Source organism: Lactuca sativa, chromosome 8, assembly GCF_002870075.4.
Source record: "Lactuca sativa cultivar Salinas chromosome 8, Lsat_Salinas_v11, whole genome shotgun sequence".
Lineage (NCBI taxonomy): Eukaryota > Viridiplantae > Streptophyta > Magnoliopsida > Asterales > Asteraceae > Lactuca > Lactuca sativa.
In genome coordinates, this window is record NC_056630.2 from 183,655,024 (window position 1) to 183,727,112 (window position 72,089).

General features: G+C 36.3%; 2 protein-coding genes across 2 annotated transcripts; both read right to left on the reverse strand.

The window, feature by feature from the left end:
- Positions 1-21,211: 21,211 nt before the first annotated feature.
- Positions 21,212-29,112, reverse strand: LOC111913132 (uncharacterized). Its single transcript, XM_023908857.1, has 4 exons — positions 28,617-29,112; positions 26,370-26,506; positions 26,253-26,318; positions 21,212-21,565 (listed from the first exon to the last, which is right to left on the reverse strand). Exons 1-4 carry the CDS (start codon positions 29,110-29,112, stop codon positions 21,212-21,214), a joined length of 1,053 nt encoding a protein of 350 aa, XP_023764625.1.
- A 21,373-nt stretch (positions 29,113-50,485) lies between these two features.
- Positions 50,486-51,622, reverse strand: LOC111913133 (uncharacterized). Its single transcript, XM_023908858.3, has 2 exons — positions 51,392-51,622; positions 50,486-51,200 (listed from the first exon to the last, which is right to left on the reverse strand). The coding sequence occupies exons 1-2, from the start codon at positions 51,605-51,607 to the stop codon at positions 50,628-50,630; spliced, it is 789 nt and encodes a 262-aa protein (XP_023764626.2). The 5' UTR covers positions 51,608-51,622; the 3' UTR covers positions 50,486-50,627.
- Between the last annotated feature and the right edge of the window lie 20,467 nt (positions 51,623-72,089).

A 72,089-nucleotide genomic window follows, 5' to 3' on the forward strand; every position in this document is an offset into this window, starting at 1 on the left:
TGATGCAATTCCATGAAATTACACTTTGTGCCCTTGCGAAGACGTTAGTGGAGCGTGTGTGGTTTACCGGCACACTAAATGGTTCTAAGCAAAGGTAGCAAAGGGTGACTCAATGTTTGTCATAGTTCCGTGGAGCATGTGTGGTTTACCGGCACATCGAATAGGTGACTGTAACATGTGAGGGCACCATGTAGTTTGCATGGTTATTCACACCCGCTTTGTGATCCTCGGTATCCCAGTCAGAAACAAGAGGGGCATATCGAGATTTAAACAAGCCATTGAAAGTTCAATGAATCTCAAAGGATCTAGGAGTTTTCATAGATTTAAAACTTAAATTTTCTTTTCGTTTTGATGGTGGAAATTAGTGAATCATCACTCACTTACCTTCAGATATTCTTTAATTTGGGTTACGACATCCCTCTCCCGCGTTGTAGAATATTGTGTTGGGTCCTAGCCTTAGTATCTCATTTGGGTGATTTACTAAGGACTCAATCAATCAACTAACTTGATTTTGTTTTTCTCCCGATGTCAAAGTTTGACAACTATGGTCTTCCCAAATCCCATGGAACAAGCATTCCACATGAAGATGATATTCCACGATTCGATCGAGGAACAAGAGATCATGCTTCACTTCCCCCTCCTCCTCCTCAAATTATTCTCCATAACCCACAAGTTCAAAGGCTTGAAAAGTTCAAGATCACTCAATCCCTTTTGGCAAGTAAACATAAAGAAGTAAAACCGGTGTGTGCACACGTCCTAGGGATGAAGTCACACATTGATAGGTTAAGAATGTTGGGATCCGTTGTCTGTGAGGAAATGGCTGTTGATTGGGTTCTTCAGTCACTTCCTAAATCATATAGTGAGTTCGTAAGAGAGTACTATATGATCAACTGCGACGCGACCCTTATAGATCTCACCTATATGCTTATTGCTGCTGAATCAGTAATGGTTTGGCGCAATAGAAAAGCAATGTTGATTGGTGAATCTGCCTTCGAAAGCTCTATGGATGTAGACAATGGCAACAAAAGACATACAATGATCGAAAAGTTTGGTCATTAGAGAAAGGCGATGTCTGAAGTAGTTCCATGTCGTATTCCAAAAGAGTCGATTTGCTTTTATTGCCAAGAGAAGGAGCATTAGAGACGAAGTTGCCCTATTTACCTAAGAGATCTAAGAGATGGGAGAGTCAAAACGTATGACTTTGCTTTAGGTAAAAATCCATTGACTAACTCTTTTAAGCTTCTATTCTAAATTCTTAATACATAATGTGATAGGATTACAATTGATGTTTTGTAGGATCAAAGAAAAGAAAGGAAGCTTAAGGGAAGAAGTGAGCAGAATCTAACTGTGAAAGAAATGGATTTCGATCGCATTACTTGAAGATTAGATTATTGATCTACTACTTAGAGTTAGAATTAGATTGCTAAGAAAGATGTATTAGCATAAGTTTTTCAATGAGTTGCATTGTAAGGACAAAATTTTTCCGCAATAAAATAAATTTTGATTTTATATTATTTATTTATCTTTGCAATGGCGTGTATGAAAAATTGATTTAAGAATGTTTCTAATATTAGCAATAATGGATTTGGTTCTTATTATGTTATTTATGGAAAGTCGAGAATTTACCAAATAGGGAGAGTTTCTCATCGCCCAAGTTTCAATTGGACAGAAACTTGGAATCATGCAACTTGGTTGCATGATGAATGAGAAATTTCATATTTGAAAATTAGACTAATTCATTGACAAAGTGTCAAGTGAAGGACTAGGAGATCGAGTACACAAAGGTGTGTGTTGATCAAGTCCACCATAAGAGTAACAATGATATTCGTCATGATTTACTAAAGGTTTAGTAAATATGACTATACTTACAAGATTAAGTGTGATTATGAATTGATTGAAAAAGTTTAAATCAATAAGCAGAACGAATAAGAAGAATCAAGTAGGCAGAGAGATAAAAGTTTATCCATTCTAAGAAGAAGGGAGAGTACCTTTTATGCTTTATGACAAGTCTTAATGATTAAGAACCATATCTCAATTGATCCTCTAAGTGAGTCTTAGTACAATTGTATGTTTAAGAAGAGGAATCAAGGATTGGAGAAATGGTTAAATCAAAAAGACAATCATACTTCGTTCCAAAACAAGTCTTAAAGTTAAGATTGTGACATTGAGTGATAAGTGTTAAGAAGGTTTATAACATTCATCAAATGTGGAAAGTTGTGATGTCTTGGATAAGACAAAGACCAACTACGACCAATTTATGAAGAGTTTTGATAAAAGCTACACTAACTCTTGAATATTTGTTTATCAAGAAATGTTTTGACAAGAGAATCTTATATGTCAAGGAGTCAGTGGGAGTCTTAATGGTCTTAAAAGGTTTCAAGAACAAATCAAATAAACCTCATCAATCATCACTAGCACACGAATTAAGGTTTACAACCTATCGTGTTGACATTATTTTGTTTTTGTGTCGTTCCAATTAAGTTAATTATGCATGTGAGCTCTATGAGTTCTCATTTGAATGCATAAAAGGCAAGGACCTTGATCAATGGAAAGTGCATTGATAAGAAAAGGTGAGCTGCTTAACTACTTGGAAGACATGCTGGGCAGCTGTGCTACCATAAGGCAAGAAATCGAGATTAAGAAAGTTCGATCCATATGAGTTTGAATTTGTCGTAAACTTTGGTTTTGACAAATTCACATGGATAGGAACATATACACCGTTTAAATCTAAGTGTCATAAGATTTCCTCCTTCATGAAAATGATTGTGAGGAAATGTTTTCACTAAGAAACATTTTCAGAAGATAGTGATTGTACAATTGCATTCTCAAATTCGATTATGGTTACGATATCCCTTTCCATAATTTGAATTGTGAAGTTTGGAAATTAGTCTTAAGTGTTTAGACACACATATGAACTATCGAAGGCAAAGGTGTATAAGTCCAAGAAGCCTTGATAAAAGATTATCAAAGCACTAAGTATTAGAAACATGAACTTAAGAAATTCAATAAGCATTGTTTTTCTGAAAGTTAAGATGTTTATGAATACATGTCGAAGCTAGTGGGAGCATAAGTGTTATGTTTTATAATAATCATCATGATAGTGGGAGCATAAATGTTATGATTGTATGATTATTAAGGCACGTATTGCAAGTTGGCAATATTAATTATAGAAAACAAGAGTTATACATTGCAAAGTAGTAAGGGTTATAAAGTTGTTTTGCTGTAATTAAAGGAGAGAATATTATGCTTCATTTCAAATCTAAAGGTTTAGGTTGAGAAATGTTAATAAATTTAGTCAAAGGTACATACTGTGTTCTTAAAATTTTGATTATGATTACGGCATTCCTCTTCACAATTCGAATTTTGAGAACATAGAAAATAAAACATTATGCGTCGTGTCCCATACGCTTCGGGTATAGGATCGATTGCAAATGCTTTAATGTTTGACCATTCTAAATTTTTCCAAATGTCTAGCGCATTTAAAGGGAAAAATGACTAGAATCGTTTTTGACTAAAATAATAAAAACAACTATCAAAGGACAATCCCAAGTTCGACGAGGATTGGTTGCTTGTGAGTAGTTGGAAGTATAGTATTGGAAGATAAGGAAATGTGTCCATATTGGATGGATCATATCGACATTATTAGGAATAGATAAGATTCTATAAGAATAAGTTGTCATATGGAAAATATGGAAATGTATCCATATTGGGAATTGAATATTGATAATCTATGACTAGATTAGAAACTTTTATGCAAAAGGATGTTCAAAGGAATGTACTTTGAGTAAGAGACATCATATCTAAGGAATTGTCTTGTAACAATCTCCGATAGAAGACTTTGTAATATCATTGGAAATAGTCTTTGTGACTTTGGTGCAGTGACATTACGAAAGGATAAGTTGCATAGAATGTTAGAATCTAGCATATTCTATAAGTAGCAAGAATTTGATATTCTTTCACTTATGAAAAGGATTTGGAGTTGTGAAATGAGAATGATTGGAAATGTGTTCAATGTGATCTATTTCACAAAGTAAGAACCATAGGTAAACATTGTGTGCATGCTAGGAGCATGGGACAAGTGTTGTAATTCAAGAATTTGATTGCCCGGAACGACAAATAATGAGTAATCAATATGGTGATAAATAAAAGGTGTTTTATTTATACTCAAAGGGTTGAGGCCATATGGGATTAGTATTATTCTTGTGTTTCACATTTGCATGTTTTGACTTCCAGAATAATTGAGTTTATTAAGAATAATCGAATTATTCAAACGGGCCACAGTCGTTCATATGTTGGAAGTAGATATGAATGAAGACTGTCGTGAATTGGTGTGTGGATTGTCTAAAGAGCATTAGACATAAGCAAATGTTTGCTGCAACGTTCATGAGTGCTTATGAATATGAATTTGAGCATTGGATTAAACCCACGCTCACTTGGGTCACTCCGTGAATTGTATCACGAGTGATTGGTGAGACGATAACATCTTATATTCTTGAAACCGAGATGTGTGAGTTGTATCTTGCAAATCGGTTGCACATTGATAATATGTAAACGCACTAGTAACTTGGTGTTATAAAAAATATTGTTGTGTGTGATTTGGTTAGTGAGTACAAGCAAGCATTGTATCAAAGTTTATCCATTCCTTTTATTCAAAGTAGGATAAAAGCGGTATCTTTGGGCCCCTCGATGATTTTGTGATGACAAACGTAAATGCTCGGCTGGGCTAGGGCTAATTTGATTTGTTCAATTAGTCGGTCGTCATAAATCGGAATCGAGATATAGTACGAAGAGAATGATTTGAAATCATATCTCATATGATATCTAGAATGGAGGAATATATGATCCCTTATCTAAGGACGCGCGTATCTGATAGGATCAGAGTTCACAGCGGCTTTGGAAAGCTACGATTGCAGATCAGGATCTGAAGTCATACGCAAAATAGTTGATAGACTTATCCAAGTGGGAGACTGTTGGATTAGTGTCTAAGTCCATAACTATTTTGGTATGTGCTTGACCCGATGGTGCATGGTCCTTTTGGGTTGCCTTCACCAAAGCAACTTGATTAGAGAAATAAATAAAGAGAGAGGTTATTATGATTTATTAATATGTTATAAGAGTAATATCTTAAAGGAGAAATCATATTTGTTTAATTAATATTGGTCAATAATTAATTAAGAATTAATTTTGTGATCAGATGTAATTAATTAAACTAGAGGGGCTGAATTGTGATTATGTGATAGTTGCAAAATAGGGCAATGGTTATCCTTGTTAAAGGATGGACGAATTCAAGGATAAGGATATCCTTAAAATCGTTCAAGGTCCAAGAGATAGAGATTTTCAAGGCTTATCTTATGGTTGCTTGATGGGCAAGTAACTAGAAAAGGATAAGGACTGAAACCCTAATCCAAACCCTATATAAAGACCCCTAAGGCCTTAGGATTTCGTGTACTTAATCCCTAGAGCATCTAAGGACGAATTTCTACCTCTCTTTATACCTTCTCCATTTTCTCTTGGTGTTTGTAAGCCATTAGAGGAGTGACACTTGTGACTCTAAGCATTCCAAAGTCAATTCAAGGAGGAATTGGGATTGTTATTGCTACATAACAATCAAGGTAATATCATAAACCTAATTATATGTTAATATTGATTTCAAATATGCTAGAATTAGGGTTTATAGTCTTAGATTGAAAGCATGTACAATATAGAAACCTAGATCCAAGCATTAAGGTTTGTATGAGCACATAGGATGTCTTATGACTAAAACCCATCAAAGGAGACCTTGGAGCTTGCTTAGGGTGACCTCTTCCTTGTTCATGTGGTAGGTCATCCTAAATTGATTGTAACACGGAGGCAAAGAGTGAAGCACCATGTCGATCGCCAAGTCTTCCCCAAAGTCAACATTCAACTTGCGAAGACGATCGACAGACCTTTGCATCTTTTGCAGGTGCACGGCAAGAGATTCTTCATGACCCATTTTAGCGGAAATCATGTTTGTGAAAATCTCATAACGCTCTTGCCTCGCGTTCTGGTGGTATCTCTCCAACAAGTCTTGGTGCATTTCTCATGGATACATGTCCTCATAGGACTTTTGGAATTCGGCATTCATGGTGGCAATCATGATGCAATGTACCTTCGTTGCATCACGCTCGTGAGTTTCAAAAGCGGTCATTTCAGCCGGAGTAGCGATTTCAGGGTTAATCTTCTCGAGCTTCTCATCGAGGACATACTCCTTGTCCTCATAGCGAGCAATTGTGCGAATGTACCTTATCCATTCGCTAAAGTTCGTCCCATCGAAAGTGACCTTTCGGCAAAGGCTCATCAATGTGAATGAACTAGCAGCAGCGTTGTTTGCGTTTGACATCTACAAATAGAAAGGACAAAGATAGATTAGAATATGAATCCCTAATTATCTCCCAATAAGAAAAATTAGGGCTAGGATCCAACAACAATATTTACATATTAGAAAAGGGATGCCGTAATCTAACATGCAAACAATTTGAAGGTAAGTGAATGACGATTCACTAATTCTCCACCACAAAACATAACTTTAAGTTCTAAATGTATTGAGAATTCCTAGGTTTGGATGAGATTCATTGAAACTTTTCAATGGCATGTTTAAATCTCGATATGCCCCTCTCGTTTGTGACTGGGATACTGAGGATCACAAAGTGGGTGTGAATTACCATGCAAATTTACATGGTGCCTTCATTGTAACGATTAACTTTAATGTGCCGGTAAACCACACACGCTCCATCGAACCATGATAAACAATCAATCACCCTTTGCCACCTTTGCTTAGAACCAATTAGTGTGCCGGTAAACCACACGCGCTCCACTAACTTCTTAGCAAGGGTGCAAAGTGTAATTTCATGGGATTGCATCAATTCACTTTTCCTAAAGTAACTAAGATTGGGAAATTTTGAAAAGATGTAGTTACTTTGTATTTCATATTATACTTTTAATGAAGAGATGAGGTTGCCATATCCTACCTGTTCGGCTAACGACCCTCCACCGATCAAGCAAGCGGTGGGTGTGAGTGTACACCCATTAAGCGCCAATTTATAGGCAGCAACCTTATACCCACCTTATAGACCGGCTTCGTGAATGAGGCCTACTAACGGTAAGACTAGCATTTTAATTATACATATATTATATATTAATCTTGTAATATTATATTAGTATAGGGTTGGATTTTAAACTTGTAAAATTCTAGGGTTTGAAATTTAAATTGTCTAAATTAAACTTTTAATCACAAAACATAAATTTCAAAACTTGAGGGCAAGTTTTAAACTTTTAAAACATATAGGATCAAATAACAAATAATCTTAATTAACAATTAATTCCATAATTATCCATATTTGATTTATTTAATGATTTCTTGCAAAACAATTTACCAATTTAATTAAAATAATTAATCAATTATCACATAAGGAAACAAATATTTAATTAATTGATAAATATCTTCAATTAGGTCAAGAATATACTCATATATATCATAAAATCGGATTTATATTGATCTAATATGATTAAGGCAAGTATCTCAAAGATAAACATCAAGAAATCCCAAAGTTTCCTCCTTCTAACGCTCGAACTCGCCAAGTACCCAGATGGACTCGCCGAGTTGAGCCTACTCGCCGAGTACCATCATGGGACTCGCCGAGTTCTTCAGCCAGAGGACAGAAAAACGATTTTTTTCAGCAACAAACAAGCAATCAAAGTATGAATTCAATAGAAACCAATCTAGGCTCTGATACCACTGATGGGTTTTAGCCATATGAACATCCCTATGTGCACATGCAACCCTAATGCTTGGATCTAGGTTTCTCTAATTGATCATACATTGAATCCAAGACTTCTAATGGCTAATAATAATAACAATATGAAATCAAAGATTAGAAGTTTACCTTGAATCACTTGCTTGATCTTGTTGTCCTTGAGGCTTTAGAGTCACAATTGTCACTCCTCTAATGGCTTACAAACACCAACTAGCAAGAAGATGATTTAGGATATAGGAGAGGGAATAGAAATCGGCCAAGGTTTCTTTCTAAAGCACAAGTGCCGTTTTCCTTAACTCATGGGGTCTATTTATACTAGTAAGGCTCCTAGGGTTTCACCCATAAACCCTAATTGGATAACTTAGGCCCTAAGCAATCCAAATCCTTTCCATGATAAGCCTTGGACGATTTTATGGCTATCCTTAGCCCTAGAAATCGTCCACCCCTTATCCATAAAGGATATATAGCCCAAAGTGCAACTATCAAACAATTGACAGTTTATACCCCTTTATTTAATTAATCTCTTTAAGTCACCAAATTAATTCCAAATTAATTTATGACTTATATTAATCAAATAACAATATTATTATTCCTTATATTATTCTTATAATATATTAATAATATTCTTTCTCTCATTATAAATCATCCTGTCAAGTTGCTATGGTGAAGGCAACCCAAAAGGATCATGCTCAACCGGGTCAAAAACTTGTCTTATATAGTTGCAGCCTTAGACACTATTCCAACAATTAATATATTATAAGTATAATATATTAATTGAGAAATCACATTATTTAATTGGTATTGATCAAGAATTAATTTGATATTAATTTAGTGATCAAAAGAAACTAATTAAAGATATAGGGACTGATTAAGTAATCACTAATACTTCTAGTTGGACTCATGACTCATGTTGATTAGAGTTGGACTAAACCTATGTGAAAGTCCAAGAAGGTTTAGCCCAAAAGACCAAGAAATATGAAGAGTCATTAGGGTTTGCATGGTTGTAATCCTAAGCTATAAAAGAAGTCCCTAACACCTAAAATCGGCACCCATGCACACTAGTATTGTAGCTAGCCAATTTTGATCTCCCAAATCTCTCTCTCAAGTCCATTCTCTTGTTCTTGGTTTGTTATAAGATATTTGAGGCATCACACTTGAGGCTCTAGGCTCCTAAAGGTCAAATACAAGCACACTACTACACAAGGTAATCTTCTAACTGTTTTTATGATTCAAATGTTACCTTGCATGCTAGTTTAGGATTTATGCTTTGGCAAGACAATGTTAAATGTATAATTAGAGACAAATTAGATCCCAAGAATTAGGGTTGAATGTGCACCATAGGAATGTTAGAGTACATAAAACCCATCAGCGGTATCAGAGCCATGGGTGTTTTCTATTATATTGATGCAAATGTTTGATTTTCAAAGTTGAAAAAATGACTTTTCTGGCCACCACCTGATGAACTCGACGAGTCCATAAATGGAATCGACGAGTTGGATGAGTTTTTCCATAAACTCGACGAGTCCAAATCCTTGCTCGACGAGTTGGTTCATCAGATGGCAGAATTTTCGAGTTTTTGGCCTGTTTTGGATTATGATCATTACCACAAATTGTTTTGGTTCATAAAATTTGTTTTTACTAGTATGGTAATGTTTATCCCCATCCAAAACATGAAGTTTGTCAAATTTTATGATAATTACTTGATTTTGAGAAAAAGTAATTATTTGTAAAATATGAAGTTATCTTGTAATATGAATCAAATTAGGTCAAATTGGTAAATGATGAATTATGTGATAATTGGATTAGTTAAATTTGTTCTATGTGTTTCTTGAAAAGTTCCATAACTTGTCCTCATGTTATGTAATATGAAAACTCCTTATTCATGAAACTATTAACTCTTGTAAGTTATAGTATTCAAGAGATCTTGAAAGGTTTCATAACTTGTCCTCAAGTTTGGAATTTGAAAGGTCTCATTCATGGAACTTTAAAATCCATAAGTTATGGAAATCAAAAGTTTTGACAAGTTACAAAACTTGCCCTCAAGTTTTGGAACTTGAAGAGTCTCATTTATGAAACTTTAATTCCAAACCCTAGAATTTTAAAAGTTTAAAATTCAACCCTTATACTATTATAATATTAAAGTTTACTACTTATATATATATATATATATATATATATATATATATATATATATATATATATATATATATATATATATATATATATATATATATATATATATATAAGACAAGTCAGTCTTACCATTAGAAGGTCTCATTCACGAAGACGGTCTATAAGAGGGGGGGGGGGGGGGTATAAGGCTACTGCCTATAAAATGGTGGTTTAATGAGTGTCCACTCTCACTCACCGCTTCCTTGAATGGTGGATGGTCGTTAGCCGAATGGGTAGGATATGACATTAATTCTCATTAATAAGTATAATGATAATTATTAAAGTAACTAAACTTTTATAAATTTCCAATATTAGTTACTTTAGGAAAAATGTGAAAATGGTGCTATTCCATGAAATTTCACTTTGCACCTTGTTAAGTCGTTAGTGAAGCGTGTGTGATTAATCGACACACTAATTTGGGACTGACAATGTGTGGCAAACAGTATATAGATGTTAATCATGGATCAATGGAGCGTGTGTGGTTAATCGACACATTGATTGGGTGATTTGTAACATTAAGTGTACCAAGCTAATTTGCATGGTTATTCACACCATGTTTGTGATCCTCGGCATCCCAGTCACAAACTTGAAGGGCATAATCGAGATTTAAACATGCCATTGAAAAGTTCGATGAATCTCAAAAGAATCTAGGAATTTCAATTCATTTAAAACATAATAATCAATTTCGTTTTTCATGGTGGAAATCGGTAAATCATCATTTACCTACCTTCAAATATTTTGCAATTGAATTACGGCATCCCTCTTCCGAATTGTAAAATATTGTGTTGGGTCCTAGCCTTAATATTTCATTTGGGTGCTATAGTAAGGATCATTATCTAATCAAAACTTTGTCTTTCTTTTTAGATGTATTCCAACACTGCTTCAAATCCAAACCCTTCAGGCTTTTTCTCCCTCATTAACTTATGTGGGAGGGTCATATTTGATGGATAAAACTTCAGTGATTGAATTCGAAAAATCCGAAATGGCCATTTGATACGAGGAAAAAGAATATGTTCTCGACAAAGAGCTTAAGGAGATTGATGAATCTACCGCTACTCCCGAACAGATTGCTGAATACAAGGCCCATGAGAGGGACGCAACCAAAGTGTCATGTATTATGATTTCTACCATGACTGATGAACCTCAGAAGTCCTATGAGGACTTTTGGCCTTATGAAATGCACTAGAATTTGATGGAAAGGTACCATCAAAGTGCTTGGCAGGAAAGGTATGAAATCATAGCCTCCATGATTACTACCAAAATGAAGGATGGAGAGTCTATCACGGCCCACTTGGAAAAGATGCAAAGGTTTGTGGACCGCTTGCTGAAGTTGAATGAGAACTTCAATGAAGAGTTGGCCATAGATATTATTCTATACTCTTTGCCTCCTTGTTATGATCAGTTTCGTATGACTTATCATATGAACAAGGAGGAGGTCACTCTAAGCAAGCTTCAAGGCCTTTTAAGCACTACTAAAAGTAGTCTAAAAGGAAAATCTATAGTTTCTACTCCTACTGCTGCTACCCCCGTCTTGGAAATTGCAAATGGGAAGGGAAAGAAGAGGAAAGCTTCCTCAAAGAGCCACAAGGGAAAGTCCCATGTTGGATCCTCTTCTAGTGGGTCCAAAGATGGACCTGCTACACCTTCCTCAAACCCAAAGGAAGCAGAGTGTTTCCATTTTCATGAATAAGGGCACTGGAAGCAAAGTTGCCCCAAATACTTGCAGGACATAAAGGATGGGAAGATCAAACCCTCCTTCACAGGTATTTATACTATTCTGTCTAATAACTCATCACATGCCAATTCTTCGGTCCTGGATACAGGATGTGGTTTTCACATTTGTTCTGATTTGCAGGGACTAAAAAGAAGTAGGGATGTGGAGCACGGGAAGATGAACTTGATCATGGGGAATAGGAAAAAGTCGCCTGTCACTAAGATTGTAGTTTATACTTTATTTCTTAGTAGTGGGTTAAATTTAGAACCGAATAGTTGTTGCTACCATCTGATATGGCGAGAAATATGATTTCCTTTCATAGTTTGTATAAACAAGGTTTTACCTTTTCTGTAATAATGAAATTGGTAGTACTAACGCTTATTATAATGGTATATATAATACTGTGATTGTTGTAGATAACTTAGGAAGTAATGTGTTGCATATTGAGTCGTCCAATGTTTTCGGTAAAGCATGCTTATGGAAATTTCGTCTTGGACATGTTAACAAGAAGTGCATAGCCCAACTCCAAAAGGATGAAGTGTTGGAGTCATTTGACTTATAGTTGGATGACACTTGTGAATCTTGTTTGCTTAGAAAGATAACCAAGTCACCCTTCATTGGTACATGTGAAAGGGGTGAGGGTTTGTTGGATCTCATACACACCGATGTGTGTGGACCCTTCAAATCCACCACAAGGGATGCTAACCACTTCTATGTGACTTTTACTGATGATTATAGTAGATATGGGTATATTTACTTAATCAAGCATAAGTCAGAAACTTTTGAAAAGTTCAAAGATTTTAAACAAGAAGTGGAGAATCAGCTAGGCAGGAAGATAAAGATGCTCCGATCTGATTGAGGAGGAGAGTATCTTAGTATCGAGTTCTAAGACTATCTTAAGGAATGTGCAATTCTTTCACAATTGATGCCACCTAGGACACCACAGCTTAATGGTGTGGCTGAGAGGCGCAATCGAACCTTGCTAGACATGGTTTGTTCCATGATGAGTCGAGCTTCGTTACCTATCTCATTCTAGGTGTATACCTTAGAGACTGCCGCCCATATCCTTAATCTAGTCCCAACTAAAAAGGTTTCCAAAACACCTCATGAGATGTGGATAAGGAAGGTTCCCTCGTTAGCACACATCAAGGATTGGGGTTGCGAGGCTTTTGTGAGAAAAGATACTCAGGACAAGCTTGAATCTCGAAGTGAGCGTTGTATTTTCATCGACTATCCACATAAATCCTTTGGATATCTCTTCTATAAACCGAGTGACAATGTTGTCTTTATTTCAAGGAGAAGAGTCTTTCACGAGAGAGAACTCATATGCCAAGATGACAATGGGAGGCAAATTGACCATGAAGAGCTTCAAGAGTTAAGCGATGAAGGAACCTCAAACACTAGCGCTCAACCCTAGGAGGAAACTCCTGTTGAACCAATTGACGAGTCCATACCTCTGAGGCATTCCAGTAGAGCTAGACAGGCACCTGAGTTTTATGGTTTCCATATTACTACTGAAGGTGACACATTTATCAGTGATAGTACACTGGTAAACTTGGATGAACCTAACAACTACAAGGAAGCCATGGCAGGCCCCGAGTCTGGAAAATAGAAGGAGGCTATGGACAGTGAGATTCAGCCCATATATGACAATTAAGTTTGGAACTTGGTTGACAATGTACCAGGCCGTAAGATGATCGGGTGCAAATGGATCTTCAAGAAGAAGACCGACATGGATGGGAAAGTACACACATATAAGGTGTGATTGGTTGCGAAGGGCTTTACTCAAACTCCTGGAGTTGAATATGATGAGACCTTCTCACTAGTGGTTAAGATTAAATCTATAAGGTTTATGCTAGCCATAGCTGCATTTCATGATTATGAAATATGGCAAATGGATGTCAAAACCGCTTTCCTTAATGGGGAGTTGGCTGAAGATGTTTACATGAATCAGCCAGAGGGTTTTATCAATGCAAAATACCCTATTAGAGTATGTAAGCTTGAGAAATCCCTTTATGGATTGAAACAAGCATCTCGCAGATGGAATCTTTATTTCGATGAGAAAGTCAAAGAGTTTGGCTTTTTGAGAAGCGAGGATGAGTCCTGTGTATATGTCAAAGCTAGTGGGAGTATAGTTAGCTTTCTCATGCTGTATGTGGATGACATATTGCTCATAGGAAACAACATTCCATCCTTTTAGGATGTTAAGTCCTGGCTTGGGAAGTGTTTCGCTATGAAGGACCTCGGAGAAGCTGCTAAGATTCTAGGGATAAGGATTTTGAGAAATAGGAGTAAAAGACTAATTGTACTTAGTTAAAGCACCTACTTGGACAAGTTTTTGAAATGTTTCAGCATGGAGAATTCCAAGAAAGGAGACTTACCAATCCAGAGCAATACCAAACTGAGTAAGGCTCAGAGTCTGAGTACAGAGGCTGAGATAGCAGAAATGAGTTGAATACCATATGCTTCTGCAGTTGGCTCGATCATGTATGCTATGGCATGTACTCGCTCTCATGTGGCCTTTACTTTGAGCATGGTCAACATATATTAAGGGAACCCTGGTAAGACTCACTGGACGGCGGTAAAGAACATTCTTAAGTACTAGTAGAGGGCTAAGGGTTGGGTCCTTACCCTCGGTGGGAGTGATGACTTAAGAGTGACAGGGTATAGTGACACTAGCTTTCAGACTGACAGAGATAATTTAGGAACTTGTAATAGCTAAAATGTAAGTGACATTTGATGATTGAATAAAAGGAGTTTTATTTATAAGTAAAGTTACTATCTTGTGTCAATTATTTACTAATGTTTCATTTTGCATGTTTTGACTTCCAGAATAATAAGATTATTCAAATTATCCACAGTCGATCATACTTTGGAAGTAGGTTATGTAAGTAGACTGTCATGAATGGGTTTTGTAAGATTGTCTAAGGAGTTAGACATTTCAAAGGTTTGCTACAACATTCATGAGTACTCTTGAAAATAAGATTTAAGTATTAGATCAACCCACACTCACATGAATCACTTCATGGAATTTATCACAAGTGATTGTGAGGTGATAATATCATATAATCTTCAAACCAAGATATATGAGTTGGCAATTATGAGTTGGTTGTACATTGATAGTGTGAAAACACACCAGTAACTTGATGTTATAAAACATGTTGTTGTGTATGATTTAACTAATAGTTAGTACAAGCATATAAGTCGAAGTTTATATGTTCCTTTTATCCTAAGAGGATTAAAAGCGATATCTTGGGCCCCTCGATGATTTTTTTTTACTTATGTTCCGAGCCCTTTCAGGACTAAATTTATGTGTTCAATTAAGTTCTATGTCAAAAAAATCAGAACTTGGGAAACAAACTGTTGGACAATAAGTATGACTATGTTTCATGTATTTGTCCGCATGATATCTTGAAGAACAGAGGATTATATGATCCATTATCTAAATGGCGTGTCAGGATTTGACATTTCCTTTTATAGAGCTACGATTGCTACTCGGATTTTGAAGCTACATTGACGATTATAGTTATTAGACTTATCCTAGTGGGAGAGTGTTGGATTAGGTGTCTAAGCCCATAACTATAATTGGTATGTATTTGACCCGATGATAGCATGGTCCATTTGGGTTGTAACACTCTTGAACAATTCGATAGGATGGATACTTGAGGAAGAGGTTATTGTGATTTATTAATATATTATAAGTATAATATATTAATTGAGAAATCACATTATTTGATTAGTATTGACCAAGAATTCATTTGATATTAATTTAGTGGTCAAAAGAAACTAATTAAAGATACAGGGACTGATTAAGTAAATCAGTAATACTTATAGTTGGATTCATGACTCATGTTGATTAGAGTTGGACTAAACCTACGTGAAATTCCAAGAAGGTTTAGCCCAAAAGAATAAGAAATATGAAGAGTCATTAGGGTTTGCATGGCTGTAATCCTAAGCTATAAAAGAACTCCCTAACACCTAAAATCGGCACCCATGCACACTAGTATTGTAGCTAGCCGGTTTTGATCTCCCAAACCTCTCTCTCCAGTCCATTCTCTTGTTCTTGGTTTGTTATAAGACATTTAAGGCATCGCACTTGAGGTGCTAGGCTCCTAAAGGTCAAAGACAAGCAAGCTACTACACAAGGTAATCTTCTAACTTTTTTATGATTCAAATGTTACGTTGCATGCTAGTTTAGGCTTTAAGGTTTGGAAAAACAATGTTGCACGTATAATTAGAGAAAACTTAGATCCAAAGCATTAGGGTTGTATGTGCACCGTAGGAATGTTAGAGTACATAAAAATTGATCAGTTCAAACTTTGTGTAATGGCTCTTAAGCAAAGTGACAATGATAATGAAATGAATAACACTTCTCCTTACTTGCTTGAGTCTTCAAATACATGGCATGCTCGATTAGGACATGTTAATTTTGATACTCTTCGTCGTTTAATAAACCCAATCACATACCACACTTTCACATTGACTCAAAATACAGATGCAACACTTGTGTTGAATTCAAATAAACACGACAATCTTTCAAGTCCATTCTAAGGACAACCGAACCACTTGGATTAATTCACACCGATGTGTGTGACATGAAATCAGTTCCATCTTAAGGTGGAAATAAGTACTTTATCACTGTTATTGATGATTGCACTAAATTATGCTATGTCTATTTACTTAAAAGTAAAGCTGAGGTTATAGAGAAGTTTAAAGTGTATAAAAGTGAAGTTGAGAATCAACTTAATAAGAAAATTAAAGTACTAAGAAGTGATCATGGAGGTGAATATGTATCACCGTTTGAGGAATTTTTTGCAACTCATGGTATCATACATGAGCTTACTGCACCTTATTCACCACAACAAAATGGTATGGCAGAAAGGAAAAATCGGACCTTAAAAGAAAAGATGAATGCCATGTTGTTAAGTTCTAGGCAGCAACCCTCAATGTAGGGAAAGCTATACTTTCAACTAGCTACCTTTTAAATAAGGTCCCTCGAAAGAAATCGGATAAAACACCATAGATGTTATGGTCAGGTATAAAACCATCCTATAAATACCTTCGAGTGTGGGGGTGCCTTGCAAAGGTCGTGGTACCTGCACCCAAGGTGGTTAAGATAGGACGCAAGATTGTTGATTGCATATTTGTTGGATATGCACAAAACAGTAGTACGTATAAATTTCTTGTGCATGACTCAAAAATTCCAGAAATTCTCAAAGGCACAATAACGGAGTCAAGAAATGCATCGTTCTTTGAGAGTGTGTTTCCATGTCTTCACAAGGTTGAGACAAATGCTTCATAGTTAATTAAGCACAAAGAATCCTCTTATGAAGAAGAAATAGAGCAAGAAACAGAGCCCAATAGATGTAAAAGGCAACGAGTGGAGTAGTCATTTGGAGATGATTTCTACACTTACATGGTTGAAAGAGAGCCTCAAACTTTCAAACAGGCAGTCACCTCCTTAGAAGGACCTCAATAAAAAGAGTCAATTAAAAGTGATATGGATTTCATCTTGCAAAACCATACATGGGAGCTAGTGGATTTACCTCAAGGTTACAAACCACTAGGCTATAAATGGATTTTCAAGAAGAAAATGAAAGCGGATAGAACCATTGACAAGTACAAGGCAAGACTAGTGATTAAAGGCTATAGACAGAAAAGTAGCCTTGATTGCTTTGATATGTACTCTCTTATCACACATATTACATCCATTAGATTGGTACTTTCAATTGCTTCTATAAGAAATCATGAAGTACATCAAATGGATGTTAAAACAGCTTTTCTAAGTGAGGATTTAGAAGAAGAAATCTACATGGAACAACCAGAAGGGTATGTTGCCCCAGGAAAAGAATCAAGGGTTTGCAAACTAGTGAAGTCATTATATGGGTTGAAACAAGCCCCAAAAAATGGCATAAAAAGTTTGACCATGTGATGATGGAAAATAGATACAAGATTAATGAATGTGACAAGTTGTTTATGTTAAAAACACAAGTGAGGGTTATGTTATCTTGTGCCTTTATGTTGATGATATGCTTATTGTTGGTAGCAACAATAAAATTGTTTAATCAACAACGGACATGCTAAAGGCAAGATTCGACATGAAAGATATGGGTTTGGCAGATGTCATCCTTGGTGTGAAGATCACAACGACTGCAAATGGACTTACATTAAATCAAACCCATTATGTGGATAAAATTCTTGAGAAGTTCAACTCCGGTGATACTATTGTAGATAGGACACCATTTGATACAAGTCATCATCTAAGTAAAAACAGAGGTTAAGGAGTTGCACAAGTCGAGTATGCAACAATTATTGCTAGTCTGATGTAACTTATGAGTTGTACCACACCTGACTTAGCTTTTGAAATAAGCAGACTAAGTAGATATATCAGTAATCCAAGTGATGAACGTTGGAAGAGTATTAAAAGATTATTACAATACTTAAGATACACTCACAATTATGGGTTGCACTATTCAAGATATCCTGAGGTGATAGAAGGGTATAGTGATGCAAATTGGATATTTGACATTAAAGACTCCAAGTCAACCAGCGGGTTTTTGTTCACACTTAGAGGTGGAGCTATATCATGGAAATCTTCAAAAGAAACATTTATAGCTAGATCCACCATGGAATCTAAATTTATAGCAATTGATAAAAGTGGAGAAGAAGCTGAATGGCTATGAAAATTTTTGGAAGATATACCAGGATGGCCTAAACCAGTTTCGAAAATCTCAATCCATTGCGATAGTCAATCGGCAATTGGACGGGCACAAACTGCTATGTATAATGGTAAGTCTCGACACATCCATCGAAGACACAACACCATTCAACAACTACTCTCAACTGGAGTTATCTCAATCGACTACATAAGGTCCAAGGATAACATTGCAGATCCGCTAACCAAAGGGTTAAACAGGGAGTTAGTTGCAAAATCGTCAAAAGGAATGGGATTAAAACCCATGAACAAATAAGTTATTACGAAGGAAAACCCAACCTAGTTGACCAGAGATCCTATGATCTAGGTTCAATGGGACAACCTACTTTCATATAACATACGTGGATCACTGTGGGGGATAACCCCAACCCATTCCTATAAATAACAATGATGCAGGTTAAGCATATTGTAGTTGGTGATAAGTTGGAAATCATCAAGCTTTAGCTTTTAATGATTATGATATAATCAATTATGTAAGAGATAAGTGGGGTCGCTTCAAAGGGAATTGAATGGGCAAGTTCCTAAGAGCTCTTACAGAACTAGGCAAGTGCCCATAACCAAAAACGGACACATCAATGAGAACCTAACTAGGCCAGGGAGAATCATGTGAGACATGTATTGATTATTTGCACAAATGGCAGAACAGTTCATGGACGTCTATTGAGAGAAAAACTTTGAGTTCATCTCGAAGGATCTAAAAGCTCAACAATAATATTTAGAGTTAGATGGTTAGAGAGTTAGTTGCGGAAAAGTGAAGAAATGGAAATGACAACAATTGTTATATCAAGTATACACATAAGTTGATTCATAACGAGGAATGCATTCAAGCCAAGTTAATAAGTGAGATCAAACTAAGTGATTAAGTCACAAAAGACTTGCTCCAAGGAGAGATTGTAATCGGTTATGTGAGAGTAAGAAGTATGATTAAGAGAGATAGAAAAGATAACTTCAGAGATATATATTCAGAATAATAGATGCATAAGTGTTTTGAATACAAAGAATGAGCTCTATTTATAGAGACTCATGAAGTACACTAGATTACATCTCTAAGAGTAGCCATGCAAGGCATAGAGAGTATTACAATAAAAGTCAAGTAAAGTAATCCAGTAAAGAAACTGCGATAGGTAGAGACTTTGGATGCGGTTGCTGATGAAGGAGCTTGACTGCGGGTGCTTGACGACTGCGGTAGCTGAAGTTCAAGAGGGTCACTTTTTATGATTCAACAATTTCTTCTAAGTGACCTATTTAACTTTTGTTCAGCTATCAAGTTTAAGGAACATGATCAGGATCCACCAAAACTTCCTGATGTTTTCCAACCAGATGATTCTCCTTAAAATCTCGAACTTGACTTCCGCAGTAGTGTGCTTCGATTTTTCAACTACGTTTCGGTAGATATCAAGTTGCTTCCTGGTGAGGCGATGCATGGCAGTCATAGGAATGAAGTATTTGACATTATCAATTTTCCTTTTGAAAATGACTCCAAGTTCAGGGAAGTTGGTTGCACCTAAGGATCTTTCTTCATAGCCTTCGGTAGGCATTGGTGTAGGGTCGAGTGGTGGCAGATTGAATTTTTTTGGCAATGGTGGTAGATGTTTGCGTCGCTTTTAGTAAAATCACAGACCGTTTCCTTCAAAAAAAGTATTAGCCCTTTCAAGTGCAGTCTTCATCTTCGGGTGCTTCTCCGACTTGTTCTGGAACACCTTTGCAATGAGAAAGACTTCTTCCGAATTTAATGCAAGGGAAGTCAGCTTGGGTGCGGACATAGTCGTGTTCCCTTCTAGTGAGAGTGTACTCGATGAAGTCAGCCTTCTTGAAAGTCCGAATCTTGAAGTTCTTGACTGCAGATGGTCTATCGTTAGACCATATATTCTCAATGGGAGAGGCATGCTTAGCATAAAAAAGACTAAGTCTCTCAAATTCCATTGGCAGTCTTTTGGGGTTTGGAAGGCTGCGGTCAAATTGCTCAAATACTGTGAAGTATCTGGCATTTGGAGAGATTGGGACATCCCAGTAGCCATCTGAAGGGGGTTCAGCATAGGTGAGGTGAGGTCTGTAATCATCATCCAACAGTTTGCGGTGAGGATTGATCCAAGAGTTTATAAAGGATTCATCCATGATAGTATCAAAACCACATTCTCTCCATATGAGCTCCACAAGTTTAGCTGCCTTCCAATCTTTTTTTCCTTTGGGTGGTGGCAGGAGAGTCATTAGAACTTGGAGATGACATGTGCTCCGCAGGATTTTTGAAGTGAGGGGGAGTCTCTGGTTTCTCAAGAGTGATCTCCTCTTGCGGTGGAGTGTTATGAGGTGGAGTATGATGAGATGGTTGTGGTGAAGGAATTTTTTCTATGATGATGGGGGGACTTTGATGTTGTGAGATGGAGTGATTGGAGTGATGGACTTCTTCTCACTTCTACTTCTTGAGGAATTCAACCCAGGAGCTTCCTCAAGCCATTGTTGAAGCCCATCAACTTTGGCAAAAACTTCTTGAATTGAGCTTTGAGGGCATCTGCCAGTTGTTGATTGTTGGGGATGGTGGGGTTGAAGAGTAGCTGGTGAATTTCCTTGGTGAGTTGAAGGATTTCAGGGCCATGGAAATTTGTGGACAAGGATCGCTGCAGGCGGTTGATTGTAACTTGAAGGACTAAGATCGTGGACTCATAGGCAGTATGAGTCTCAACAATCAGGTTTTGAGATTGGGAGGCTTGATCCACAATGGCTGCTTGAAGATCTTTCTGGATTGTGGTTACCTCAGAGATGAGGCGTTCTGCAGTAGCCATGAAGTCCTTGTGATCTCTCATGAGTTTCCAAGCGTTCTATCCGTTCGATTAATGACTACGGTCCGGGGATATCTTCTGGTTGCGGTTGAGTTGGCTTGACCGTAGCAAGGATTTGATCAATCTTTTCTTGTAGGCTAAAAACTTCATTCCTAGTGACAACATTCTTCTTCTTTTTCTTCTTCTCTTTAGGCTTTGAAGTTGAATGGTGAGAGCCATTGGATTCTTCTTCTTCATCAAACATCAGAAAGTCATCATCAGATGGAGAGGGTTTGTTTTCCTCTTGTAGATCATCATCATCAAGACCGAAGGTGGGAGCAGAGCTCACTTCTATTTCGGGTCCTTCATCTTGTGATTCTTGGACAGTGGGGGTGGGAGGAACTTTGGAAGCATTTTGATCAGCAGTTGCTTCCTAAGTCTTGTGGAGAGTTTCAACCATCTCAGACATCCAGTCTTGAACTTTCAATATGGTGGCTACGGTATGGGCATTGTTAATGGCATCTGACCAATACTTAGCCACAACATGGATTTCTTGTTCCTTTTGCTGTTGTTGGTTGAATTGTTGATCTTTGCGTGCTTGGAATGCCCTACGGAAAGCGACATATTTATGAATGTTGGCTTTAGTTACTGGATTATAGTTCAACCAAGAGTCATTTGAATCTTCACCGTCAAATCATTTGTATCGCACCAAAGTGTCCTTCGGGTCCACGGATCCTTGCACATTTGTGCTCACCGTGCCTAAACCACCTGTTATAGATGTAAACATAGTAGGATTTCCTGAGCTTCCTTGGTCTCCTTGACCCGTAATCAAGTTTGGCCTCGGCTTAGTTCTGGCATGGGCGGAAGAAGTGCCATGCGGTTGGGAAGGTGTTTGAAGTGTATGGGTTACGTTCAAGAGGATGGAGTTCAACTCCTCGGGAGAAAGAAATGCAGTCGGGAAGCCCTGGAGACCTTAGGGCGAGAACCAATATTATCCTCTTGTGATTGAACTGGGGAGAGTCTCCATGATGAGGTGAATCAGACTCACTTTCTGAGTTTGAGTGGTAGAAGATGGTTGTTTCGAATTGATGTGCGGCCATCCCAAGGACTACCGAAGCTTGTTGAGAGGCTAAGGTATCAGTCCGGTCATTTCTCCAAGCTTCGTATGGGTTTTGGCATTGGTTGTTTCCCCAAGCTTGGTTGTTTTCCCACCATTGATCATGTTGAGGTTGATCATAACTCCATTGGTTTGTCCAATTGTAGCTTCCTATTTCTTGCACTTCTTCCCATTCCCCATGTAAATATGGACACATAGTGGAATGATGTCCATTTTAAGTGCAAAAATCGCAAGGAATAGGTGTGGGTTGCATATTTTGGTCATTTCCAATCATCATAACTAACTGAGCTAGCTCAGAAAGTTGGTCTTCTATGTAAGGAGTATTCATTTCTGAGCGACACTTTTTTTCTATTTTTTTGCTTTTTTTATAGAGATGTACCTACTCACAAAAATCTAGGCATAAACAATTAGTAACACCGTGTCCTCGGCAACGACGCCAATTTGTCAGGCGTGTCAAACCCAACAAATAAAGGGGTACAATATAGTCCAAAAGAATCCCACTATATTGCACTAAAAGGTAGTACAAGGCAAGCAGGGTCGATCCACAGAGACACGGGATAATTAGTATATACCTCTTTGCATAAGGTATTTGTTCACAAAAGATTAAGTAAGGGGGGGGGGGTTGAGTGTAATGATGTAGCAAACCAATTTAAAACACGAGTAAACAACTAAACTAATGAATTAAGTTCAGATTTTATAAGGACTCCAATTCCATGTATGACAATCTAGCAATGTGAATCAAAGATGACAAGACATTTGTTTCATTCTATCTGAGTTGGTACTTGAAAGTGCTAACAAGCTCTAACGCTTTCCATTCACCACATTAATCAATCAAAACAAGCTCTTTGGTTAATCCTAACCTTACTAACCTAATCTAAACAAGCTCTTAGAAGTAGATTGAAAGTTTGCATTAAGCTTATTGTGAATGTTCCCAACAACACCAAATACTCCTCACAAGCTCGGGAGCGTAAGAATGTGTGAAAAGATTTACACTAAATTCATTCATAAGAAATCAATTTAATGCTTGTTACTTAGTTGAATTCACAAAACAATTACAGATTTTGCAAAATGAATAACTTGAATGACCTAACCCTAATTCAAATGGCCAATAAGAATCATTATTAGAATTAAACATTTGATTGAAGTAAAATAAGTTTCACTAGATAGAAATTAATCACAAACATTAGGTCATATGATTTGATTCACAACCAAAAAGTCCAAACATGAAATTGGAGAAGTTAGGGTTCTAGCCACACATGGCTAGAACAAGATCACAAGTCTAAAAGATGAAATTAAGTGTAATTACAACTTACAAAAACGAGAATTAATGTTTCCAAATGATTAACGGACAAACCCTTGCAAAAACCTTCGAATTCTCCTCTCCAATGGTGTTCTGATATGTTGTGTGTGTGCAAAAATGGCCCTCAACCCGTAATATGAAAGATAGGAAAAGCTGCCAAAAATTGGTTTTTGGGTCGAACACGGCCCGTGTTAAAATAGGCTATACTGACACGGGTCGTGTTCAGCAGCCAACACTCCCTGTGTTGATTTGCACTAAACTGACACGGCTCGTGTTCAGCATGGTCAACAGCTTCTTCTTGGTTAAACACGCCTTGTGCCCACTTTTCAGTGTAAATTCAACACGCCCCGTGTACCTCTTTGACTCCAATTCTAAACTTGATTTTTCCAACTTTTTCGTTTTTCGCCCGATCATCCCGAAATCTTCACCAATGCTTCCCGGCACCTCCTAAAGCGCATTCCAAGCTCCGGTTCACCTGGAAAAAGACATGAAAGTGTGCAAATAAGGTTGTTGTAGAGACTAACATAAATATGATGAAATGCAAGAAAAAGGAAGAACAATTATGCTAAATAGATGTATGAAATGAGACTAAAAGGTGTGCAAAAAGGTGCATAAATAGGACCTAACAAATCTCACCAAGCTTAGACCTTTCTTGTCCTCAAGAAAGAACAAGAATCGGACAAACAGGACGATTTCTAGATAGCAAAAAGAAACATAGAAAAAATGTGGACAGAAAGATCCTAAAAGTTAAGAATGAATGCATGCGATGAAAACCATGAAAATGAAACATATATACAAAAGATACTTAAGGAACAAAAATTGAACCAACGAAAGATTTAAGAACACAAGTAATCTTTTTATTTATTTTTATAAATATAGACATATACGATCAAACCTTACACCAATGGGGATCCAATCATTAACACCTAGGCAACCATCCTGCTTCCTTCCACATATCACAGACTTGCAAGGTGAGGAAGACCGAAACGGTGTAACCCAATAATCCGACCCTAGTTATATTAAAACTTTATACCTTACTAAGCTTTATGGGCAAAAATAAGATAGTCCGGATCTCATGTCCTTAAGACTAGATGACCAAGAATCAGAATCGACGCATCCTTAAGAACCCATCACGGCGAATCAGCTTTCGCTGAAACAGCGAGCCCAGCCGAAGGGGCCCAACTCCTATGCTTTCAATTTTTCGAGAGCCACAAGTATCATATCACATAGTTCTTTATTCGCCAAATTTAACTTTGAATTGGCTTTTGATTTGATTGAACTTTGATTTGTACTTCGTTTTGAACATGGATTCTTCAATCTTCATTGTTGGAATATCTTGAGATTTCTTCGTTTTGGCACGTGAAATTCTGATTTGGGTACTAGATATGACAGTTATATCATTCCTTCTTTCTTGACTGTGTGGATCTGATATTTAAGCTCTCTGTTACCGCGGGGGTAACGCGTGTCAACAAATAGGTCCGTGTTCTGCGAGCCCAAAGTTGTCGATAAAGATTCTTTTTATACATTCAGAAGCAAGTCATCCTAAACCTGTTATTACCGCCCAAAAAACGTTTCAGTATAAATTCTTTTTATTATCTAAGGCTAGGGTCTCGAATTACGGTGTTTGGGTCCCCTAGTTATGACAGCTGATTCTACACTTCTGGTAACAATCCAGTTGCTTCGGTATTTTTTTTCATTTTGATTTTTCATTTTCCCACTTCATGGAGCACTTGTATGTAAAGAGTTTCATCATCTCGTACATTTTTTTTTTGTTTTTTTTTTTGAAAATGCATGCATGCATATGAAATGCAAAAATTGGTAAAATGCAAAAACTTGAAATAATAACTTTATTATTATTATTATTATTTTTAATATATATATATATATATATATATATATATATATATATATATATATATATATATATTGAAAATGCATGAATGAACCTAGTGTACAACTCTACCCCTCCCCAAGCTTAAAGATAAGCATCGTCTTCGATGCTTGGAGAGGGCGGAACAACCTATCTAATCACCGGAAGGTGGTGGGGGATTGTAGTTGGGTTGGGTAAGAGTCTAAAACAGTCACAAGTGCACACATATTGAATTTTAAAGAAAAATATGAACGATTAAAGATATGGAAAGAATTTACCGAATCGTTCTTGGAGCCTTGCAATTGTGGTGAGAACCTCCTCTTCATCTTCCCCAAGCTATCCGTGAAATATTTTTTTGAAGCCTGAGATTCATTTTCTAGGTATAAAAACATGTTGCAACACATTTGGAACATTAAAAACTAAAAACTTCAAAGAAACGACAATGTTTTGAAGGAAAAGACAAAAATACCCCCGGGTTGCCTCCCGGTTAGCCGCCCTTGTTTTAAGTCGTTGGCTCGACTTGGCCCCGGAATATCCTTTGATCTAATTATGTGGGACTCTCCAAATTAGTAAACTTTTCGCCATCTCCATCAATGGATCACTTATCTTGTACTTGACTTTCTTTTTGCGTGGGAACCATGTTGGACTTAGACCCTTAATGACACCAATCGTCCAGCCGACCCCTTTCATGTACTTGTCCAGTAAGGTAATCAACTCTTCTTTCTTTGATAGGGTGGTAGAGTTGACGACTGATTGTGTCTCTTCCTTCTCGCGATATATATCCTTTGAGGATTTTGACAATTTATCGTTTTCGGCTCTAGTGTTTGGTCTACCAGCGAAAGGATTTTCTCATTGGTAATTGGTGGATCAGCCTCTTTTTTGTCAACCTCCAACACCTCCTATACAAATTCCATATCAACATTCTTAATTTCTACTTCTTCCTTGACAACCTTCTCCACTTCTACTTCTTCCTCCTCTTCTTCAAATTGCAATCTTGTATCATCAAAAAATTTCCTATCGTTCAAGGTAACGGTAGAAACGATATGCCTTGTGTCCTCTTCAGTTTGAAATGGTAATTTGTCTTGAGCTTCCAGTATACTCACAGATTGAGTAAGTTGTGCAATTTGTTGCTCTAAGCTTTTGAGGCTGGCTTTGGTTGTTTCTTGGAGGATTTGGGCAATAGTAGCAATGCTTTTGACAATTTCTTCCAAAGACATGCTCAAAGTTTCAGTTTGTTGAGGAGGTGGAGGATATTGTTGCTGGAATTGTGGAGTTGGTTGGTATTGGTCATTTCATCAAGTTTGGTATGGGTTTTGGCATTAGTTGTTTCCCCAAGTTTGGTTGTTTTCCCACCATTGATCATGTTGAGGTTGATCATAACTCCATTGGTTTGTCCAATAGTAGCTTCCTATTTCTTGCACTTCTTCCCATTCTCCTTGTAAATATGGACACATAGTGGAATGATGTCCATTTTGAGTGCAAAAATCTCAAGGAATAGGTGTGGGTTGCGTACTTTGGTCATTTCTGATCATCATAACTAATTGAGCTAGCTCAGAAAGTTGGTCTTCTAAGTAAGGAGTGTTCATTTCTGAGCGACACTTTTTTTCTGTTTTTTTTCTATTTTTTTTGTTTTTTTATAGAGATGTATATGCCCACAAAAATCTAGGCATAAACAATTAGTAACACCATGTCCCCGGCAACAGCGCTAATTTGTTAGGCATGTCAAACCCAACAAATAAAGGGGTACGATATACTCCAAAAGAATCCCACTATATTGCACTAAAAGGTAGTACAACGCAAGCATGGTCGATCCACCGAGACACGAGATAATTAGTACATACCTCTTTGCGTAAGGTATTTGTTCACAAAAGATTAAATAAGGGGGGAGGGGGTTTGAGTGTAATGATGTATCAAACCAATTTAAAACACGAGTAAACAATTAAACTAATGAATTAAGTTCAGATTTTGTAAGGACTCCAACTCCATGTATGACAATCTAGCAATGTGAATCAAAGATGACAAGACATTTGTTTCATTCTATCTAAGTTGGTACTTGAAAGTGCTAACAAGCTCTAACACTTTCCATTCACCACATTAATCAATCAAAACAAGCTCTTTGATTAATCCTAACCTTACTAACCTAATCTAAACAAGCTCTTAGAAGTAGATTGAAAGATTGCATTAAGCTTATTGTGAATGTTCCCAACAACACCCAATACTCCTTACAAGCTCCGGAGCGTAAGAATGTGTGAAAAGATTTACACTAAATTCATTCATAAGAAATCAATTTAATGCTTGTTACTTAGTTTAATTCAAAAAACAATTACGAATTTTGAAAAATCAATAATTTGAATGACCTAACCCTAATTCAAATGGCCAATAAGAATCACTATTAGAATCAAACATTCGATTGAAGTAAAATCGGTTTCACTAGATAGAAATTAAACACAAACATCAGGTCATATGATTTGATTCACAACCAAAAAGTCAAAACATGAAATGGGAGAAGTTAGGGTTCTAGCCACACATGGCTAGAACAAGATCACAAGTCTAAAAGATGAAATTAAGTGTAATTACAACTTACAAAAACGAGAATTAATGTTTCCAAATGATTAATGGACAAAACCTTGCAAAAACCTTCGAATTCTCCTCTCCAATGGTGCTCTGATATGTTTTGTGTGTGTGTGCAAAAATGACCCTTAATCCGTAATATGAAAGATAGGAAAAACTGCCAAAAGTTGGTTTTTGGGTCGAACACGGCCCGTGTTAAAATAGGCTAAACTGACACGGGTCGTGTTCAGCAGCCAAGACGCCCTGTGTTGATTTGCACTAAACTGACACGGCCCGTGTTCAGCATGGTCAACAGCTTCTTCTTGGTCAAACACGCCCCGTGCCCACTTTTCAGCATAAATTCAACATGCCCCGTGTACCTCTCTGACTCCAATTCCAAACTTGATTTTTCCGACTTTTTTGTTCTTCGCCCCATCATCCCGGAATCTTCACCAATGCTTCCCGGCACCTCCGAAATCGCATTCCAAGCTCCGGTTTACTTGGAAAAAGACATGAAAGTGTGAAAATAAGGTTGTTCTAGAGACTAACATGAATATGATGAAATGCAAGAAAAAGGAAGAACAATTATGCTAAATAGATGCATGAAATGGGACTAAAAGGTGTGCAAAAAGGTGCACAAATAGCACCTAACAGATCGGTTTTGCGTTTCTTGAGGATTGCAATGGGTAGATCATCGTCATCAGAGTCACTGCTGAAGACATGTCTGCTTGGTTCGACGATAGTGATTACTAGTTGAGTTTTTCTTTTCTTGGAGGGCTTGGAAGGCTTGGAAGCATCCTTTTTAGGAGTTCCTTGTTTCTTGGTCTTGCGGGGGCCATAAAGAGCAAAGACTTTACGCTTGCGTCTTTGGTATTGAGAAATGTTGGAGAGAGTAGTGGAAGAAGGGACTATGGTGCCTTCAGGGTTAATGATTGCTGATGGATTTTGAAGAGGTGGGGTAGGAAGGTATGGGTCAATACCTTCTGTAGCCTCAATTTGATCTGAGACATCAGTAGTCTCAAGACCAAGAGTGGAAAGAATGTGGATAGGAAGTCTTCGAATTGGGCCAAAAATTGATTCATCAGATGAGGGATTGTACATTTTTAGATATTTGGTGACGAAGAAGTTGATGTCACTGCCCATGTTGATCCCTGCGTCCGCATGAAGGTCTGAAATGCAGAGGGACCAGAACCTTGCGAAAGTGAGTTCTGTTGGGTTCTCCCTTGGGCTCTCCTTGGGAATGTATTGAAGAAATCCTTCCTATAGGATCTGTCCGTAGTTTACGTCATGACCTATGAAGATACTCCACACCCGCTCTAGAAGTTTAAGTCTCATATTGTCCGTGCCTCCGGTTCTGCCGGGTAGACTGCAGATGACGAAATAACACATGAATTTCCAGACCGCAGGCAGTTGGGTTTTGTTGAATTCCCCAATGCCTTTAATCTTTTTCTGATATCCCATTTGGTAAAGTGTAGAGGTAATATCCGCCATGGATGGGGTGAAAATCTTGATGGAGGGATGAACAAGGTGGTTAATGGCAGTAAGAAACTTTTCTTTGGACAGAATGACCAAAGAATCTTTAATCAGGTTAAGATGAACTTCTTGTGGGTTATTGAGTGGGCGATAGGCTGAGAAGGCACATTTGAAAAGGGTTGAGATTGGGACAACGTCTGTGAAAGCATCGAAGGGGCCAAACAGGGGGTGATTCTTCAGGAACTTGATTATTAGTTTCGTTGGAGCATTGTAGAAAGGGTGTTCTTCAAACAAGGCTCTGAAATTTCTTGAAGCAATCGTGGGAAAGTTTGAACCAGTAGGGTTCACTGATCCAGATGCCTTGGATTGTTTCTTCGATACAATGAATTTCACCATTGTTGAGAGTTTGAGGAAGCTTTGAAGCAGAAAGGTAGAATGCAAGAGAATGTTTAAGGTTTAGAGAGCGTAAACTTTTCTTTGTGGAGAAGAAAGTGGTTTTATAGTGGCTTAAGGGATGGGGAAACGTTTTTTCCCTAAGTGAATTTGGGTGAAAACGTTTGGTTTTTTTTTTTTGAATTAAGGTTTTTAATCTTAGCCACAGATTGATAAAAGAGGGATTAAATCTGAATTTGGGGTTTACCAAAAAGGGTTTGCATTTAATGAAATGTCAGATTTAATACCACGTCTGGTGAACGTGTGCTGAGGGTGAGATCAATCCGTTGGGTAAAGGGGAAGTTGTAACGGATGTGATGTTTTTGAGTAATAGGAAAAGACATATTAAAAGGATTTGATTTGGAAAATATTTCTTTTTGTCATCATACCTAAAATAGGTCTGACACGAGGTTTATTCAAAAGAATGATACAGATGCACAAAGAATGTTTTTCTTTAATGTTTTCCCTATTTAATGAAGGATCATTAAATAGCACATCATGTTTTTTTTTTTTGTTTTTCAAAAGAATGTAATGGTCTGAAAATCAATTAATATGACTGCGGATGGACACATCATTGCGGATGGATCCTTTGCCATTGCGGATGAGTAGATATATGACTGCAGTGGAAGAAACTGGGAAGAGCACTTGTACAATACGTTAGTAATAACAAGCAAGAAGGACCAGTGAAGGATATATATATAATATATGGTTACGGTACATAGACTGCAGTACACAGGATATACCAAAACCATTTAATATAAGTAACTTTCAGTTAGGACCACAATATAGACCAAGGATGGTTTGTGGTACCTATCAATTCATGAAGAATTGAGGTTCCGGATTCATCATTCCTAACATTTGTAAGAAAGTGTTGAGTTTGGTAGAGTCAAGTGCCTTTGTAAATACATCAGCAATCTCTTCATGAGTAAGGACAAAGATGAGTTCAATGTTACCTTTCAGGATTTGGTCTTTGATGAAGTGATACCGTAGTTCAATATGCTTGGTCTTGGAGTGTTGAATAGGATTGTGAGATATCGCTATAGCACTTTCAGAGTCACAGTAAATTGGTATCTGCAACATTCTGTATCCGTAGTCTAGCAGTTGTGTCTTCATCCATAGAACTTGTGAACAACGGCTGTTGCCACATATTCAGCTTATGCAGTAGACAATGATACACAACTTTGTTTCCTTGATGACCAGCTGACGAGTCTTCCACCCAGAAATTGACATCCACCTGAGGTGCTTTTTCGATCAAGTTTGCATCCGGCATGATCTGCATCGGTCAATGCTTGAAGGCTGAAGTCATTGCCTTCAGGGTACCATAGACCAAGAGATTTGCTTCCTTTCAGGTACCGTAGAATTTGTTTGGCTGGGGTCATATGTGACACTTTTGGGTCAGCCTGATACCTTGCGCATACACCAGTTGCAAAGACAATGTCTGGTCGGCTTGTAGTGAGGTACATTAGAGAGCTTATGATACCTCTATAAGTTTTGTGATCCACAGATTCGCCTGAAGGATCAGCAGAGATCTTATATCCGAAGGCCATGGGGACCTTATCCGAAGAACAGTTGTCCATAGAATATTTCTTCAATAGTTCAGTGGTGTATTTCTCTTGGTGAATGAATATCGCTTGCTGGATTTGTTTCACTTGAAGACCTAGAAAGAAATTATTCTCTCTATTCATGCTCATTTGGAATTTGTTAGTCATGAGTTAGCAAATTCATCCACCATTCCTTGATCAGTCGATCCGAAGATGATATAATCCACGTATATTTATACAAGCATAAGGTGGTCACCATTTGCTTTTCTAAATAAGGTGGGATCAATCACTCCTCTTTTGTAACCTGAAGAGACAAGAAATTCAGAAAGAGTCTCATACCAAGCTCTTGGGGCTTGCTTCAGACCGTAGACTGCCTTTTCAAGCTTGTAGCAGTGGTCAGGGAATTCAATACTTTCAAAGCCTGGAGGTTGCTGAAGATAAACCTCTTTTTTTAATTCCCCATTGAGAAATGCACTCTTAACGTCCATTTGGTGTACCTTGATGTTTTTGTGGGCTGCGTATGCTAAGAAGATTCGGATGGCTTCCATTCGTGCCACTGGAGCATACGTTTCATCATAGTCAACACCTTCAAGTTGATTGTAGCCCTTTGCAACTAGCCTTGCCTTGTTTCTGATGACCGCACCAGATTCATCTAACTTATTCTTGAACACCCATCTTGTACCAACAATGGTGTGGCCTTGCGGTATTCGAACGAGTTGCCATACCTTGTTCCTTTTGAATTCTTCCAGTTCTTCTTGCATTGCGAGTATCCAATCAGGTTCTAATAATGCTTCTTTGATCGTTCGGGGCTCAACTGAGGACATAAACACTGCATAGTGACAATGATCAGATAAGTCCTTGGAAGATGGAGTCTGGATACCTGCGGATGGGTTGCCAATAATTTGACCTGGTGGGTGGTCCTTCGTCCACACGTGTAGACGGGGTTGTAGATGGTCAGCAGCTGTGGTAAAGGGAATGTCTTCAATATCAGAAGACTGTGCAGTTGGAGAGGGCAGTTCCCCCTGGATTTGAGAACATCCTGCGGAATCATCTTGGTTTGTTAGAACGAGAATGGAATTTTCTTTAGCAGTTTGGAGAGGTTCCCCCTAGATTGCTGATGGGAGTTCCTCTGGAACTTGAGAAGGTTCCCCCTGGACTGCGGATGGGAGAGTGATAATCCTTGAATCGGTTCTTGTATCAATGTTCTCTATGAGTTCATCATCTGAATCTGAAGATACGTTTGATGGTAATGATTCTCTGCGGATAGGAACTTGAGCAGCATCAAGTACTGGAACCTCGATGGTTGTTGTTTGATCCGGAGTAGAGCTTTCCCCTTCAACCGGAGAGGTGAAAGTATTAGGAGATGCTACTTCGGATAGAGATGGACCAGAAACATCAGCGTGCTGTTGTTGAGCGGCCGGTGACGCAACTGTTGGATAAGGTGTCTAAGTCCATAACTATTTATGGTTAGTACTTGACCCGACCCGGCATGGTCCATTTGGGTTGCATGGCACCATGCAATTGGATAGACTAAATGAGAGAAATAACACTTGGAGATTATTAATATATTATAAGTTCTAATATATTAATAATATTATTTGATTAGTTTGATCAAGAATTAATTTAGAATTAATTAAGTGATCAAAAGATAACTAATTAAATATATGGGTTGATTATGTAAATCATTCATATCTTGTATACTGGGCTAAGAGGCTCCATGGATTATCAAGTTGGGTTCCACCCATAGGATGCTCCATGGGAGTTACAAACCCATGGGTCATGGAAATTAAGAGTCATGACACATTAGGGTTTACATGGTGTAACCCTAGATGTGTCAACAATATATAAGAATCCCATTCTCCACCAAAATGGGCTACACATATGAAACAAGAGGGCTAGGCCGATTTCAAGAAGTGTGTATTCTCTCAAAAGTCTTTCCAAGAGCATTTGGTGTTGTGTGAAGCATTTGAGGCATCACACTTGGGGTGCTAGGCTCACAAGGTTTCAAGGAACATAAGCAACAACAAGGTAAGTTATTCTATCTTTCATTCAAGTTAAAAAATTGTTCCCCATGTATGCTAGATAGGAATATAACCTTGGAATTCAACTTTGCATGATAATTAGACAAACATAGATCCAAGGTTATTAGGGTTGCATGTACACCTAGGAAGTGTTAGAATGCTCAAAACCCATCAGTGGTATCAGAGCTTAGGCTTGTTTGTTTGTTATTTGTGCTTAAAAGTTGAAAAAAGTCGAAAAGCTTGCTGTCTGCCTGATGAACTCGCCGAGTCCATGGGGAGACTCGCCGAGTTCACTTGTATCTTCAAGCTACTCGCCAAGTAGGTTCATGCACTCGGCGAGTAGGAGCCACAGAGTGCAGATTTTCGACTTTAGTTGCTGGAAATGGACTAGAAACATTACCCTAAACTGTTTTGGTACTTGAAAACTTGTTTTAGATGGTGTAATGTCTTTGCTAATCCATTTACAACAACTAGTTATCAAAATTACAAAGTTTTGAGTGTAATTTTGATTCATGAAAGGGTTCATGTTTATGTTCTTTATCTTATGATGTTTAGATGATCATAGGAATTATTTGTAACCTATGTGGTAGTTTAATTCTGATCATTATGTGTTTTAATGGAGTCCATAACTTGTCCTCAAGTTATGGAAAACCAAAAGTCACTTGAATTAAAACCATTAAAAGAACACAAGAGTTAGAAAAATGAAGAGTCTTCATTTTATTACTCTATTAAACTCATAAGTTACAAGAAATGAAAAGTTTTGAAAGTTTACAAAACTTGCCCTCAAGTTTTGGAACAAGTAAAGTCATGCTAAAACTTTAGTTCCAACCCTTAGAATTTTAAAAGTTAAAATTCTACCCTTATACTTATAATATTATAAGTTAATAATATATATATATATATATATATATATATATATATATATATATATATATATATATATATATATATATATATATAAGATTAAAGTCGTCTTACCGCTAGTACACCTCATTCACGAAGCCGGTCTGTAAGGTGGGTATAAGGTTGTTGCCTATAAAATGGCAACTTAATGGGTGTCCACTCTCACCCACCGCTTGCTTGATTGGTGGAGGGTCGTTAGCCGAACGGGTAGGACAAGGACTTATAAATTCTCATTAAAAGTATGATGAATATTATAAAGTAACTAAATGTTTTATTAAATTCCCAATCTTAGTTACTTTAGGAAAAATGTGAATAAGGTGCTAATCCATGAAATTACACTTTACACTTTGTTTAAGTCGTTGGTGGAGCGTGTGTGGTTAACCGGCACACTAACTTGGACTTAACAAGGTAGGTAAAGGGTGACTTAAGGTTTATTATAGTATCGGTGGAGCGTGTGTGGTTTACCGGCACATCGATTGAGTGATAAACTTTAAGGGTACCAAGTGATTTGCATGGTTACTTCACACCTCGTTTTGTGATCCTCGGTATCCCAGTCACAAAACTTGGAGGGCACACTTGAGATTGAAACATGCCTTTGAAAAGTTCATTGAATCTCAAAGAATCTAGGAATTTCTAAGAGCCAATCAAAAACCTAATATTTAATGTTTCGGTTTTCGTGGTGGAAATTGGTGAATCTTCATTCACCTACCTTTCAAATATGTTATAGCTTGGATTACGGCATACCTCTTCTAAGTTATAATATATTGTGATTGGATCCTAGCCTTAATATTACATTTGGGTGTTTTATTAAGGACTCTCTTAATATCTAAACTAATCTTGTCCACTTCCTTCAGATGTCTTCAAACAATGCTGCTTCTGGCTCTAATCCTAATGGCTCCTTTACCCTTATGAACTTGTGTGGGAAAGTCACTTTTGATGGATCCAACTTCAATGAGTGGATCAGAAACATCAGGATGATTACCCGCTACGAGGACAAAGAATATGTCCTTGACAAGGAGCTTAAGGAGATTGATGAGACCACTGCAACTCCCCAGGAGATCGCTGACTTTCAGGCACATGAAAGGGATGCTACCAAAGTGGCATGCATCATGATGGCCACGATGACAGCGGAACTCCAAAAGTCCTATGAGGATTTCTACCCTTATGAAATGCACCAAGATCTGATGGAAAGATACCATCAAAGTGCACGACAAGAGAGGTATGAAATCATCTGCTCCATGATAACAACCATGATGAAGGACGGGGAATCCGTCACGAGCCACATGCAGAAAATGCAAAGGTATCTGGATCGGTTGCTGAAGTTTAATGTGAACTTCCCTAAGGAGCTTGCAATAGATATCATTTTGCACTCCTTACCATCGTGCTATGATCAATTCCGCATGACATATCACATGAATAAGGAAGAGGTCACACTCAGCAAACCTCAGGGACTTCTCAAGACCGCTGAAACAGGTCTTAAGGGGGAAGTCGGTTGTTAACACTCCTACTCCAAACTCCACTCTGGTTTTGGCAATCGGGAAAAGTCGAGGGAAGAAGAGTAAGAGCTCTTCAAAGGGTACCAAGGCTCGGACCCTTGATGGCTCTTCTTCAAGTGGAACCAAGAAAGGTTTCGTCACTCCTTCTTCTGACCCAAAAGAGGCTGAATGCTTCTATTGCCATGAAAAATCACATTGGAAGTGGAACTGCCCAAAATACCAGCAAGATGTGAAGGATGGGAAAGTTAAACCCAACCATGCAGGTATTTACACTATCATTTCTAATAACTCACCCCATTCTAAATCTTGGGTCCTTGATACCGGTTGTGGTATTCATATTTGTTGTGACTTGCAGGGACTAAGAAGAAGTGAGAATGTGGAGCAAGGAAGAATAAACTTAATCATGGGGAATAGGAAAGCTTTACATGTCTCCAAGATTGGAGTTTATACTTTATCGCTAAGTAGTGGGTTTAGTTTAGATTTGAATAAGTGTTGTTATTCGCCAGAAATGGCAAGAAATATTATTTCCTTTCATGCATTGTATAAACAAGGTTTCACCTTTTCATTTGATAATGAAGTTGGTTCGATTAATGCTTTCTTTAATAATGTTCTTTATTTTAAAGCATTACCTTGTGATGGCGTGTATGAAACAGTATCTGTGGTTGATAACTTAGGAAATAATGTATTGTGTATTGATTCTGTGAATAATAATAACTTGGATAAAGCATCACTATGGCACTGTCGTCTTGGACATATAAGCAAGAAACACATAAGCCAACTCCAAAAGGATGGAGTCTTGGAGTCATTTGACCTAAAGTCAGATGATAGTTGCGAATCATGCTTACTTGGAAAAATGACAAAGTCACCCTTCACAGGTTCTTGTGAGAGGGGTGAAGGTTTGTTGGACCTTGTACACACGGATGTGTATGAACCATTCAAACATGCCACAAGGGATGCTAATCGTTATTATTTGACTTTTACTGATTATTACATTAGATATGGATATGTCTACTTGATCAAGCATAAGTCAGAGACTTTCGAAAAGTTTAAGGAATTTAAACAGGAAGTCGAGAATCAATTGGGCAGGAACATTAAGATGCTTCGATCCGATCGTGGTGGTGAGTATCTTAGTTCAGAGTTCCTTGACTATCTAAGGGAAGGTGGGATAGTCTCACAATTGACACCTCCCAGAACACCACATTTGAATGGTGTGTCTGAGAGGCGTAATCGAACCTTGTTGGATATGGTTCGTTCCATGATGAGTCGAGCTTCGCTACCAATCTCATTTTGGGGGTATGCCTTAGAGACTGCCACCCATATCCTTAATCTAGTACCTACAAAGAAAGTTGCCAAAACTCCTCACGAGATGTGGACTGGTAAACTACCTAAACTAGACCACATCAAGATTTGGGGTTTCGAGGATTTCATGAGATGCGAAACTCATGATAAGCTCGAACCTCGAAGCGAGAGGTGTATTTTCATCGGCTACCCACAGCAATCCTTCGGTTACCTCTTCTACAGACCTAGTGAAAATGTGGTCTTTATAGCTAAGAGGGCTTTCTTTAGAGAGAGAGAGAGTTCATAAGCCAAGGAAATAGTGGGAGGCAAGTTGATCTTGAAGAAATTCAAGAGTCAAGCGGTGAAGGAACTTCAAACCCTAGCACTCAACTTGAGGAGGAAACTCCTGTTGAGCCAATTGACAAGTCTGTACCTCTGAGGCGGTCCACAAGGGTTAGGAATGCTCCTGAGCATTACTATGGATTCCATATTACTGCAGAAGGTGATACACTTATCAGTGATGAGACACTGATATGTCTGGATGAACCTAACAGTTACGTGGAAGCCATGGCAGGCCGTGAGTCAGCCAAGTGGAAAGAGGCAATGGACAACGAAATACAGTCCATGTATGACAATCAAGTTTGGAATTTGGTTGAGAATGTACCATGTCGTAAGACAGTAGGGTGCAAATGGATCTTCAAGAAGAAGACCGACATGGATGGTAAAGTACACACTTATAAGGATCGACTGCTTGCAAAGAGCTTCTCTCAAATTCCTGGAGTGGACTATGATGAGACCTTTTCTCCAGTAGCCAAGATTAAGTCTATTAGGGTTTTGTTAGCCATAGCTGCATTTAATGACTATGAAATATGGAAAATGGATGTCAAAACCGCTTTTCTTAATGGAAAGTTGGCTGAAGATGTTTACATGAGTGTGTAAGCTTGAGAAATCCGTTTATGGATTAAAGCAAGCACCTCGCAGATGGAATCTTTGCTTTGATGAAAAGGTCAAGGAATTTGGCTTTTCTAGGAGTGAAGATGAGTCTTGCATGTATGTCAAGGCTAGTGGTAGTATAGTTAGCTTTTTGGTATTGTATGTGGATGACATACTACTCATAGGAAATGACATCCCAACTCTGTAGGAAGTTAAGTCCTAGCTTGGGAAGTGTTTCTCTATGAAGGACCTAGGAGAAGCTGCCTATATTCTAGGGATAACGATCTTGAGAGATCGGAGTAAAAGACTAATTGGACTTAGTCAGAGTACCTACTTGGATAAGGTGCTGAAAAGATTCAGCATGCAGGACTCCAAGAAAGGAGAGTTACCCATCCAGAGTAACGCCAGATTGAGTAAGACACAAAGCCCTAGCACTGAGGCTGAGATAGCAGAAATGAGTCGAATAACTTATGCTTCGGTTGTAGGATCGATCATGTATGCTATGACGTGTACTCGACCTGATGTAGCCTTTGCCCTGAGCATGGTTAGCAGGTATCAGGACAGAGATCAATGAAGTTGATAAGAATTTGCGGTGTTTCTGACTTGAGTCTGAGGTAGAAAACCCATGTGAAGCGTGTGAAGTCATCTACTATAACCAGTATGTACTTTTTGTGATGGAGACTGGCTACAGTTGATGGACCGTAGAGATCAATGTGCAGGAGCTCAAGTGGTTCAGAAATTGAAGAGTCAATCACCATGGGGTGACTTGCGTTGGACTGCTTACCACATTCACATGCAGGACAGAGAGTTTCATTGTTGAACTTGAGAATAGGGAGTCCTCTGACTAGTTCTCCAGTGACCAAGGTATTGATGTATCTGAAGTTGAGATGAGCTAGCTTGCGGTGCTATAGCCAACTGACTTCGGATACTGCTTTGGAAAGGAAACATAACTCCGGTTTTCCTATGATCAGAGAAACATCCAGAGGATACATAGTACCCTCGGATCGAGACATGATCAAACATGTGCTCCTATCACTTGTCATTATATAACAAAATTGATCATCAAATTCAGCTCGATGGCCTGCCTTACATTGTTGGCCAACACTGATGAGATTGTGTTTAAGGCTTTCTATATCAGTAACCCTTTGAATAGAGAAGTTCCCCGTAGTGAGTACACCGTAACCTCGTATGATTCCATTCGCATTGTTGCCGAATGTAACATTTCCACCGTTGCAAATTGGCCTGAAATCCCAAAGGTATTCTAACTTTCCAGTCATGTGCAAGGAGCAGGCACTATCGATTAACCATTCATCTTCTTGTTCCTCCTTAAACAAAGCCTGAGAATTACACGGTTAGTTTAGGCATCCAAACTAGTTTGGAGCCTAGAATAACAGATGAGTTTTTGAATGATGCATGGACCGAGGTTGTAGGGACTGGTTTTGTGTCAACTTTTAATCCTAGTCCTGGTGTTTGTGTGGTTTTGGAGTGTTGTGTGTTTTTGAAAAGTTATGAGGTTTCTGATTCCAACTAGATTTGACATAGGATGGATCTTTTTGGCAACTACGCTGACATTCACAGGTTGAGATTTTGTCTTTTGTTCTGACACCACGTTTGGCCAGCGGTCTTAAGGATGAGTTGTTGGGCTTGTGACTAGTCCAAGGTTGAAAAGATCTGACATGAGTGTTGATCGGTTTCTGAAAAGTTTTTTTTGAAAAAGGTTTAGCACGTGTAGATCTTTGTGTCCTTTTTATTGGATTTGGTAGAATACCATTCCACTTATTAAACTTTTGATGTGACTTTAAAAGTGTTGGAGTGGGTAAGATACCTTTCCATTTCGGATCATCTGAGGAGTAGATTTGAAAACATTGTTTCGAAAAGACTTTACACTTTTTTGGGCAGTGTCAGATGAATTAGGAATGATTGATGAAACTGTACATTCCTTTTTGTATGTTTTCTTGAAGGTAGAGTTTTTTGAAAAAAAAATGAGAGAAAACAAATTTTTCTGGACTTTTGAAATCTGACATGCTTCTTGTTTTTTGTAAACCTTTATCTATTTGTGCCTCGGGAGCGAATATCCTCTTTGAAAGCCCTTTTAGCTAAGAATTTTGGTGAACCGCAGTCTCTGTTGTTCAATTGCGGTTTCCTAGAACCCTTCGAAATTTTGTGAAAACGTGGGCTTGAATCATTCGAACTTGAAGATTTAGAGATTTGAGAACATTGACCCACTTCAAAGTTTTCTATGGATAATTCATGATGAATTGTTTGAAGAGTGGCAAAACTTTTGTTCGAAGACTGTGGTAGGGATGACTTGACTACCGCAGAGTAAGTCTTAGTTGGGACTTTTGTGGGACTTCTGATTGCAGTGTGAGACACTGCGGTCTGAGGATAGAGATGGAAAGTCTTTCGAGACTTCGGTGGCCTCAATGATAATTTCTTCATCAACTACGGATGAGTTTTGAGAATTTGGGTAAGTGGTGCCAAAGATAGGAATTTGATCACATGTGTGAACTGAAACCTCAGGCACAATTTCCTCAATGACACAATTATTGCTTAGATTATGCAATCTACCGAAGTGAGTATTGATATCTTCGGGAAAGGTCTTATCATTGACTGGGAAATGAAATTCTCGGTCTGGAGGGACATACAATCTGTCTTTGTTGAACCGAGGTGAGGAATCCATTGCGGTAGGATATCCATTTGACCAACCCCAATTGTATGTGTTGTCCACAGTTCCATTATTTACCAAATTTTCAATAGCTTAACTTTCATTGAACAATTTTTCGATTAAGAGATTTAAACGTACAATTTCACTCTGAGCTAAGTCTCTCTGGTTCAAAGCTATCTCTAATTGTGTTTCACTCAACATTCTTGCATCTTTTTCTAACTTTAAGTCCTTTTCTAACATAGCCATTTTGAGTCTTTTGTTATCCAGTCGTCCTCTCACATGGAACATCTCCTGGGACGCAATGTTCTTCTCATCTAAGGCTTTGTTATAGTCTGTAAGGACAGCAGCACATGTGTCATTAAGATCATCTATGTAAGGTTGACAGTCATGCAAGCTATAGTTTAGAGTTTGGATCATGAGTTTTACTTGTTCGACGATGCTTAGAGTTCCATCCTTTTCCATGTAGCAGTAGTTCTTGTCCAGCTTTGTAGACCCATCAACCTCCGTAGTTGCCAGCATGCAGATCTTCCCTTTTCCTTTTACACTGCTGATGGCTTCATCTTCGTCTCCGGATGACTAAACTTGATGGTCTCTTTGACATGGGATATGTATTCCCTTGACTTTTCCTTTTCTTCCAACTCTTGAGCCATTCTAAGGTAGAATGCTATGTCTTTTACTACATTGGCCTTACAATCTCTAGCAAAGTGATTCTCTTTGTTGTATTTGTGGCAAACTACAACATCAGTCTTGTCTTCTGAGGGAGTACCGGAGTCAGTGGTTTGAGTAGACTATGGTGCTTCCTTTGGTTGAGTATTGTGAGATTGTGGTGACGGATGAGAACTTTTAGGATAATGAGAGTGATTGTTTTGTGGGTTGAAGTTACGATTAAAAGGTGGTTTGTTGAATTGTTGATTTTTGCGATAAGAGTGAGGTGGTAGTTGATTGAATTGTTTGCTAAATAGAGCAATCACCTTTTGAAATTCTTCTTCATCATCATACTATGAATCAACTTCGTATGACTGCGGTGGAGTGTCATACGAGGGAGAGTAAGATTGATTATGTGGAGCTTGGGCTATGAGAGCAAGAGGTCCTTCGAAGTCAATACAATCTTTGAGTACGGTGGATTCTTGTGCTTATAATTCTCCATAGAGCTTGTAACTTGACAAAGAATGAATCTTTCTATCACCTTGGACTATCATCTTAGCCGTAGTCCAGTGTCTTCCCAAACCATTAAGAAACTGAAGGTTTGTTTCATGGTTACTGCGGATGGTGCCCGCATTGGATAACGTGGTGACTATTAGGTTGAATCTTTTGAAGGAGTCTTCCAAACTTTCGCCAGTATGAGCTTTGAAGTTGTTGAACTCATTGAGTGCAGTTGTAAGCTTCTTGTCCTGTGCTTGTTCTAAGCCTTCGTACAGATTTTTGAGAACTTCCCAGATCTCTTTTGCTGATTTGTTATTTATGATAATATCGAAGTTTTCAGGAACAACTCCACAGGAGATTTCATAAAAAGTAACATCATCATTTTCCATTTTATCGAGATCATCCTTGGTGGGACGGTTCATGACTGGTTGACCTCCTCCTAGTCTGGATGTAGCTCCGTCAGTTTGGACTGGTGTAAGGACCGGGACATGTGGTCCTTCTTCTACGGATCGCCATACGTCTCTACCAAGTCTCCTTAAGTATCTTTCCATTTTTTGTGACCAGTGATGATATTCAATTGCAACCAGTATTGGGGCTCAACTAGAACCACCAACACTGTTGGAAACATTCAGAGATAACGATTTTGCCATATTTTTTGTTTTTTTTTTAATTAAAAATGAGCTTCAGTGGTATAGAAAGCTCTTCAAAAAAATAAGAGTTCCGATTTTCAAAAGCAACCACTATGGCTCTGATACCAATTGTTGAGAGAAAAGCTTTGAGACACACTTGAACAAATGTTAGAACAAGTATATTGCGGAATAGTTAATCTCGAAGGATCTAAAAGCTCAACAATAATATTTAGATTTAGATGGTTAGAGAGTTAGTTGCGGAAAAGTAAAGAAATGGAAATGATAACAATTGTTATATCAAGTATACACATAAGCTGATTCATAACGAGGAATGCATTCAAACCAAGTTAATAAGTGAGATCAAACTTAGTGATTAAGTCACAAAAGACTTGCTCCAAGGAGAGATTGTAATCGGTTATGTGAGAGTAAGAAGTATGAGTAAGAGAGATAGAAAAGATAACTTCGGAGATATGTATTCAGAATAATAGATGCATAAGTGTTTTGAATACAAAGAATGAGCTCTATTTATAGAGACTCACGAAGTACACTAGATTACATCTCTAAGAGTATCCATGTAATGCATACTGGACAATAGAGAGCATTACAATAAAAGACAAGTAAAGTGATCCAGTAAAGAAATTGCGGTAGGTGGAGACTCTAGATGCGGTTGCTGATGAAGGAACGTGATTGTGGGTGCTTAAAGACTGCGGTAGCTGAAGTTCAAGAGGGTCACTTTTTATGATTCAACAACATCGAGTCTACTGGTCCGCTAGTAAAATAAATATGTATCTTAAGGGAAGGTTCAAAGGGTCAAACTTACCTATCCTATGCATGATTCAACTGCTGGATTTTACCTAAAGCAGCTTGCAATTGCGGGTGTTGAAGTAATTTTCATTCATGTGGGGGATTGTTGGAAAATTAATTTTGTTAATTTCCAAAAATGGATTTTCTCCATTTTTAGCACAACTTTTGGACTTTAAATATAATCAAAACAAGTTATTGATTATATATTCGTGTTCTCCTTTTTGATATCTTCGTTTTGATATATCACATGTCCAAAACAGATTAAAAATGAATGAGAAATTGCTTGTCAAAGTAGGGAAATAGGAAGAGAGAAAGTAAAGGAGTTAAGTGGGTTTTAAAACTCATCCCACATTGGTGGGAGAATGAATAGGAAATTGGTTTATGAATACAAAGACTAGCTACCTTTGTAAGACTTATTAGAACCAAGGCTCTCTCTTGCGCGCACACATAGGGGGCGGGGTGCACATGCAAGCCAAATTGGCTTCAAGCCACTAAACTTGTGTGTGAGCGTGCGTTTTTCAGGCACGAATGCACCACCAGTCGATTCAAGCCACTAAACTTGTGTGTGAGCGTGCGTTTTGCAGGCACGAATGCACCACCAGTCGACCATAAAAGTTCAAGGACATTTTTTTGCATTTTTTCCTTTTTGGTTAACAGATACAAAAATGAATTAAGAGTAATTAATCATAGATTTCGGTTTTGATTTCTTAATTAATTATATGATTTAATTGTGAAAGTTACGATTTCGTTTTAATTACATCGGTTACATTGGGTAGTATATATACAACGCCTATGTGACTGATTCAACACACTGAATGAAAATAAATCACTCTCTTCCTCTCTTATGATTATGCTTAATTTTTTCTCTCTTGCTACAACCAATGTATAATTCGGGCCAAGTGAGGGTTCGGGAAATATAGAAGAATTGCTTTCTACTGTTGTATCTTGAGAAACAAACACCCATATATGGCGAATTTGTTTTAAGGAAACTGTGTTAAACACAAGCCTCAGTCAAGAATTTTATAGTTTTGTTCTTTCGTACAATTTTGGGTTATATTTTCCTAACAAAACATATATGGCATTGTAAACATATGCAATTCTTCGGTTCCATGTGACTAATAAGACAATCTTAAGATGGAATATTGTTTAACATAATTTATGGTATGTTTTTTCATTAAAACAAGGATATCTTTTGCAAGTTAATATTATTGTCCAAATACATAATCTTAATGTTGTGTCGGTACGTTGTAAAGATGTTATAAAAGTAATATGCATATTTATGTTCTCACAGCAAAAATGAATTTTGGCACTAACTATGCCATCATTGATCACAATATGTACTCAATGATACTAACTTTACAGAATATAAGCAGAACATTATGTTAGTTCTCGGTTAATAGATATTGACCTTGAATTTTGGATAGATCAAAGTTCTCTAAGGATGTTGAATTTCGATGAATAAGTCTTCATTTCTATTATTGCTTCCAATAATGCACAAATTATGTACATATTAATGAAGAAGTATTTCAGAATTATGAACTGGATATCTTATTATATTTAGAAAGAATAAAATTAAACTAAGGATATCACATCGTTAGTACCACAACTTTCATCAAATTGTTATCTTGTATGGTTTTCAGATGTATTCTATATATATATATATATATATATATATATATATATATATATATATATATATATATATATATATATATATATATATATATATGTGTGTGTGTGTGTGTGTATACAAGTTTAGTGGGAGTAACTACATTTTTCTGGTTTTTTATGTTTATTTTGAGAATAAAATTGATCATATAGGATATCTCATATATAAGAACATGTTATGAGGTACAAATTAAAGAATATGGTTGCGAAATTTTGTCACGGGGTTGCATACAATTAGTATTTAAAGACCATTAAAGTTGTGACAATAAGTCAACACTGTTATTTTCCAGTAGCAACAAAAGTTCTACTAAGTCATATCATATTAACATCATGTTTTTGTTTCTTAACATAACAGTGCCAATGGATAAATTATTATAAAGCTCATTAGGACAAACTTCTTTATAACAGGTCCTCTCATAAAGCCACATGTAAGTCTAACATGATAACATCTCTTATTCTTCAAACAGAGATACATGACATTTTTGTTTTACAAATCTGTTAAACATTGGTCTACTATAATGTTATCCGTAACTAGTAGTAATAAATGGCATGTATATGTATGACATGATGAGTAGATAAACTACATAGTTGAAGTTTATTTGTTTATTTTGCCCTAATAGGAGAAGCGATATCTATGGGCCCTCAATGATTTGGTGTTGACCTCTAAAGTGTTTGGTCGAATACTATATTATACATATTATAGTGTTACGAACATGCAAACATATATGGACTCGCGGTCACACAAAATTAGATTCGTATAAAATTAACTTATATATATATATATATATATATATATATATATATATATATATATATATATATATATATCCATTTGCTGAGTACGCAGGGCGTACTCAGCTCCTACGCTTAGCAATCTCGATATTGGGCCATAGTTTGGGTTTGTAAATTTGGGCCTTGTTGGGCCATTAATCTTTTGTTTTGGACTTTGGAATAGCATGTTGGGCTTCCTTGAATTTAGGCCCATGATGGGTCTTGGGCCCAATTTGGAAGATTGGGCCATAAATTGGGCTTTGGGTTGCCATATAGGATTTGGGCCTGTTCAGTAGTTGAATTGGGTCTTGGCTTTGGGCCAAGTTAGATAAAGGGTAAAATGGTCTTTTACCATGGTTATGGTCCAAGTATCTTAAACTCTTGGTTATGAGTCATAATTGAATTAATAATTGGATGTTATTTTGATGATGATAACGCGGGAATTTCCTAACCAGCAGTCAGAGATTTATTTGAGTGATTCATCAGCTAGAGGTGAGTTTCCTTAATGTGTTTAATGGGTCGAAGGCACCAATGTCGGCCTATGGTTTGTTATGCTAGGATGATAGATGTATGTATGACTCTTGCATGTGTAATGTGCTTGTAGGCTTACCGGGCAGGGCCCAATGACAATTTTGCATGCTATTTATCTTTTTTATTGTTACATGTGTTATGTGTTTATTTGTTATATAATTATACCGGGTGGGGCTCAATGCTGAGCGAGCCCGATGCCAGGCAGGGCCGGATGATGGGCGGCGACCATTATGTGTTTATTATGTATGGGATATGGTATTTTGGGGAACTCACTAAGCTTTGTGCTTTTGATTTTCAAATTATGTTTCAGGTACTTCTAGTTCGAAAGGGAAGAACCGAAGATGATTGTAGTGCACATACCACCTCTTTTCGTATTTTCTGATTACTCTGATGTTTTCTGATGTATTTGATACACTTTGTTCAATTATGGTTTGATGATCTTGTTTCAGATAACAGTTTTATAAAATTAAAAACGAATATTTTTGGTCTTAATTTTGGGACGTTACATGTTATATATATATATATATATATATATATATATATATATATATATATATATATATATATATATATATATATATATAGAGAGAGAGAGAGAGAGAGAGAGAGGGGGGGTTTAAAATGTGGACGACATCTATTGTACGAGCGTGTGTGGACAATGTTACTTTATGAAAATAACTAGGAGAACATGTTGTTTGGTAATGAGAGTAATTTCAACATTACATAACTATTGACATTATCATGCATTCTCACTAATTCACATTCTTTCTTGTTCACATGTATCATTACTTATTTGTTATCATTCTTACAAAATACGATTATCAAGAAGACATTATGACAAAATTCTAACAAAATAAGAATAATAATAAAAAACATATTGCCCTTATAGAGTAAGTAATTAGTGAAAATGCATGAAAATAGCTATGTGAGGTTGAATGTATTCACATTACCAAACAACTTATTTTCTTTGTTATTCTCACACCAAGTTCTACTCCTATATATATATATATATATATATATATATATATATATATATATATATATATATATATATATATATATATATATATATATCTTTATGTAAGACATTATGTATCGACTACCATATGCTTCGAATATAGGATCATTTACATATGCTATAATATTCACCTGATGTGATTTTTTTTCAAATGCCTTGCGTGTTGAGAGGGAAAAAGGACTAGAACATGGTGTGACTAAAGTTGTTAAACAACTATTAAGAACACTTTGAGGTTTACTGAAGATAGGTTTCTTGTGGACAGTTGGAAGTATAGTATTTGGACGGACCATATTGACATAATTCTGAGTGGAGGTGACTCTTTTTTAGAATTGATAGTCATATGAGAATATGGAAATGTTTCTATAATGGGAGTTAATGATTAAAATCTACATGTGAGTTAGAAACTTTAATGCAAGGAAGTTGTTCAAGGAATGTACCTTGAATTTGAAACTTCATTACTTTGGAATTGTTTTTGGTAACAAAGCTCCAATGGAATATTTTGTGATATCTATGGTTGAGTCTCTGTGACTTTAAAGCTATGACATCATAGAAGGACAATGCATTTAAGTTTGAACTCTAACACATTCTTGTAGTAACAAGAATTTGAAATTGTGAAATGAGCATCATTAGAATAGTGTCCAATCGATCTGTTCACAAACAAAGGACCATAGAGAGACATAGTATGCATATTTATAACATGGCATACCTGATGTTTAATGCTAGTGTTTAGTTGATTACTCGAAACATTATACAATAAATAAAGTCTTATTAACATTGTGATTAAATAATAAGAGTTTTATTTATATCCAATAGTTTTAAACTATAGTTAATTAGGTTATTATTGTGTTTCAATTAGCATGTTTTACTTCTTGAATAATTGGATTATTCAAACATCTACACTCGATCATACTTTTGGAAGTAAGTAGTGAATTAAGACTCTCATGAATTGAATTGTAGATTGTCTATGGAGATTAGACATATCAATGGGTTTTCTGTAATGTTCAGGAGTACATGGAAATGGGGATTTTGAGTATTGGGTAAACCCATGCTTAGAGAATTACTTCATGGATTTTATCACGAGTAATTTTGAGACAATAATATCTTATATCCTTGAAACGGAGATATATGAGTTGTTGTTTACGAGTTGGTTGTTTATTGATAATACGTAAATGCATTAGTAACTTGATGTTATAAAACATATTATTATGTGTGATTTGATGAGTGAATAGCGCAAGCATATAATTCGAAGCTTATCCGTTCCTTTTGCCCTAATAGGAAAAGTGATATCTATGGGCCCTCGATGAGTTGATGTCGACATCTAAAGCGCTTGGTCAAGCCTAGACTGAATTGATGTGTTCAATTAGTAGTATGATTTCAGTCATCATGAATTAGAAGTCGGATGAATATTTGATCACTTATCTTAAGACTCATATCTGCCTAGGTCAGAGTTTGACAACGGCTTTAAAAGCTACAATTTGCTAATCAAAATTTGAAGTTATACTGACAACTATAGTTATTAGACTTATCCAAGTGGGAAACTGTTGGATTATGTGTCTGAGCCCATAACTATAATTGGTATATACTTGAATTGATCGTAGCACAATCCTTTTGGGTTGCCTTCATACTAGCAACTAGACAAGACGACCTATTGAGGAAAAGGAATAATTTATTATTTGAATATAAATTGAAATGAATGATTTATTAATGTATTATGGAAATAATATGTTAATTAGAAATCATATTAATTAATTAATAGTTAATTAGAAATTAATTGGAATTAATTTTGGGATTAACTGAATTAATTAAAAGTGCAGGGGCTGTTTGGCAATTTATTGATAGTTGAGGAAAGAAGCTCTACAACCCTCCTAAAGAGGCTTGGACGAAATCTTTTAGGAAAGCCCTAGAATTTTCGTCTAAGGGCTTATGGATGGAAGGTTTAGGGTTTGCTTGGTCCTTAAGCAAACCAATTAGGGTTTCCTACTTCTAACCCTCGCTTTGGCTCTAAGTCACCTCACTATATAAAGACCCATACCCTTATTAATTTTCGGTCACTAGAAACCCTAGAGAGTTATAGCTGAAAATTGAAGCTTCCTCCTCCCTCTCATATCTCATACTCTTGCTAAGTGTGTTTGTGATTCATTAGAGGTGTTACACTTGTGACACTTGCTCTCAAGCTTCAAGATCTTCAAGATTATTGGATTGTTATTGCTACATAACCATCAAAGGTATGTATCATAACTCTTTATTATGTGAATTTCGATTATTTATCATAGATCTAGGGTTTACGTGATGTTGTTCATATTGTATGTTCAATTAGAGAAGACATAGATCTTATTAAGGTTGCATGCACACATAGGATTGTTTGTTTATACAAAGTTATTTACTCATTTTATCAATATACTTTTATTTATGGAAACTTCTATCAAAACTTTGATTATGATTCATGAAACCAATATTTTTGTAAACCTGTGAACTCACCAACTATTTTTATAGTTGACGCTCATTTTACATTTTTTTTTTTCAGGAATCATCTAGTAAGAGGCACCTAAAGACACATCTCTTATAGGAGCATTTACATGTGTTGTTTTTTCAAACACATTGTAATTCTTTTAAAAAATTGTTCAAACTCATTATAAATTGTAATGTTTTTTAATACTATGGTTGATGTTGTCTTTTAAGTTTTGCTATTAAACCCTTTGTACTGTCACGTCCTGTGTTTTCGTTTTAGCGGGGTGTGACATGGTCCATTGGAACAGGTCAAAACTTACATCGTTCGGTATTCCGACGGATAAGTTATGTAAATATTTCTGTCGGAAATGCATAGGTAATTATCAACATAATTTGTTGGTAATCTATCAAATGATCCGTTGGAAATCTTTACCAATGCCTTAGTTTGAGACGGTTTTTCTGTTGAAATTTTCTTCATAGTAGGCATTTTGACAGAATTGGCTGTTAGATATTTCACCCTTTTTCTAGTAGTGGGCTAGGCTACAGTTAAGTAAAAAGATATGTCTTCGTATTAGCCTCCTCTTCTTGTAGTGTCTTTTTCTAGCAACCAAAACAATGCATATTGCTATTGGCCACTTGTTTTTTAGGGTGAGTTAATCACTAGCCATGGCTTCTAATACTATGGACAACACGTCCGGAAATTAACTCTCCATTTTATATATGCTTGTGCAAAAAATAGAACCAGAAAATGAAAAAAGAAAATTGTATGGAAAGATATAAACTAAATTATCTGGTTGTAAAGAAAACAAGTCATCAGAAAAACATTCAAGGTTAACCAAGTTCACATAATGTTTTCCTACGTTTTAAAATTAAAATACTAGATATCCATGGCAATCCATATACCTCATTTCTGGACGACTTTAACACGTCTCATATATTTTTTACCATTTACTATGCTAAACTCAGATGGATTCACGTTCATAACGCATACAGAAGTCCCAGATTCAGCTTGCTCCGCCTGAGGTAAACCAGCGTCATTGATTATGTTAAATTCTTCACGTGATTGATCCACGATAGACCCTGAAGCAGGCGGCACTTTTTCATCTTTCCCACACGAGATTTCACCATTTGACACAGATACTGATGGATCTTTGGCTGCAGTCTTAGATGATGTATGTGTGGTTATCCCTGATATAAAGTGACTAAGCAACAGCAATGCAGCCATGGATTCATTATCAGTTGAAGGGGAATTCTCCCTGATAATCTTTTGAACACAACCAGAAGCTGTCTCTATACTGTTTAAAGTAGCAATGGAGGGCTGAACCAATTGAACACTATTCACCCCATGTGTTGATCTTGATCTGTTCTCTTCTGTTAAACGCCTCTGACTCCTATCCAAAAACTTCGAAACATCCCTTCCACAATCATCTTGAATGGTCTGTCTCTTCCTTTTATTTCCACATGATAGAAGAGAATCCTGAAATCACAAAAAGCGAAATGAACATAAAAGTTGGACCGTGATATTTGATAGTAGATTATCAAATGACGACTTACATAGAAAACCATAAATTATTGGGTGTTGGATACGTATGTTTTTGTGTGAATTTCGATAATAGTAAGCCTTCTTAGCATGAGGATGAGTAGAAATAGAATGAACAGAAAGGATACCTTTTCAGTTTCCGACCTGTTCTCCTCAGGTCCCAGAGAAGACGGTGAAACCTTTTGGCTTACAGAAGTGCTTCCACGCATAATAATCTCAGCTAAAGACTTTTTATGCTTCTTCATCACCCGCAAATCTACTTCATCAGTTCTAGTTTTTCTGAAATGACGTTTGGAACCAAGCTCTGAATCATTGCGACAAGAGTCTGCAGGCATAGGCTTCATCCTTTTAGCTCGAACAATCTTTCTCGCTCTTCACATGAGCTCTTTTTCTTCGTTGATGCAAAACCAGTCTTAGATTTAACTCAGGCGCCCTTTTTCTTTCTGACATATGTGTCCAGCATGAATTCATCAGAATCATCTTCTTCACTTTCGCTAGAAAAACCATAGCAAGCACTCACAGCATCACAAGGACCTTGAAGCTGCTTTAATATGTCCGACAACAGGCGAAATTTCTGAGGTTTCTCTCCTGCCAAGTTTCTTTCTTCATCACTGTTGGTATTAGCCCCATCATCATCAACAACTATATGCTTTTCATTTCCAGCAGCTATAATGTCTTCAGATACACTGTTCTCATTTTGGTACTGAACATCATTCTTCAGTTTGTGAGAAGATGACTTTGAGGCTCCGTCAGTTACAATATCTTTTAGCGAATGATCAACAACTACCTCATCTTCTGGCTTATCATTTTCTGCAGCCACCATATCTCCATAGATGACTTTTTCAATCTCGCAGTGAGCATAAGTTACCTTGCCAGAAGCTGACTCCAAAGGTGTATCATTGATAATACTGGTTGCATCAATACCAGTAACCACACCTGCAAAAACTAACATATTTTCTGAATTTAAAAGCTTCGGAGGACTGATAGACCTCACAAAGATCAAAGCATCATCCCAAATTTCACATCCAGAACTAGGATGACAAGATTTTCCTTACGAAGAATTCTAACAAATTAAGGTATACATACATTTGGAAATGATACCTGTATGGGTTTCTGATACGGCAGCTTGTCCCTCTGGATTTCTCACTTCAGAATATATCAAAGCTGGGAACAATATAAGCATCAAAGAATTAAAAGATGATCAGATCTAGTTTTTAAATTCTAGAGTACTACACTAATTTCGGTCACTTACAGTTCGGAGTTTGTGTATTTTCTGGAGTATTAATCAAAGCATCATTGTCCTCTAGAATTAGCGAAGCAAACACCCTTTCTTCTTGATAAGTAGATTCCGGAGAGTAACTAGACAGGTCAAAGGGACAACATTTCTTCCAATCTTTTCTCCGAACCTCAGCAACGTACTGACTGCATTTGGCATTGAATTCGATACAAGATAAAAAGGTTAAATCTGTTGATCCAAATGAACAAAGGATATAGCCTACATTTGTGCATATATACACTTAGCATATATATATATATATATATATATATATATATATATATATATATATATATATATATATATATATATATATATATATATATATATATATATATATATATATATATATATATATATATATATATATATATATATTGCAATATGCATATATATGTTGTATGCAACCGACGACACACATTGATAACTAAAAGACCATAATGATCATGATGAATGATATTCTAGAGTTGAGATAGGTCTTTGACAATGTATTGAACAAGAGTTTTAATTTATTGTCACATCATCATTTCATTTTTCAAACAATTTTTCTATTTTTTTTCTTATAATGCATTGAACACTTCATAAATTTAATGAAATATATTTCTTTTTTAAAAAACATTTAATTGGTAAGCACTTTTATATTAAAAAAATGTCATTTTCTCATAGAACACTTCAATGGTCATTGAACTACATATCCATTGGTAAGCACATTCTACTATGGTTGAGTTTAATTTGTTGAATGCCAGCTAAATGCCAGCTAGACATTCCACCGCATTCAATCGGTTATTAAATTATCCATTGTGGATGCTCTTCACAGTATTTTATTAAACAATGGGCATTGGGCATTTTTCTTTAGTAGCCTTGTGGATCTTAGGTACCTCCCGTTTGGCATTTCTTTTACATGGCTCCGGAAAAGCTATATACTATTGCCAGTGTTGATGAGATGAGAAGTAACCATGCACCATTTTACAATTCTTTAGGAATTTTTGTAGGGCGGCATACAATTAGTTCATATATGTGTCCAAGGTAGCAATTTGAAAATATATGGGGAGATATGATCAGTACAAACCAAAAGGAACAAGGTAATTACAAAACGGTGTTTGGAATCAAGCTTAATAGAGTTACCAATTAAAAACTCACACATACCGAATACATAAATTCTCAAATTCCTTTGGTTCAGTACTTGTATCTCCGCTCGAATTCGTCTCCATTTAAAGCAATTGTAGTCTGATGATGATAACCGACACCTGTGAAAATCAAGACTTAAAAAGGACACAATATCTACTAAAAACAGGAAAACCCCTTATCAAACACAATACAGGTACAAATCACTCCCATTATAACTACAATCGTATACATATATCATTCAAATACTTGGTAGATCTTGTGCGACACGTTATGTGAATGGAGACCGTAGTGATTGCAGAATTTTACAATTATCATACACAAAGATATCATAGCACAATAGTGAAGCAATTAATTCAAAGGAGTATATTAGATTACTTAAATTCATTATATGTTGTACAAGGAAATTGCTAGATTCACATCCTCTTCTAGATCAACTTTGCTGCTTAATTCTAGACAATTAAATAGCTAATTTAAATCATCGTGTTGAATCGATGAATAGAAACAACCACAAAAACACGATACAGAAAGTATGGCGAAGCCGATCTAATGTATAAACCCTAATTCGACAACACAACAAGAAAGAGTTGACAACGAGATACATTATCACGTTCCCCTTTTTTCAACTAAAAATCCCAATTTTTTATAGCAAAACCAAACCCTAATTTTTTTAACAAAACTAAACCCTAATTAAAACACATAAAAGATAAAAGACGGTGAAGATGCATCATTGTCTCTCATATGCATCGCGACACATATAGGGGAAGATCGATGGCTTAAAATCTAATTGAAATGTCGGAAGCGTACCTTAGAGATTAAGCACAAAAGGCTAACTGCTAAGAGTTCTTGTGGTAGCTACGTCTTATATTTCGGAGGTCAATAACACACTGCAAGAAAAAATAGACTCATTTCGAAGGCTAAATTGGGCAGCAAAAACAATATAGGGCACACATTTGCTCGCCGCTTGCGTAACCATAACCCAAATGATATCCCCTTGGGGATATTTTATATACTATAAGGGATCTACATATATATGATATATAAATCTTCACATCAATAAACTTTTGCCAAACTGAATTAGTAGAACTACTAAATTTAAAGGAAATTTATTCAAGAGATCTATTTCTTTCTGATTTTAAACTAGTACATAATCGCCACTTTCTACATAAAATCATATAAACAACACATGTATATCAATGCGAAAGAAACTGTCCTGCTGTTAAATACAATTAAAATACTCATTTGTAAAAGAACAAGCACAAGAAGGAACAAACTGCAATAACATAGATTGACTTGCCTAATCAAAACAAATAAAGTTAAAGATGAAGTGGGCAATAAATATATCCATCTCAGTACCTAAATCAATTAAATGTCTGGATGAATTTGAATGTATATGTTTAGAAAAACCCAAAAGTCAGCTTTTATATAAATATCTATATGCATAAGAAAACTTAGCTACTTAAGATCAAGTTGAAGTTGAAACAAAAAAGAAATCTTCATGTATATACCAAAATTATGCGCAAATAGAATATTACTACAAGTAAAGCTTAACTAAAAATAAGAGGAGAAGATAAGAAACAAAGATTAAACTCACCTGCTGGAATATCTAATTTCAAATAAAGTTGTCGATGGATTTTTTAATAAACCAAAAGAAATTCAAATCCCATATAAGATCTTGATCTATTAACAAAAATTTTGCTTAAAATTTCCCAGGGTAATATTTGAGAAGAAATGGTAAAATAGGAAAGATGGATATTGTAGGTAGAGAAACATTAAGAGCTAGTGTGAGACATATACCAACAACATAATGTACATGTTTATGGCCACGATCAGTTGCATATATATGACGAGAAAAAATCCTATAGACTTGAAAAGCTACTTCTTAAGACTTTTTAGTTTATATATTAATTTGTTTTGCTCTTATCTTTAGAAAATCAAATAAAAGAATGATTAATAAATAATCTGTATAGTATTTTATTATTATATATATATATATATATATATATATATATATATATATATATATATATATATATATATATATATATATATAACCTTATATATTTATTTATTATCGTGACTACAACAAATCAACCCTCCTTACATCATAGTAAACAATTATAGTAACCAAGTATGTTATAGTGTGGCTTGGAATTTAGTGGTCCATATGGATTTATGACCCAACCCGAATTGAAGTGAAGAAACATGAATGGTTTATCGAAGGGATATGAATTTGGAGTATGTAGAGGGGTCGTTATGCCCGAAGCCATTACTTCGGATTTACTTGTACATGGGCCCAATAGTTTGTATGCCCTCCGGATTTGAAACATCCCAAAAATATGGTTCAAAAATTTTGTTTTAAATCATTAATAAAAACCATAAGTATCATTCATCATATAAAAATCATAATCGTGTATCTCATAAATGTTATAAACAACTGTCAGTATATCAAAATCATATATCAAAACATCAGAGTAATCATCCCAGGCTAAAAGTTGTGGTGCGTGCCATTCAGTTATCCTGAGCTCTTCGATTTACTAGCAGAAGTACCTGAAACCAAAACTAAAAATTGTAAGCATGAAGTTTAGCGAGTCTCTACAATCTACCACATACTATACACATATCACATAATCACATATCAACATATTGTCGGCCCCACCCGGCATCGGATCGCATCTGGCATCGGGCCCCGCCCGACATCAGATCGCATCTGGCATCGGGCCCCGCCCGATATCGGACTGCAGTCCGGTATACATATAACATATCAGCAAGCATATAACATAAACATATAAACATTCCTCGGGCTTGCCCTGACATCAAACCGAAGCATAGAACATATAAACATAACATATAAGCTAAACATTCCTCAGGCTTGCCCCGGCATCAGACCGAAGCCCGAAACATATGAACAAAAACATGCAAGAATCACGAAGACATCAAGCATACAAATATTCCTCCAGCTTTCCCCGTCATCAGACCAAAGTCCGGAAACAAAGAACCTACATCGAGTTAACCCCGACATCGGACCTAAGTCTGACATAAGCTAACATACATAAATGAGCCAGCATTGGTGCCTTCAACCCGTTCCTACCGAAGGAAAACTCACCTCGCACTACTTGAGTCCCGCAAATAAATCTTTGGCTATTGACTGGCAGATTCCCGAACTGTCAACATAAAAAAAAAAAAAAAAAAAAAAAAAAAAAAAAAAAAAAAACAATTAACCATTTGGGTTTCAATGCATAACCATAAACCCACACTTGGGGTAAAAGGACCATTTTACTTCTAACCTAGCTTGGTCCAAGACCAAGGCCCAAACTCATTCTCCGAGGGCCCAAAATTCAAACAATGAACCAAAGCCCAACATATGGCTCAATTTTCTAAATTGGGCCCAAACCTCTACATGGTCTTAACTTAAGACCTAACCATTTATTCTAGTCCAAACACTTGGCATTCTGATGGACCAATATCTCATAATCATCAAGGCCCAATTATGGCCCATCTGTAGCCAAATTTTCCAAATTAGGCCCAAAACTTTCCAATGGGCCTTATCTTAAAGCCCAATCTAAATGTTCTAGTCCATATATTTGTTATTGGATGGCTGATCAAGAGCCCAATCCCTAAAACCCAACAGAAAGGCCCAACTCAAGGCCCAACCAAAATTAGTGTTTCGCACATGAAATGGCGATCAGGGTTAATTAGGAACTCTTAAGCCATTAAGGATTTAATCCATTAAGTCCATCAATCTGCTAGGTTAATCATACGGTGTAATTAGGCATAATTCATACTTCAATCCTCTGGTCCAAACATGGGTCCCGACAATCTAAAACTAACATCTTCAAAAATTAAGGTTTTCTAAACCCTAATTAGGGTTTCCAACCCAAATACAAACTAACCAAATCCAAGATTAAGTTTTTAGGTCAATTAGGGTTTCATTAAGTCGAGCACCACCCACTACCACCTCACGCGGTGGTGGTCGACGGCGGCAGCCACCACCTCACTTTGGTGGTCATGATTCTAGTCCAATCATGTCCAAATATCCCATAAGCAATCGAATCACATGCAAATGCACACAACCACCCAAGGTGGCGGCTGGTGGCAGTATAATGGTGGCGTAAGGTGGCAGCCACCACCTCATGGTGGTGGTGATGGGTTTTGTTCAAGTTTTCCGGCTAAGAAACACGCATATAGCTCCATGACAAATAGATACACACCAAAACCATATCACACACACAGCCAACCCTCATGGTGGCTGGCGGCGGAAAAAGAAGCACTTCAGTGGCAGCCACCATGGTTGGCTGCCATGTTGGTCCGCGTAGCTTTCTGGTCAAAAACACACCCACATACACACTTTATGGACACGAGCTGGGCACTAGAAACACACCCAATCGCAGCCACCTTCGCAATGGCGCATGGCAGTCGGAGGGAAGGCGTCAACCACAACCACTGCTCGGTATAGCGATGGCAGCGATAGCTCGGTGACAGAAAGAACGGAGACGAGGAGGTGTACATTCTCCGGCGAGGAACAATGGCAGCAACGTCGTGGTTCATTTCATCAGCCTCTTTTTCCCGGACGTCTGACACCTGTCTCATCGATCCTTCAACCGTCGGCGGCAACTGAGGTGCATGGTTGGTAGCTCGCAACTTCGACAATGGCTAGGAGGCAGTCGATATGTCTCAAGCCGGCGACTGAGAGGGGATCACAAGATGGCGACAATTTACAGCTAGGGTTAGGGTTAGGCAATGTAACAGGAGGGAAAAGAAGATATCGGGTTTAAGTCCCGCTCCCATACAAAGTTTTGCATATTAAACAAGTCTAGTCCCTCTCCATTGGATCTTTTCCTAATTAAGCCCAATATTTACCATTCAGCCCCTCTCTTCAATATTTTTTTTCAATTTAAATCCAGAATTTACCCTTTGGCCCTTGCCTTCAAAAATCCTTTAATAATAAGTAGATAATTTACCAAACACACCCTGACTTATGAAATCCTTTTCAAATTAAACCCATAATTTACTAAACAACCCTTAGCCCTCAACCTTCAAAATTCTTTACAACTTAATCGGGAAATTACATTTTAACCCCCAAACTCTCAGTTACAGCTTTTAACTCCTGAAGACCAACACCTCGCTAAATATTATGGATTTTTGGGCTACTACTCATTCATTAATTTTTATTTATTTATTTATTTAATAAACGGGATGTTACAGGATTACCAAAAATACTTAGGTAAAAGATCATCAGAAAATTTGTAATCATATTATTCTTGATTTTCAAGGTGTTGAAGTTATAACTGATGATGTAGATAAAGATCGTATTCTATTTTGTTCTCTACTGAATGTGTTATAATTTCATCGATACCATGTTATATGGTAGAATAATAGTTACTATAATTGATGTGAAGGATGCTGTATTGTATAAGGAACTAAAATATACGGTTTTTGGTAGAGAATATGGAAATAAAGGGAGGTCATGTTTCAAGTCTAAAGCTTTTGTTAAAGTTAAATGGTATCAGTGTGTAAAGAACGAGGACACTTTAAAACATATTATCCATATAGAAAAATGGAAAATCTCAAAGGATAATCAAATAATAGTGGTAGTGTTATTTTGGTTCAATACAATTCCTACCAAGGAGAAATAGGTGATGTTTTGACTCTATATACGACTAGTTCTATAGGCACTTAGATCTTGGATACATTTGTATGTAACCATTTCATTGTCTCACATGGTTTTTTTAGAGAATATAATGGTAAATCAAATTTAGGTGAGGATGGGATATGGCGAATTAAGGGCATTAGCACAGTTCAAATTAAAATAGATGATACTATGGTTAGAAAACTAGATTGTTGATATCTTCCTAATGTTCAGAAAAATTGATTTCTCTTGGAACTTTAACCAAATTATGGAACCAACTAGTTCAATAAAGATGATTAGGTAATAGTCTCAGATGGTGCTCTTGTGATAATGAAAAGGAAACTGAAACATGTAGTTTTTCTTCTAGAAAGAAGTTTGGTTATAAGAAAAGTGGTTATATCTTAGTCTATGAAGTGGTCCAGATGTTATTTTTTTCATGATAAGCGCTTTTGATATATATTTTTAACTATTTTACAAATATTTTGACATCCTTTAATTTACTCTATGTTTAAGGTTAAGTTTGATAAGGTAAAAGTCGCTCTAGCAAAGTCCCATTACCCACATAAATTGGGACGTGGGGGTATGGTAAATTTCAACAAAAATTAGTAAGTCCATTATCTAAGATTTTTAAATGTTTGTTAGATATTTCTATCATTGAAAATATATTTACTTGTTTAACTAATATGCTATATATGTAATGATAGTTGCAACTTGTTCATTTCTGCTTCATCGGTTAATCATGCTTTTAATAGGTGAATGATAAAGTAATTGGTGGAGATGATGTTCCTCCGTAGTCTTTAATACGGAGGAAAGGACAGGAAAATAAAATGGGAAATTATGATCAAGGATAAGTGAAGCTTGTCACATAAGAGTTGGTATGTACTGTCAAACTAACTTCTAGCTAGTTTTGGTGTTTATTAATGTTAATTGATAAAGAACACGATTAACAGTACATTTACTTCGAATACAATTTTTTCCTAATCAGTCATGAAACTGCAACTGAACAAGGAAAAATATTCTTGAACCAGCCACAAATGCCCTCTCAGTGGTGTTTGGCAAAGAGCATGGTGGATTTGTAAGAGGGGTTGATACGGGAGTCACTCCAACCAGCTATTAGCATCTACCTCGAGCCAAATCTTCATCAAAAGAAAAATAATTTCTTTACTTAGCAAAAACTAGACAAACAAAAAATGCAAAATGAGGATCTAAAGTTGAAAGTTTATTATCTGATGCCTTCGATTCCTTCTCAGGGCAATTCATAAAATATCACAATAAGTTCAAATGTGGAGTCTCCAATAAATACTACTCCAACTTGAAAGAAGTCTCCTATAGAAAAAGTAAGTGTGTGAATTTATAGTTTTTTTTTATCAGTGGTCTGCTAATGCTTTAGTGGCATATTGTCATCCTATAAAACAAAAAAAATGCATGCATACATCAGCATCTAAAACACCCCCATAATAGGTTAAAATTGATAATAAGTTTTGTACACTTCTTTCCAATATTTTTAACTATTTTTCATAGACTCCACCTGGTAAACTAGTTTAGGAAAGTATGAATAATAATGAACGAAATGTTGCATGTTTGTATGAGGAGCCACATGTTAGGAATTCAACTAAAAATGTGATAATAGAACCTCAACCCAACATGCTGTAAGAATTGAACAACGTATGTATATTTGACATGTTTACATAGATAAACATATACAGTTAAATTTTATATATATATATATATATATATATATTAATGTAGTCAATAAAATGTAAGATATAAGTGTGCAGTCTTAGCAACGTCGTTGCGAAGGGTTATGTGGCCTATTCTACTAATGAAAATCAGAAAATACCTTTATAGCCACTACCGAACAACTACTATAGAATTCAAGTGGATGAAGCAATAAAGCCAACTACCTTTGTACCAAATGGGAAAAAGAAATTCTTGTTAATAGTAAAGGGTGCGTTAGGTTCTTTTGTGGCTTGGGAAAGAATCTTTTAACCCTTGATCATGAGGTATTTTGTTGCTTAAATCGTTAGCTTTTGTATTCATTAATTAAACCTTTTAATTTTTTAAAGGAGAAAACATACATAGACGGAAATCTTTTCAGATTCAAAGTCAGCATCTCAAAGTAAGAATCTTCTTTCTTCTAAGAAAATTAGGTAGTGTGATTTCTCTATAAATCAAGATGACTCTTGTGTTTTCTAAAAATCTAGTGGGAGAACAGTAGCATTCCTAGTCTTGTATGTGATTGACATACCAATTCTTGGAATAAAGATCTATATAAATAGAGAATATGAACTTAAAAGGTTAAGTAGAATTGCATTAATTGTCAAGAGCTTGAAAGGTTCATGATATAAGCCTCTAAGAGAGTATATCTTGTCAATACCATTGGAAACAATCTAGAGCATGCCTCAAAATCTTAATAAAATGGCTGACCTAGATAGTATAATTGTATTCCATATGTTATTGCGATTGGATTCATCATATACACCATGTTATACATGAAGGCCAACTATATCATATGCTTGGAGTATAACGAATAAATACCAATATAATTCGAGAATAACTCATGTGATGACTGATAAGAACATTCTAAAGTACTTATGAAGAACTAAAGAAACATTCATGATCTGCAGAGTATTTGAAAGAAAGTTATGTGTAAACTGTTAAACATATATAGACTTCCAAATAGATTTAAATTGTTCTCGATCATATTCAGACATGTTCTCATTATGAATGAAGAAAAAGTTGCATGGAATGGAGCTCCAAACATATTTTAATTGTAGTTACACAAAAAAGTTAGAATACTTTGTTGTTATGGAAACCACAAATGAAGATGCTTAAATGATTAGTACTTATGAGTATGAGTAATATCATCCCACGAGTATTGGTATCTAAATCATATTTAAACACCTAAAACATTCTCAAGAGTTATATATATATATATATATATATATATATATATATATATATATATATATATATATATATATATATATATATATATATATGGGATATAAATAAAACTATAAATATTAGTATTTGCTATGCTTATACAATTAAAATTTAATGAATCTACTTAACTAAGTACCTTCATTAGCTAAATCATGAAAGCTATGCTGGGGCTACAGGACTTTGTTATCATAAATGATTAGATTTGATTGAAATTTAATATTTATATATTAGAATGTTATATGCAACATATATTGTAATGTATTGATATATTAGATATGATGTTTTCATTAAATACATGTTGTGTTCTGTATTAGCATGTTTAATACTTGAATAACCTAGTTATTGTAAATCTCCATAGTCTTGTATAGTTGTGGGAGCATCTACGAAATAAGACTAATAAGAATGGATTTGCTGATTTTCATGGAGATGAAAATAGCAAAACGCTATGATGAAATTCATAGGCGCTTGATAGGAGAATCAGTATTGGACATGACCTGTATCAAGATCACTTCACGGATCATAGTCACGAGTGACATTTGATAAAGGTAGTATCTTTGTATTCTTCAACCCTAGATACATATATGGGACTTAAGTGTACGAATTGTTGGGCATAACATGAACTACATGAGAGGCGTATATAACACCTTATAATTGATTGTAGCTTGGATTGGAAATTGCTAGTTGCAAGATGGCACCTCTGCATGTGTTGTTGGGGACATTGGTATGTTGCTAAACGTCAACCAATGTCTATGTCAATCCATAATGAATCTTATGCAAGTGGGAGATTTTTGGATCTATACACTCAAGAATCATTTTAGAATGATGTTTTCCAATAATATACGATCGTATAGGGTCATACATTTATCATGTTTTCACTTATTGATTATTTATTATGAATTCAATTATCAATAAATATATTTAAGTCTTGTATTTAATTTTGGAGAAATTATTATATTATGAAAATAATTTAAAAAAAAAATTATTTTATCAAAATAATATTTTAGAGAGTAAAACTAGTTATTTAATCAAATGGTATGTGATTAAATATGTCAAGTCCAGTAGAATTTTATATATACTAGTTTAATAAGATCAAGTGTAAGAGACTTCACCCTCTTATCAATCTCCTCATTGTCGACCTACATCATCCAAGAAGGGATGGTGTGTTGCTTGTTTAACTTTCTCTTACAAGCACCATGCTAGTGAGTACCATACCTTTGCATTTAATGAAGGCATGGGTCTTGGATCTCAAGTGCAAGTGTATAAGGAAGAGTAAGGTTTTCATTTACAAGTTAGTCTTTTGATCTATTATTTCTTCCTTCATGGTCGAAAGCATCCCATCTCCTCCTTTTTTTCCTTTTAAAGTGTATTGTAAGAAATGAGTATTTAACTGCTTCTACTTTAAGACTAAATTATGTTTAGTTCTTAAAGGCTTAAGAATTACTTAATACAAGATGAGTTACTTTTTGCTGAATATATTATAGAAAAAATCTATTTTGAGTTTTTACCATCTTCGTTAAATCCCCAATTCCTAAGAGAGATCAAATTCTTCAAACGTTATCTTTTAGGCAGGGATTAATCGCTAGACGCCTACTAATCAGCTAAGTAGTGCCTAGAGATTAATCGGGACCTAGTTAGGATTTTTACAACCTTGATATATATATATATATATATATATATATATATATATATATATATATATATATATATATATATATATATATATATATATATATATATATATATATATATATATATATGCGAGTAGGATCAAATGACAACACCTAAAAGTTTGATAACACAAGAACAGATCTAGACCATCTAAATATTCTCATATATATATATATATATATATATATATATATATATATATATATATATATATATATATATATATATATATATATGAGTAGGATCAAATGAGAACATCTAAAAGGTTGAGAATGCGAGAACAGATCTAAACCATCTAAGTATTCAAATCTATGGTTATTATCAGAAGAACCATTTATGTAAATTATGAAATTTATTGGTATTAAATTGTAACTTTGAAATAGTGAAAATGGTATACTAGTAATTGATTGTTTATTTAGTTCCTATAACTTCTAAATCTTTACTTTCAATTTTGTCTCTCTCTTTCTCTCTCTCTCTCTCTCTCTCTCTCTCTCTCTCTCTCTCTCCCTCAGCCACTCCGAATCAGACCCTCCTACCGCCAATGTCAACCTTTCTGTCGGTGTCATTATCTCCATAGAAATCCGAAACTTATGCCACCATCATCAACATTGTCGGCATCGTTTTAGGTAAGCTTTAATTCGGAGTGAGAACGAGAAGGGAGATGGTGAAGAAGCAATGTTTGTGGCATAAGTAGCGGTACTCGGTGGCCCAACGAGCCGACGACAACCCTAGTGGTCGGAAGTTGTGATTAACACTCTTGTTCATGTTACTCTTCTTCTAGTTCATGTTTCGATTTTTCTGATGCTATTTTCTTAATTTTTGATATGATTTTCACAATTTACTATTATTAAAATTATAAGTGATTCATAACTGATTAGTCTCCTCTTATCTATGTATGAATGATGTCTAGTGGGTCTAAGTTGGTGAATACGGTGGCTTAATAAAGACCCATAAATAGTGATGGTGATCTAGTGTTTGGCATAAAAGATAAATAAATAGTAACATTCGTAAAATTCCTCAAAATTTTAAACTTTTTAAGAAACCACAAACCATCATTTATTATAATTTGTTTTCAAAATAATTTTCATATCAGAGAAATCCCAAAACCGTAAAAACAAAAACATGAGGAGGTGCACGATCACGCCTTCACCTTCCCGCGATCCACTGAGGTACCTGAAACATAATTCAAACTGTAAGCCCAAAGCTTAGTGAGTTCCCCCAAAATATCAATACATAACAAATAGCACAATTATAATAATAGCATACTATGGACCCAATCAACCATCGAGTTGGAATACCCCAAGACCCTCAACTATCGGGTTGGAATGCCGACATACTGTGGGTCCAATCAACCTCAGGATAGAATACCCCATGCCCTCAACGATCGGGTTGGAATGCCAACATACTACGGGTCCAATCATCCTCGGGATGGAATACCCTAGGCCCCCAACCATCGGGTTGAAATGCCTCGGCCTGTTGCTTACACACAAAACAATGAAGTCTCATCCACCAACCAATCATGTGCACATAATACAAGTAACATACGACTAACTAGTCAGCAAACAAACGTACATATCTCACAGAGCACAAAGCTTAGCAACATCCTAAATACCAAGATACCGACTTAAGATATTACTACAATACTATAGCATGCACAACACGATATCAAATCCAAAGGGCCGACCTTGGTGCCTTCGTCCCACAAGTACAGTGAGGAGACTCAACTCACATGTAGTGCATAAATTATAAGGTCTGATTCTGAATCTTATCTCCCGACTCAATGCCTACAACCATCATGACGAAATCCTATCAAAATTCCAAAATACCCAAAACGCACTCAAAAGTCCAACATGGTCTACCATGGTTATAGTCAAAGTCAACGATCAAGGTGAACAGTCCATGTTGACCCAACTCGCCGAGTGCACCAACTAACTCGTTGAGTTTCTATAGTTCTCAGAAGGTCGGGAAAACCCTAGCCAACTCGTTGAGTTTGCTAGAAAACTAGCCAAGTTTTCCCCAGCATAACACATTTAGATTATTCATCAATTCCCAGGACTCTAAGGCTAAGATCAAAACTCCAAATATGTCTAAAAGGATAAAGTTTCCAAATTTATCTTGTGGGACTACTCTAAATGCTCAAAAACCCCTCCACAAGGCTTGAAAACTCAAGGGCTTAACCATTAAGCATAAAATCCTTGTGATCTGAAACCCAACCTTTCTAAAAGAGATTATAGCCTTAAAAATGTCCCAAAGATTGGTGCTTTATAAACATGCATGTCCAATGCATGTCTTGAACCCAAAATGGGTCAAAAGGGAAATATGACCTAAACTCCATGCATGGCATCAAGGCTTAGCTAAAGACCAGATCTAACCCACTATAAGGTCACCTTGAACTGGAGATTTATAAAGTTGCAAACTTTATGAAGTCCATCCATTGCTACATCCAAGAACAATGAGACAAAAGGACAAAACTCAAGATGTAGCTACATAGATAGATAAAAATAAGATCTTGAACACTTACAAGGTCCAGAAAAGATTCTAACTGAATATAAGAGCTTTGCTTGCTAGATCCTTGCTTCCTTCTCCCAACCTTCTCCTTCTTTTGCTCCAAAATGCCACACTAGCTCACAATATGAGAGGGATTGATGATTAGGGTTCACAAAGGCCGATATGAGAATTTGGAGGATGATAAAAGATCAACCTTAAGGACTTAAGGAGGTTATATAGCGTGAAAAACTGTAAAATTTAAGGTTTCTCAGCCGGCCAACAACACGTCGAGTTGTCCTCATCAACTTGACGATTTTGTCCAAAAAGTTGTGCGGCCAAAAAGCCTTTCAATGTGCTGAGTTGATGCCATCAACTCGCCGAGTTCCAAAGAAACCTTGCTTTTTAAAGAATAAATCTCATACCTTGAAATCGGGATGCTACAACTCTGTTGGATTAATGTCTAAGTCCATAACTATATTTGGTAAGACTTGACCCGACCCGGCATGGTCCATTTGGGTTGCATGGCATCATGCACTTGGATAGACTAAATGAGAGAAATAAGACACTTATGGTTATTAATATATTATAAGTTCTAGTATATTAATAATAAGAATAATAAGATTATTTAATTAGTATTGATCAAGAATTAATCTAGGATTAATTAAGTGATCAAAAGAAGACTAATTAAATATATGGGTTGATTGTATAAATCATCCATACTTGTATAGTGGGCTAATGCTCCATGGATAATCAAGTTGGGCTAAAACCCATAGGATGGTCCATGGATGCTCCATGGTGTATTTGTACCCATGGATCCAAGGAAATGGAAAGTCATGACAATTAGGGTTTGCCCTAATTGTAACACTATATAAGCATCATATTATTCACCAAAAATCGGCACTAGTGGGTGTACTAGAAGGGCTAGCCGATTTCATGAAGTGTGGGTTTTCTCTCAAGTTATTCCATGTGTATTTGGTGTTGTGTGAACCATTTGAGGTGTCACACTTGGGGCACTAGGCACTCAAGCTTCATGAAGACTTTCTACACCAAAGAGGTATGTATTCTATCTTGCTATAGTCATTGTTTTGTATGCTAGATTAGGATAATACCTTGGATGTTCTTATTTGCATGTATAATAGAGAAAACATAGATCCAAGGTATTTAGGGTTGCATGTACACTTAGGAAGTGTTAGAATGCTCAAAACCCAACAGTGGTATCAGAGCCTAGGCTTGTTTTCTATTATACTTGATGCAAATTGCTGAAAAATGCTGAAAAACTCGATTTTCTGGCTTTCTGGGCACTGGACTCGCCGAGTCCACTGATGAACTCGCCGAGTCCATGAGTAAAATCATCCTACTCGCCGAGTAGGTTGATGCCACTCGCCGAGTAGGAGCCCCAGACAACATATTTTCGAGTTTTTTGGCTAGAAATGGACTAGGAACATTACCCTAAGTTGTTTTGAACTTATAAACTTGTTTTTTGATGTGGTAATGTTCATGCTAATCCATTTTCAAAGATAATTGTCAATAGATTCATGTTTTGTATTAGTTTAAGGATTAGACTAATTACATGAAAAAGTTTGATTTGAATTATCTTGTTCTTATGAGTTGCTTAGATTAATAGAAATGTTGAGTGAAATAGTTGTTTTCAATCCATTTTAATCTAAGAGTTGAGTATAAAATGTGTTTGTGTAACTTGTCCTCAAGTTACATGAAGAGTCACATTAAAGACTCATAAAATTCATAAGAGTTGGAAATGGTTACAAAATGAAGAGTCTTGTGTCATTGAATAATTTTTATGACTCCATAACTTGTCCTCAAGTTATGGAAGTTCAAGAGTCACTTCATTAAAGAAAAATATGTAACCATAATTAAATCCATAAGTTATAAAATAAAGGAAAAGTTAGTTCTTTTATTAGTTTAAAGTCTTCCATAACTTGTCCTCAAGTTATGGAACTTGAAGAGTTTTTGGATTAAAACTACTTTAAACACATAAGTTATGGAATTAATTAGTTTTGAATAGTTTCAAAACTTGCCCTCAAGTTTTGGAAATTGAAAAGTTTTCACTTATGAATACTTTAATTCCAAGTTAGCCCTTAGAATTTTAAAAGTTAAAATTCAACCCTTATACTCTATAATATTATAAGTTAATAATATATATATGTATAAGAGTAAAGTCAGTCTTACCGCTAGTACGCCTCATTCACGAAGCCGGTCTATAAGGTGGGTATAAGGTTGTTGCCTATAAAATGGCAACTTAATGGGTGTCCACTCTCACCCACCGCTTGCTTGACTGGTGGAGGGTCGTTAGCCGAACGGGTTTGACAGGACTAGAATTCTCCCTTCATTAAAAGTATTAATGATAATACTAAGTAACTAAACTCTTAATAATACCCAATCTTAGTTACTTAGGAAAAATGTGAATAAGGTGCTAATCCATGAAATTACACTTTACACTTTGTCTAAGTCGTTAGTGGAGCGTGTGTGGTTAACCGGCACACTAACTTGGACTTAACAAGGTAGGTAAAGGGTGACTTAATATTTATCATAGTATCGGTGGAGCGTGTGTGGTTAACCGGCACATCGATTGAGGGGTAATTTATTAAGGGTACCAAGTGATTTGCATGGTTACTTCACACCTTGTTTTGTGATCCTCGGCATCCCAGTCACAAAACCTGAAGGGCACACTCGAGATTGAAACATGCCATTGAACAGTTCAATGAATCTCAAAGATCTAGGAGTTTCAAAACCAATTAAAACCTAATAATACATTTCGTTTATCTTGGTGGAAATTGGTGAATCGTCATTCACCTACCTTCAAATATTTTATAGCTTGGATTACGGCATACCTCTTCTAAGTTATAAAATAGTTTGTTGGGTCCTAGCCTTAATATTTCATATTGGGTGTCATATTAAGGACTTTAAATCAACTATCTTGAATATCTCCCAAAAGTTGTCTGGTTTAGGCACTTATGATCTTCCCAAATCTCTTGAAACAAGGTTTCCTAATGAAGATGATGTCCCATGGATATCATACTTCTTCACCTCTTCAAATTATTCTCCCTAACCCACAAGTTCTTGAAAAGTTTAAGGTCACTCAGGCCCTATTAGGCAAGGCAAGGTCTAGGTGTGGTCACATCTTGGAGATGTAGTCACATATTGACAAGCCGGGAGAGTTGGGTGTCAAAGTCTTGAGAAAGTTGGTGGTTCAACTACTTTCTAAGTCACATAGTGAGTTCTTTTGGAACACCTATGAAAAAGACTATGACAAGACCCTTAATGATCTTATCTATTTGTTAAGATCAACTTCCTAAAACTTTATGGACATTGACAATGATGACATTGGATATCCAGTAAAGCATTCTCTTCCCAATGGAAAGGGATCGGCCAGAGTCAACTCGGTTGACCAAATGGTAAAGAGAAAAAAGCTAAGTCTGTGATAGTCCCGTGTACCATTATCAAAGGGTCCATATGTTTGTATTGCCAAAGAAAGGGCATAGGTTGCGAAGCTGCCAAATTTACCTAAGGATGTTAAAGTCAATAAGTTTGACTCTACTTCAGGTAAATTCCACTATCTAACTCTGTTAAGTTTCTATTCTGAGATTCTTGATACATGATGTGACTGGGTCACATGGTGATGTTTTAAGAATGAAAGAAAAGTGAAGAAACTTAAAGAAAGAATATGCTGAATCTGATGGCGTAGATGGATTTCTATCGCGTAGTTTGAAGATCGGATTCTTGAGCTACTTCTCAGGAGTTATCAGATATTGCTTAAGGAATAGATAACAACAAGTTTTCATATGGATTGTAAGGATAAGTTTTTCCGCAAAGTTTTAAAATAAAAGGAAATTTTTATTTTATTTATTTTAAAATACCCTTACAATGGCATTTGAGGAAAAATTGTTGCTTATATGATTCCATTAGTAGCAAGAGTGGAAATATGAAATTGATTCTTTCATTTGTGGTAATGTCTAAATTTACCAAATAAGGAAAGATTATCATCACCCAAGTTTCAAGTGGACCGGAACTTGGAATCATGCAAGTTGTATAGCATGATGAATGAGAACTTTCAAGTTTTGGAAAATTAAGACTAATTACTCGGCCACATGGATGTGTGAGTCAAGTAAAGGACTAAGGGATCAGTACACATTCTTGTGCACTGATTAAGTCCACCACAAAAGTTTGATAAGACTATTCGTCATAGTTTACTAAAGATCAGTAAATATGATTATACTTACAAGCTTAAGTGTAACTCTGAGACATTGGAAAAAGGTTCCAATGTATGGCAGAGCGAATAAAGAAGAATCAATTTAGGCAGAAGGATAAAAGTTTCTCATATCTGAAAAGATGGGAGAGTACTTTAGTATCAGTTTTGAGATCATCTTAATGATTAAGAAACCATATCAAAATTAGTTCTCTAAGGAAATCTTAGTGCATTCTTATGACTAAGAAGAGGAACTTGAATTGTTGAAATGGTTAAATCAAGAAGATGAGTCATACTTCGTTCCAATACAAGTCTTAGAGTCATACTCCAAGATTGTCATTTGAGTGACATGTCTTAAAGAAGGTTTAAAACACTTGTCAAATGGAAGAGTAAAAGTTTTCTACTCTTGTACATTTGAAATTGGTAAGTTGTGATGTTTTGGATAAAACAAAGACCAACTTAGGCCAATTGTGTGAAGTGTTTGTCTTGATTAGAATCCTCACTATCTCTTGGATATTTGACAAGGGAGTCTTATATGTCAAGAGGACAGTGGGAGTCTTAAAGGTCTTGAAAGTCTCGAGAAATAATCAAGAATAAAACCTGAAGTTCTTCGCTAGCACACGACTTGAGGTTTATAACCTATCGTGTTGACATATCTGTGCCCATTCCAGTTAAAGTTGACTTTGCATATGAGTTCTTAGAGTTCTCAATGTGTTGCATAACAACTTGGAAGCAATGGCAGGCCCTTGAGCTGCCAGGTGGCAAGAAGTTAAGATTGAGTTCAATCCATATGGTTTTGGATTTGTCATTATCTTTGTCTTGTGATTATGGTTTGACAAATTCACATGGATAAGAACACATACACCAGTAAATCTAAGTGTCATAAGGTTTCTCTCCGATTCATGAAAATGATGGTGAGGAAACACTTTCACTAAGTAGATTTTAGCTAGATAGCAATTGTGATATTTGCATTCTCAAAGTCGTTAGTGGAGCGCGTGTGGTTAACCGGCACACTAATTTGGACTTGTGAGAAATGGCAAAAAGGTCTAAACTTTATGATTACGGCATACCTCTTCATAATTGTTTAGACTCACAAGTGTGCTATCTAAGGGAAGGTGTATGATTTTGATAAAGTCTTATCAAAACAATCTAGTATCAGAAATCTGAACTTTGGTAAGAAAGTCAATGAAGTATTGATTTCTAGAAGTCCAGCTGATTTCTGAGTACATGTCAAAGCTAGTGGGAGCATAAGTGTTATGCTAATAATCATCATGTTAGTGGGAGCATGATAATTATGATAAGTATTGCAAGTTAGCAATGTTAATTATAGAAAACAAAAGTTCCAACTGGGAAAGAGTTGTTGTGCTATAATTAAGGGAGAGGAAATTATACTTCATCTCAAATCTATAAGCTTAGATCGTGAGGTTTTAATCATTTAGTCAAGGATATATATATGAATTTCATGTTGGAAAGGCTCAACATAAGGAAATT

Excerpts from the sequence above, each read along its gene's own strand:
- LOC111913132 (XM_023908857.1), bottom strand. The coding sequence starts at position 29,112 with ATGGGCAGTGACATCAACTTCTTCGTCACCAAATATCTAAAAATGTAC. Across the intron at positions 26,319-26,369 it reads AAGAAGTAGAAGTGGAGAAG|GAGGTGTTGGAGGTTGACAA; the intron begins GTTGTCAAGGAA and ends GAATTTGTATAG. Across the intron at positions 21,566-26,252 it reads ATGAGAAAATCCTTTCGCTG|GAAGCAACTGCTGATCAAAA; the intron begins GTAGACCAAACA and ends CACAAGACTTAG.
- LOC111913133 (XM_023908858.3), bottom strand. The coding sequence starts at position 51,607 with ATGAAGCCTATGCCTGCAGACTCTTGTCGCAATGATTCAGAGCTTGGT. Across the intron at positions 51,201-51,391 it reads ACAGGTCGGAAACTGAAAAG|GATTCTCTTCTATCATGTGG; the intron begins GTATCCTTTCTG and ends TTGTGATTTCAG.